Below are 72089 nucleotides of genomic sequence, written 5' to 3' on the forward strand. Positions count from 1 at the left end.
GTCCCTCAAAGTCAGGCACCGTTTCCTTGTTGTATTTCTTGTTGTATTTGTGGGGGAGAGTCGGAAAGATGGTTTGTTTATACTACCATCTTCCCCAAATTTCCCCATTGGGATTTCATCAGCTGGTTTTTGGAATAGATCACCATTGCCTGTTCAGCATGATAAGAACACACAAGCCTCCACTGATGGGTGGTGGCTGTGTATGAGATGCGTTGATGAAAAATAAACCCAGTTCTGCACAAAGGGTCAGGGAAGGAGATATATATACTTCAATGTCTTCTGTGTTTAATAGTTTAATCTATGAAAATCAGCAAGTGTACAGAGTATGTATAAAGAGACAAAACAAACAGCGAATCCTTTTTGAAGGGTGGCAAAAGATGAGAGGATTCATCCCAATGGATCTCAAGACTTATTATAAAGCTATGTTTATAAAATCAATGTTCATAAGCTGTGAAGGCAATGCCTTAAAATGATAATGATAATCTGTTAGGAAGAGAATGGTAGGGGTACAAAGGATTTCTAAAATATCTCTGTCCCTGGGTCACTTAGGCACAATATAGATCATGAACAACAAAAAACTAACAGCAGATTTTTGAACGCAGTACCATTAGGAGCACTTCAGATTTCAGTATGAACAAATTTACAAATATATTTTCAGCAGCAGAGTTTACATTTGTCTCACTGTACTTCTGCCTGGATTCCTTTTTATTGAACTAAATCACCCTCTACTGACTCAGTATGTAAATCCATTAAAGACTTCTGACAATTTTGCTCTGTCTAGGAGTCTTTCAGCCAAGGATTGCATATTTTATTTCTTTCCTCTCACTATATAAATTAATCCCTTTAGACTCTTAATTGTGTTTGCTCTTCTTTTTTTGAACTCCTTCCAGTTCTTCTGAGTTCTCAAAAAAAGGGGGGAAAAACACTATCCTAATAGAATTCTAGTTCAGGTGTACTTTCTTGTTAGGGTCACTATGAGTCAGAACCTACTCGATTGCACCTAGCAACAACACATTATGTTACCAATGCACAACAGAACAAAACACTGCCCAGTCCTGCATTATCCTCACAATCGTCATGCTTGAGCCCATTGTTTCAGCCACTGTGTGACTCTATCTTGTTGAGGGTTTTCCTCTTTTTTGCTGACCCTCTACTTTACCAAGCCTGATGTCCTTCTGCAGGGTCTGGTCCCTCCTGATAATGTGTCCAAAGTATGTGAGAGGAAGTCTCGCCGTCCTTGCTTCTAATGAACATTCTGGCTGTACTTCTTCCAGGACAGATTTGTTCATTCTTCTGGCAGTCCATGGTATATTCAATAATCTTTGCCAACGCTGTAATTCAAAGGCATCAATTCTCCTTTAGTCTTTGGATGTAGCCACCAAGATGATTTCAATTTTTTCCCCTGAATTGTCATAGTAGTTCAGTCTCACCTAATTTATTCTCTGGTGTTTTCTTTTGTCTTGTCTGGTATGACTGCTTTCCAATTATTTTCCTTCCATTGACTATCAGTTTCTGATTATTTTTCTGCAGATATGCTCCTTTGCATTATTTCAAGTTGAATCTCATTTTTAAATTTATTCTCCATGTTTTCAACTTCTCCAGGCATTTAAAAAAAAAAAAAATTGCCATCTATCTGAGTGCTTAGCATACCTGTACACTGAGGAGCCTCTACACATCTTATTAAAGCTTTATTAATTCCAGATATCCTATGAGGATATTTAAGTAACACTAACCTGAAACAGCTTCCCACTTGCACAGTTCACTCTGTCATCATTTTATCTTCTTGGTCTGTTGTTTTCTAGTGTTCAATCAGTCCATAATTTTGAGCCACTCTGAAACAACCTATTGAGACACAAAAAAATCAAATTCTCACCCTTTCCTTTTTAACATTTTCATTACCCACAAGATTTATTTCTATATGTGACTCTTGTAGTTTATCCAAATAGTTTGATACATGATGGTTTATTAATAAATGTCACTAGACTTCTTACAAATTGAACAGCAATGTCAAAGCTCCTATACCACTGATTTCCCCACAATCCAGACTCTCGTTTTGTAAATTAATCTGATGACACTGATTTTTTCCATACGCATCTGGGAACTTTCCACTTTTAGAGAAAATACTGACTTTGCTACACAAAGAATAAATTAAGATACAGACTTATATCACAATTCTGGACAGAATTTAAAAAATTGTATATTGTACAACTCACCGTCTTGAGATAGAACTTTATCTTTTTTATAGAATCATGTGAACATTTTTGCAGTATTTACCAATGTGAGGAGCCCTGGTGGCATAGTTGTTAAGAGCTAGGCTGCTAACCAGAAGGTTGGCAGTTCGAATCCACCAGCTGCTCCTTGGAAACCATAAGGGGCAGTTCTACTCTGTTCTATAGGGTTGCTGTGAGTCAGAACCGACTTGACAGCAACCGGTTTTTGGATTTACCATTGTGAGGTGCTGTGCTTGATGGAAAATAATAATTTTTAAAAACCTTGCCTTATAGGAACTCATTATCCACTCTGAGTAACTATAAAATCTCACAGTCCACAAGAAACATAATAAGAGAAAGAGTGAAAGACAAATGTTGCCTAACTTAGAGGTATGGAGATTAAAGGAAAAACAATATGAGTTGAGTGCTCTTGTATCCAGTTGTTTGTCACAAAATGTTGAATGTGTAAGATGAAAAACGTTCTGCTTTCTCAGTAAGTGAAGATATTTATAATGCTATAATATGAGAAAGTAGAGTAGAGCTCAGTGATTCTTGATTTGTGTGTGTTTGTGTGTGCCATTGATTCTCAAAAGACTCAGATGGAATACTTGGCCTCTTTCATCACTATGGAACAGTTCTACTCTGTCCTATAGGGTCGCCGTGAGTCGGAATCAACTCAATGGTGATAGGTTTGGTTTTTGATTTTGTTTCATCAGAAAAATGGCCATAAACAAATATACAAGATATTGTATGCCATCTTAGGGAAACTTTGTGTACTAGTTTTCTATTTCTACCATAACAAATTACCACAAACTTGGTGGCCTGAAACAAAACAAATTTATTATCTTATAATTATGGAGGTCAGAAGTTTCACTACACTAAGATCTAAGCGTCAGTCAGCAGGGCTGTGTTTCCTCATTCAGGTGTGGGCAGAATTCAGTTCTATGTGGTTTCAGGGCTGAGGTCTCCCTTCCTGTGCTGGCTGTCAAGTAAGGCCCCCCCCTCAACCCTCGGGCCCTCTTTCCTGTCCTTGCACGTAGTACCCTACATCTCAGAACTAGTAATGGGGCATCAAATCCTTCTTTTTTTTACCTACCTGCCTTCATTTTCTATTTTTAAGACTTTGTGTGATTAGATTGAACCCATCTAAATAATCCAGGATAATCTCACCATTGGAAGGCCCAAACCCATAATCACATCTGCAAGGTCCCTTCTGCCATATAAAATAACACTCACAGATTCAGTGACTTGGGGCACAGACATCATTGGGGTAGTGGTATTATTCTGCTTATAGCTCCTTGTGATCTAGAACCCAGCTATAAAAAAAACCCCAAAACCAAACCCACTGCCCTTGAGTCCATTCTGACACATAGAGACGCCATAGGGTTTCCAAGACTGTAAATCTCTACTGAAGCAGACTGCCACATATTTCTCTCTCAGAGCCACTGTGGTTTCTAACTCCTAACCTTTGGGTTAGCAGTTGCTTATAGAAATGTATAGAATCTAGGGTAAAATCCTTTAATTTCTTAATTTTGTTCATCCTGAAGAATTCCCAGATGACCAAGACATGTGACATTTCTTTTTTGGGTTTTATAAAAGAAAATTTTTACATTTCATTCAGCAGTTACATAATCACTTGAATTACGTCTTAAAATCTCACAAACCACACAATACCCTGTCATGGATTGAATTATGTCCCCCCAAAAATATGTGTATCAACTTGGTTAGGCCATGATTCCCAGTATTCTGTGGTTGTCCTCCATTTTGTGATTATAATTTTATGCTAATAGGATTAGGGTGAGATTGTAACACCACCCTTACTCAGGTCACATCTCTGATCCTGATATAAAGGAAGTTTCCCTGGGGTGTGCTTTACTGTGAGGAAAAAAATTTCTCTTGTTAAAGCCATCCACTTGTGGTATTTCTGTTATAGCAGTACTAGATGACCAAGACATACCCAATCCTACTAAAATAAAGTAATTTTAATACATGTCAATCCTATCACACTAGTGCTGAAGACAATTTCTCATAGTCAACAAATAAACTATATTTGCAGCTTTTGAAAAATTTATGGACAATTATGTACTACTGATGCCTCTGTATAATCTCTGACCTGAACCCCAGTCCAGGCTTCCTTTTGTCACTGATTCTTATTGTGAAGCAATATAGACAAGAGATGATACTGCTGTTAATAGATACTTCAGATCCCCTACTAACAAACATCTCCCCATCACTGCCCATGGCTCCATACAAATCGTCATCGCATCTCTGACTCTTTGTAAGATGGCCCAGGCCTTGTAAAAACGTGAAAGCACTTAAAATACCAAGCAATAGTCACCTTCCTCATGTTTTTGCAAAAATAATAGTCCTAGAAAATTGTAAATAGTTTGAATTGATTTGAGAAATTTGTGTGGAGAGACAAACACAAACCACTATAAACATTTTTTGTTTGGATAGTTTATAAAAGAACAGAGATTGTCTATGACTGATGGACCCACTTAGTTCAAACAGCATTTCAATGTTTGCACATGAAATTTAAAGTGGGCTATGTAAACATGGAGCCCTGGTGGTGCAGTGGGTTAAGAGTTCGGCTGCTAATCAAAAGGGCAGCAGTTTGAATCTACCAGCTGCTCCTTGGAAACCCCATGGGGCAGTTCTACTCTGTCCTACAGGGTCTCTATGAGTTGGAATTGACTAGATGGAAACAGGTTTTTTTGGTATTTTGTGGAAACATTTAGAAAGCCAGTTTTGGTATCCACCAGGTAAAATCTGATAGAGATTAACATTTTAAATGTAAATAAGAGAGGAAAATGTAAATATTATGGAGCTTATTTTTTTTTTTTAAATAGAATAGGTGATAAAAAATAGGTGACAACTTAATGAAAATTCTAATATCACAAAAATGATAATATGAAAGTAAAATCATCCTTGAATAAGCAAGAGTTCAAAATTTTCTGAATAATTAATTTTGAAATAAGCAATGGTTCAACTTCTCTGATATAATTGATAAGTGATGTTTATTTTTTAATAAAATCTTTCTCGAGGGGCAAACATTTTCAGGCAATTTAGTAACGGCATTTTATCCTAGTCAATTGTTATTGCCATAAATATTTCAGTTAAACCACAGCAAAGAAAAGGGTGAGGGAAAATACAAAGTTTGGGTGCAGTAAGAGGTATGGAGGACTCGGATGTTTGATAAAGGTAAAGAACGTCTCCTCTGAACATTACTTGATAATAATAATTTCAAAAAAAGGGTTTTTGTAGTTTTTGACTCTTTTGATGTGACTGGTTGGTGACAGTTACATCAAAAAATTGTTGGCATGAAAACGTATTCCTTTATTTAAAATTCTTTTTCATGTATATTTAATATTGGGAATGGGGAAGTTTACTTTGCAACTTTGCAAAGTAAAATTCTTATTTGGACCCTCTTCTTCAAGGAACGGGGCACCAAAATGGTCTCCTGTCTTTCTACTTTGACTGCAATGCTGATGCAGTTGCTTGCCCTTAAAAATACCTGAAGTTATTTCTTTAAAATTTGGACTTAATGCAGGCAGTGGAAGTTTCCCCTGAGAGTGAAAGTGCTCACATAATGAAACAAATACTATACAGTTTACGACTATACACATGGCATACGTAGTTATGTATGTACTTATATGTATACATTGTATGTATGTGTGTGTATATGTGTGGATTCTACTCTATTCTATGTGGTCTAAAATTAATTACCACTTCCTGTACTAGAAGGAGCTGCTGTGGCACAGTGGTTAAACTGCTCGGCTGCTAACCGAAAGGTTGGCAATAGAACCCACCAGCTGCTCTGGTGGAGAGTATTTTAGCGATTGATAGATTTATTGATTTCAACAAACTATGCATGCTCATCCAAAGATTACCCCCAAATAGTTACTTCCTACATGCACTTTCTCTCTCTCGTGGATTTTAACTACTAGCAGGCAGCGACTACATGTATGTTGGTTGGCCCAATGTATGAAGTGGTGATGATGTGTCTGGAATTTTTGAAAATTTCATATTTTCATGGAGTTCTTTTTTCTCTTCCTGGAGGGTTTTCTAATTCCCCTAGTGTGGTAGGCTGAATAATGGCTCTCCTAAAGATGTCCACATCCTAATCCCCGGAAGTCGTGAATATATTACCTTACCTGGCAAACAGACATTGGAGATGCACTTAAATTAAGGATTTTCAGAGGAGGAAATTAAACTGGATCACCTGGGTGGGTGGGGCCAATGTAATTACAAGAGACTTTGTTTGTTTTTTATAAGGAGGCAAGAGGATCAGAGTCAGAAAAAGGTGATGAAATGATGGCAATAGATGGAGAGAAAAGGATATGATGATAAGATGATGGTTGAAATATAAAAAGTAATCAAGAAAAAGCCATAATCAAAATTGATAGTCGGGTAAATTAAAGAGTAAAATTGACACTAGAAAAAGCTTAAAGAAATAAATTATGGTAGGATAAACTACAGACATACAAGCCAGAATAAAAAATAAAAGGCAAAAGAGAATAAAGCACTAGGAAAAAAGATTAAATTTCTGGAGCTGAGAGAATGAATATCAAATCTAAAAAGCACAGGTGCTCCCAAGGATGGAGCCAGAACAATGGAAACAGAAGAAATACAGTAATAAGACACATTTCTAGGCCTGCGACTGTCTGCCCCCTGCCCTGGTTCCCGTCCCACAGGCAGCTCTGTCATGCTCGTCTTCTGCTACAAAGAGGGCTTTCTGGTTTGCCCTCCGATTTTGCACTGGCACAGCCATTTCCCTGACCGGGAGAAAATGAAACTCAGTCCTTTCTGTTCTGGGTCACCATATTTTCTTCTCCCTTATTCTGGCAGCTGGTCTTCTCCTTAGGTTTAACACCTACCCGCATGCCTGAATTTCTACCAAAATAAGCGTTGTTGCTATTTTCTGTGCCGTTGTGTGTTGTGTTTTCCTGTCATACTTCATCCACCCTCAGTAAAGCACTACTGCTAAAGCTGTCAACCCATCTCACAGCTACTTAAACATGTGTTACATGCAGCACTGACTTTTTAACCAATGTATTGTAGGGTAACATTTTTACTAATAATCTTGCTTGTAGATCATCATTTTTACATGGAAATTCTAAAAGATCAGGATCAGTTATGTGATGACTAAGAAACTTTTATTTGTGTCTTAATTACATTCCAGCATTGGCCTTACACTTGGCAATATCTGAGCCTGATATTCTACTTTTATGGTTTTCAGCAATGGCAGTGTACTCCTTGGCATACTAAAAAACAGAAAAAAACAGGAACAAAAGAGCAAGCAAAGGGTCTGTTTAAGGTCAGTAGTTTACCACTTTTATTGTTCGAACAGCAATAAGTTTCTGGTGCTAATTACAGTTAACATTGTCATTACATATTAATCTGAACTATGTGTTTCTCCAGTCCTCTGTGACAAAAAGCACACTTCACTGAACTGATTCATTTACGTTTTTGAAAATAATTTAATATGCTTCACATTTCACTGTTCTAAATATGAGGCCACTCTCTCTTGTCTTATGCTATTGCTTTTCACTTAAATCCCTAAGAAAATAAATGAAAGAGCTTCATGAACCATAAACAATGCATACCCTTTGTACAATACGACTTTTGTTTCACACGCTTCAAATAAGATTTTTTGAATATTGTTTGAAGTATGATAACTGAGCATAAATGTCTATAGTTTTTCATTAGATTCAGAAGTAGATTGATTTCCCCAATACCCAATGTCTAAGCATAATGCTTCCTTTTTTAAGGGAGAAACAGTTGTTTCCATTAAATGTCTCCAAATGTTAGATTAAAAAATTAACTTCAGCAATGAATAACTAGTTTAGAGATTATGTATGTACAGCTAGAATATATAGCAACACCTATGACCCAAATCCTAAACAATATTTTCTTCTTTGCTTTTCTGTTTAACCAATGAGTTTCACATACATTCCAAGACTCACCTGAATAAAACAGTAATGCCGTACCCATAACATTTCATCAATATTTCTCTAAATATATTTAGAGAATTTTCTTACAATTTTCTACCTTTTGGTGATCTCTAACCTACCTGCATCAGTGTCAGCATAATTGCAATAACATAATGAAATTGCAGAAGTAAAGACAAAGGATGATAATACAGAAACCATTGTGAGTGACTGTGGGAAGAACAGTTGGCAGTCATGTGGGAAATGACATTATAGCTACTTTTTAAGGTTTTGACAAATATGCAGTTAACCCTTGTCACTGAAGTCTTTCCCATCCCTGATGGTTAACTGAAAACTTCCCATGGCAGGCTGCCCTCTGGAGAGTGTTACACACACCTCTGATATAAACAGCCCCAAATACCTATGTATACCACCGATGGCACTAAAGTTAATGGCAACAACCAGACTTCACTTTACAACTCTGCTAACATGTAAAAGAAACAACTCTAGTGTTTTATGCCATTGAGGTTTACAATACACTTACTTGCAAGCTTTGAAATGTGTTTCCGAACTTAAACCTATCTTGAGCACAACGATAGAATCTTTGCTGGAAGCTTGTAGCACCAACTCTGCTTTTTGTATGAAAAAGAACTAGCAATGCTTTCATGTGGAAATGAAGGCATTGATAGCCAGTGTTCAAAATGACTCTAGCTAGATTCATTTCACAGTGAGTGAGAGCAGGTCTCCAAACAGCTGCGGTTTCAGAAAGAGAGTGACTTCCCTTTTTACTTGCAGTAAACTAAACTTCATTCAAAGAGCAGCTTGATTGTCTCTATATTTACAGTCCCATGTGTGGAGACTTGCTTTCAACCTTTAACTCCTATAGACATCAGCTCTAATTCAAAGAAGAAATAAGCAAGGGCAGCTTTCTGCTCACGTTGGCCAAAAAAACAACTTTGTATAAAGGTGCTTGAGTACACATTACAGTGACCCAAAGCACCATTGTTTTCCATTTCTTTTATCATGTAAATAGAATAGAGAAACATCAAGACTATAAATCTTGATTGAATCTTTGATGGATAACTTCAATTCTTTTTAGACCTCTGATTTTCTTTTTCAGACGTTTTCATCTCAGCTTACCTTTTAATTCTTCATTAATCAGGTATTGTTGGGGTACCCATTTTGTGAGTTGTTATTTACATAAACTATTTCATTCCTGAGTATTCTTCGGGATGTTTATACTTTTGAGAATATGTTTTTGTGATACGATTTCATAATATCATTTCCCTGGACTCTAAACAAATTATTGGCTTCTGTTTTTTTCTTGCCACTACTCTTCAACTATAGAGTCAAGTAGATACAATTTTATTCCAACTATCATTCAGATCACTTTTCAGAATGTAATACTTACATTAACATGATATAAATTAATACTGCCTCTCAGAGATAATTGCATTGAATTCTGGCAACGAATTTCTTTATTTTCAAGTATTGACCTTGCTATTGCTGTCTCTCTCTTCCTGTGCATCATATGCTTTGGCTTATTGTTTTAGTAGTTGTAAAACAGAAAAAATACTAAATATTATTTAAATGATACACAAAATAAGTAGACATTTTAAAGAAACTGTCAGGAAGAATGGGTTTATTTATTTATTTTTTTTACATGCTCAAAAATCTAGATGCTAAAACAGTCGCTTTGTTTTGATTTTTTGTAAGACATTTCTGGAAGTTTTATTATTTTTTATTCCACACTGTGTTCAATTGGTAGATTCTAAAAAAGTCTGTATCAAAAGGAATTTCAGACAAATTCATGGGTTATCACCAGCTATATTGCTTTTTGGTATAGTGGTATTAACATAACAGACAATGTATTGAATAGATGTCTGATCCATAAAAAAAAAAATGATAATAATAATAATAAAGTTTTATATTGTTATCAATGGCTATACTTATCCTATCTACAATCCTAGGAATAAATTAGATACATAAGAGCAGTATTAAAAAGTAGAAGAACTTAAAATAAAAAAAAAAAAAGTCCTGGTACTAGCTTAGACCTAGAGGAAATGACAACTTGGTAGGAATGGGAGAGAGTAAGATTAAAAAAATGAACCTTGGAGCTAGACACTTCATTGCCTTAGGACAGATAGTCTTTCTGCTCATACCTGTAGAAATTTAGATCTGTGGTTTAGGAGTCTTTGGGAATAAAGTCAGTGCAAGGTAGAAGCTCTGTGCTTGACTGAACTGAGATCTCAAGCCAGGACTAATATACTGCAGGTTGTCACATTCCTACTCCTGCCCCTCATCACAACAGCCAGTGAATTATTGTCTAAGATGTGTCTCTTCCTAACTCTGTTTCTCCTTCAAAGGCGAAGCTCAAAACCTAAGGAGTTTTTTGTAGTAGTGAGAGTTTTCAACCATAGTCTCTAGTGCCTAGGGCTCAAAACCTGAGAGTCATCTACCCCCCTTTTACTGAGCACATTAATACTGACTGGGACTGGCATTTGGCCTTTCTCTGTACACATTGCTTCATAAAGTAGCAAATATCTCCTGTTATGGATTGAATTGTGTCCCCCTAAATTGTGTGTCAACTTGATTAGGCCATAATTCCCAGCACTGTGTGATTGTGTACCATTTTGTCACCTGATGTGATTTTCCTAGTGTTGTAAATCCTACTCCTATGATGTTAATTAGGCTGGACCCAGTCTACAAGATTAGATTGTGACTTAAGTCAATCTCTTTTGAGATATAAAAGAGAGAGGCATGCAGAGAGACATGGGGACCTCATACCACTAAGAAAGTAGTGCCAGGAGCAGAACTGCAGTCTTTTGGACTTGGGCTTTCTGCACTGAGAAGCTTCTAGACTGGGGAAGATTGATGACAAGGACCTTCCTCTCAAGCCGACAGAGAGAGAAAGCCTTCCCCTGGAGCTGGTGCCCTGAATTTGGATTTCTAGCTTACTGTGAAAGAATAAATTCCTGTTTGTTAAACACTGCTTGTTGTATTTCTGTTATAGCAGCACTAGATAACTAAGACATCTCCCAAAGGAAAAATGAGTTCACAGGAAAACATAACAAGTCATTGTGGAGCAAATCTATTTTAAAAGAGAAACAACCCAGTGTATTATAGATCCCATCTGAATCAGAGATATTACCAGAGAAGGACCAAGAATTTTAAATTATTTGCTCAGCATACAGATTGAATAAGTATGATGAAAGGATAAAACCCTGACACACACCTTTCTTGACTTTAAACCATGCAGTTTCCCCTGGTTCTCTTCAAACAACTGCCTCTTCATGTACAGGTTCCTCATGAGCACAATAAAGTGTCCTGGAATTCTCATTCTTTGCAATGTTATCCATAATTTGTTATGATCTGTGCAGTCGAATGCCTTTGCATAGTTGATAGAAGACAAGTAAACATCTTTCTGGTATTCTCTGCTTTCAGCCAGGATCCATCTGACATCAGCAATGATATCCCTGGGTCTATGTCCTTTTCTGAATCTGGCTTGAATTTCTTACAGTTCCCTGTTGATATACTGCTGCAGCTGCTTTTGAATGATTTTCAGCGAAATTTTGCTTGCGTGTGATATTAATGATATTGTTCAATAATTTCCACATTAGCTTGGATCACCTTTCTTGGGAATAGGCATAAATATGGATCTCTTCCAACCAGTTGGCCAGGCAGCTGCCTTCCAAGTTTTTTGACATAGAGGAGATAGCATCTGTTTATTGAAACATCTGAAGTGGTATTCCATCAATTCCTGGAGCTTCGTTTTTCACCCCCAATGCCTTCAGTGCAGCTAGGACATCTTCTTTCAGTATCATTGGTTTCTGATCATATGCTACCTCCTGAAATGGTTGAATGTAGACCAATTCTTTTTGGTACAGTGACTCTTTGTATTCCTTCCATCTTCTTTTGATGCGTCCTACATCGTTTAATATTTTTCCCAGTAGAATCCTTCAATATAGCAACTTGAGGTTTTAAATTTTTCTTCAGTTCTTTCAGCTTGAGAAAAGCTGATCGTGTTCTTCCCTTTCAGTTTTCTGTCTCCAGGTCTTTGCACATGTCATTATAATGCTTTACTTTTTCTTCTTGAGCCACCCTTTGAAATCTGTTCAGCTCTTTTACTTCTTTTTGCTTTAGCTAATCAATGTTCAAGAGCAAGTTTCAGAAGACAGACCATAAATTTCTCATATGCAAGTTCAAGTTGAAACTGAAGAAAATTAGAACAAGTCCATGAGAGCCAAAGTATGACCATGAGTATATCCCACCTGAATTTAGAGACCAGCTCAAGAATACATTTGCTGCATTGAACACTAATGACTGAAAACCAGACGAGTTGTGGAATGACATCAAGGACGTTATACGTGAATAAAGCAAGACGTCATTAAAAAGACAGGAAAGAAGAAAATACCAAAATGGGTATCACGAGACTCTGAAACTTGCTCTTGAATTTTAAATTAGTGTAATAAAAATATTAAAAGAATAAAGGAAGAAAATACCAATGTAAAACAAGAATGGAATAACATAAAATGAGATAAAAAAAAATGGAGATATAAGAGCACAATAGGGGGTTAAATAAAAGGCTAGATAGAACAGAAGAATGAATTAACAAATCAGAAAATCATTCTTAGAAAAATCTCTCAGTAGGAGGAAGAAGAAAAAGAAGAAGAAAATATAATAGAAAAGTTGATATGTAGGATTGATATAGGCATATTAATATCTGTATATGAGGCCCCAAAGAGAGAAATAGGGTATTTCAGAAGTTGACGTGCACAAAGATATAATGAAGCTCTCTTGCCCAAAATTAAAAGAAAAAAATGAAAACATTCAGATAGGAAGGCCTATAGACTGCCAAACAGGAGAAATAAGGAAAAACAAAAAGAAAAACCTGATAAAATTATAGTAAAAGTAAGACTATCAGATTAAAGGAAAAACAAAAAGTTTGTATAGACAAACACCTATCATTTACAAGGAACAAACGGGAGGTTAATAAGTATTTTCAAGAGCAACTCTAGATGTAAGCCAACTATTGATTCGTATCTTCAAAGTATTAAAGGAAAATAATTAAGAACCTAGAGTCTCATATACTGCCAAATTACCCTTCATTTATTCTTCTTTATGAATAACTTAATAAAATTACTTCTAGGCATTTAAGGCCTCAGAAGCTTTGCCATACCAAGACTCCCATTAAAAGCATTTTTTTCATAATGTAACTTAATAAGGGGAAAGGAAAATCTAGGAGAGGTTTAAAAATTTATGATGGCAGACATAGTTTCAAATGTATCAATAATTATAATTAAACAAAATGGATCATTAAAGTTCCAGATATCTGTTGTGTACAAGAAGACACTTAAAACATAAGGGCACTCAGAGGTTAAACGTAAAGAATGTCAAAGGACGTATCAGCAAATACTGATCAAAAGAATGTTAAAGCGTGTTAAAGCCAGATAAAATAAATAACAAAAACCATTATTAGGGGTGAGGAAGATGATTACATAACAGTAAGAGCTAATAATGATATTAACTAAGAGGATGTAGTGATTTCAAAGATTATGTATGTAAAATGGCCTAAAAAATGTGAGAACTACAGGAAAAAATTCCTAAATTATAATTACAACCTATATTTCTCAATAACTATTAACAGGTAAAACAGACAAAAAAACATAGATCTGACAAGCACAGTTATCACGATGCACCCCTTGGACATATAAAGTTCTGCATATAATACTTTTTTAACATGCATTTTTTCCACCAGCTCACAAAATATTTATAAAAGTGATCAGTGAATCTCAAATTTCAATGAATAGTATCAGAATGTGGTTTTGGAAGTTAGAATTTAATAATTAACAGTTAATTAACAAAAAAATAGCTTTGCTTTTTCAGTTCTTGGAACTCAAGGAGTATGCAGTACAGTAATAGACATCAAAATCATTTGCTTTTTTTTTTAGTTCACTTTCTTTTTTATTTTTTTAAACAATTTTACTGTGTTTTAGGTGAAAGTTTATATGGGAAGTTCCCAGTTAACAATTTTTATATAAATTCTTTTGTGACATTGGTTACAATTTTTACAATGCGTCAACATTCTCATTATAAATTGCTTTATTTTTATTTTCTTTATCTTTTATCGCCACCACCTGTCAGTTTGTAATACTGTGGCGGCTCACATGTTGCTGTGATGCTGGAAGCTATGCCAACAGTATTTCAAGTATCAGCATGGTCACCCATGTGGGAGGACATCACACATGAAGAAAGCAAAAGACCATCAAAAAGACAAGAAAGTAAAGACCAAAATGGATGCCAGAAGAGACTCTAAAACTTGCCCTTGAGGGCAGAGTACCAAAAGTGAACAGATGAAGTGATGAAGTAAGGAGCTGAAAACGAAATTTCAAAAGGTGGCTTGAGAACACAACGTAAAGTATTATAACAAAATGCAAAGAACTAGAGTTAGAAAACTGAAAGGGAAGAACAACTTGGCATTTCTCAAACTGAAAGAATTGAAGAAAAATTTAAGTCTCCAGTTGCAAGATTGAAGGATTCTATGGCCAAAAAATTGAATGACGCAGGAAGCATCAAAACAAATGGATGGAATACAGAGTTACTGTAGCAAAAAGAATTGGTTGACATTCAACCATTTCAGGATACGATCAAGAAACAATGGCCCTGAAGGAAGAAGTTCAAGCTGCACTGAAAGCATTTGCGAAAAACGAAGCTCCAGAAATTGATGGATTACAAATTGAGATGCTTCAACAAATAGATGCAATGCTGGAAGTGCTCACCTGTCTACGCCAAGAAATTTGGAAGACAGCTACCTGGCCAAGCAACAGGAAGAGATCCATATTGGTGGCCATTCCAAAGAAAGGTGATCTAACACAATACAGGAATTATCTAACACTATCATTAATTTATCATTAATACGGAAACCCTGGTGGCATAGTGGTTAAGTGCTACGGCTGCTAACCAAAGGATCAGCAGTTCAAATCCGCCAGGCACTCCTTGGAAACTCTATGGGGCAGTTCTACTCTGTCCTATAGGGTCGCTATGAGTCAGAATCGACTCAATGGCATTGGGTTTGGTTTTGGTTTTGGTATCATAAATACCACATGCAAGCAAAATTGTGCTGAAGATAATTGAAAAACGGTTGCAGCAGTACATTGACAGGGAACTTTTAGAAAATCAACTGAATTCAGAAAACAATGTGGAAGGAGGGGTTGTTAATGACAATGGATTTTGGCTGAAAACAGAGTATAGCAGAAAGATGTTTACCTGTATTTTATTAATTACACAAAGACGTTTGACTGTGTGGATTGTAACAAATTATGGATAACATTAGGAAGAATGGGGATTCTGGAACTTAATTATGCTCATGCCTAACCTGTACATAGACCAAGAAGCAGTTGTTTGAACAGAATAAGGGGATACTGCATGGTTTAAAGTCAGGAAATGTGTGCACCAGAGTTGTACACTTTCACCATACTTATTCAGTCCGTATGTTGAGCAAATAATCCAAGAAGCTGGACTACACGAAGAAGAACACAGCATCAAGATTGGAGGAAGACTCATCAACAACCTACAATACGCACATGACATAACCTTGCTTGCTGAAAATGAAGAGGGCTTGAAGTACTGATGAAGATCAAAGACTACAGCCTTCAGTATGGATTATACCTGAACATAAAGAAAATAAAAATTCTCATAAGTGAACCAGTAAACAACATCATGATAAATGAAGAAAAGATTGACGTTGTCAAGGATTTCATTTCACTTGGATCCAAAATCAACGCCCGTGGAAGCGGCAGTCAAGAAATCAAATGACACATTGCATTGGGCAAATCTGCTGCAAAAGACCTCTTCAGAGTGTTAAAAAGCAAAGATGTCACTTTCGAAGACTAAGGAGCACCTGACCTAAGTCATGGTGTTTTCAGTCGTCTCATACACGTGAAATTATGTTGTTGGCAAAGAATACTGAAGATACCATGGGCTGCCAGAAGAACGAACAACTCTGTCTTGGAAGACGTATAGTGAGAAAGCGGTGGTACCACTGGGAGGGGGGAGTGCAGGGGTACAGACGGTACCGGGTGATACTGTCAGAGAGGGTGACACCAAAATGACGCTCTGTACAATTTTTTGCAGTGTTTTCAGCCAAAATTTATTATTTTTTATAAAAATATCCCTGTAGTTAATCAACAAAACCATTTTTCATAAGCCCAGCTTACATGTATTAATATACCTACAAGGCTAAAGCTGTATGCTAATTTCCTTTTTGAACCTTCTAATTCCCTCCAGTCACAGTTGTCATTATTATCCAATTACAATGATGCTTTCAATCATGTCGTTTCGTCTGCGTATGCTACAAGCACAGGCTGTTTTTTCGTTGCGGCCAGTGTTTTTATAGGTGCTGATTTTGTCAAATTTTCTGGTGTTTTAGCTACAATATTGTGGTAATTTAGTAACTGTGAACCTATATCAATATTTTTTTTTGAGACTGAAATAATAATTAAAGGAAAAAGAGGAGTGATACATGGCCATTACAATTGCGAGTAACATTAGTACAAAAAACATCACTAAGGATGCAGTAGGGTCTGATATGGGAGAAGATTCATCGGGTGGAAGGTGACACCATGAGTTACCCCACTGGGTCACACCAACCCTAGAGACATGACTGCTAGAATGCTCCTTAGAAGTGAGGACGGTGAGACGTTGTCTCATTTACTTTGGACATGTTATCAGGAAGGGCCAGTTCCTGGAGAAGCACATCATGCTTGGCAGAGGGTCGGCTAAAAATAGGAAGACCCTCAAAAAGATGGATTCACACAGTGGCTGCAACATTTGAGGATGGCACAGGACCACGCGGCATTTCATTTTGTTATAGTTAGGATCGCTATGAGTTGGAGCCAACTCAACAGCACCTAGCAACAAATTTTTTTGTCATTGTTTCACTATTTATCAAATTTTTCATCAATGACGCATGGTTTTGTTTAGCCTCTGTCATTTGCATATTGCTGGTTTTGTTACTTTTCAACTAATCGACCCTCTGAAGTCTTCCTTTTAAGGCTCATACTGCTTTTTATTTTAAATGACAGAGTAAGCACTTAAAACTAAAAACAAAACCATTGCCATTGTGACCCCATGTGTGTCCGAAGACTGTGTGTCATAGGACTTTCAGTGGCTGGTTTTTAGGAAGCAGATCACCTGACCTTTCTCCTGAGGCACCTCCGGGTGGACTCAAATAGCCACTGTTTCGGTTAGTAATCGAGTGAACTGTTTGCACCACCCAGGGACACTTCAGGGATTACATTATTATTAAGGTGGCCCCATTTAGGCGTTCTTTTCAAAACCTCTGAGCTAGGCCTTCCTATGTTTCTAACATCAAAACAAAGCCAAAGAAAAGAAATCAAACAAAACAAGGCAAAAACTTGTTGAATCGCCTGGGAGAGTTAAGCAGGAACATAGAGGACACATCAGAGGATATTTGGAAATGAAAACAATGGGGAAATTGGAAAGTTTACGTGGTACAAAACTATAAAAAATTCTGTAAATGCACAATTTTGATATCAAGATTCTAAACAGAGTAACACATTAATTTGTGTGAACATGATATATGAGTTTCTTGATAATGCTAGCATGAATTCTATGGCTTAGTCAACAAAATAGTTTTCTTTCCTTTTAACGAGACAGTTTTTAAGTGGAACTGAAGAAAAGAGATTAGCACTATTACATCCCGCTGGAATTACTCAAAATGAACATTCCTTGTCTTCCAATCCTTTGTTCCTAACAGTTTTTCCTTTACTTGTTTCATTGCCAGCTGGAAGGGAAATGAGTCTACAGAAACTACTTCTCTTAGAAGTAAATGAGAATTCATCGAGGGATAATGCGCCTTGTTGGCTGGCAATTTGCCTGATTAGTTGCATATAGCATATGGACTCATGTTATTCTTAGATTTCTCTGGTGCGTACTTTCAGATCATGTATCTTTTTTTCCATATGTTTCTTATCCTCATCCTTTCTTCTCCTTGGAAGGAAAAGTTGCCTATGACAACTAAAGTTACATTTTTAGTTCATTTATATTATTTGCTCAAATCTTCCAGAATGAGGTGGAATGCAACCAAAATATATTCCTGCATCAGCCAAATGTCATCCTCACTTCTCTCCATTAAAAGCAGCAGTTCTCTTTTTAAGAATCTGTGCCAGAGACCAGAGAAAATTTAAGCCGTAGTATCAATTAAGCTGATCTACTTTTTCTCAGTCCAAAATTTCAAACAAGGTTATGTTTCTTTCCTAAATATTTATTAAAAACACTTTACACACACGCACGCACGCACGCACACACACAAACCACACGTCCTATCCTGTGAACATCCATGCATTTACTAGGAAACATTTTCAAACCAAAGCTTAACTTTTGAAACGGAGACTGTCTTAGAAAATCCAAGATACATGTTTTCAGAAACAACTATTTTTATAGTTAAAGCCTATTTTTTAATTTTTCTTTACTAAATTCTTCACAATGAGAATAGACATTCACACAAAGGAGGAAAAATTTCAAATTTCTTGTTATTTTCACCACATGTAGCTACATTCTCCAAAATAAAATCTCAAACAGTGGATACTGAGCTGTACATTTTAAAATGGATATGAAGTGGCCTGTTTGACAGCACACGGAAGACCTTTCACTGTGCTTGTCATTCAGGCATTTTCTCTTGATTTAAAACCGTATGTCTCTATTCACTTTGTGTGCTAGAGTTAGCACTCTGTAAACCACGTTTCTCTTTTGCCAGATGGGTCCAGCTGTCAGTAGGGGGTGCTACAGAGAGACTGTTAGGATGGAGAAAGAAAAAAGGAACCAGGCATTTTTGTTTTCCTTCAGTTGTGTCAGAATTGCCCCAGCAATGCTTTTCTCTGACTGTGGCAGTGTGGCAGTTTTTCCAATACTTTGAGAATAACCCTCAACAAGCTCCCTAAAGGACATCGGTGCCAGGTGATGGCATGTCTCTCCTCTTAGATATAAATTTCAACTCTGCAAAGTCTTTTCTCTAAGCTCTTGAGACACCACTGTCAGTCCAGCAAACCCCCCTCATGGATTTGAGTCTCAGCTCAGCTGTCTCTCCAAATTTCTAAGTTTTGGTAACTTCACACTCTTCCCTTTGTTTCCTCAGCCCTTGTAATAGCTGCTTCCTGAAGTTATTACTTCTGTAATACCTTAGTATCCTTCCTTCTTTTTTTTGCCATTTCCTGCTTTTAATACCTGGGTAATAATTCTTTGTATTAAATTTGCTCTAGTAAATAAATGATGCACTCTCTACCTCCTGACTTGACACCGATTAATACCCAGATGTAATGCATTTTGTTCTTAAGTAAAATCAGAACCTTCACCATTTATTTGAGAATATACTATTATGTTACTACATCTACATACTACTGTTTATATTATTAAATATAAACATCCATCAGAAATAAACATCACGCTAAAATGTAGCTGTAAAACTTACAAATTGCTCTGTATATATTGATCATAAACATTGAAAATATAAATACTTAACATATTAGTTCAGGTTTTTATCAGCAATCAAAGAATATAAGTGAATGTTCAATTACAAAAATAAAAAACACGCCTACTCCTCACTTATCAACTATCTCATTATCCGACATTATGCATTTACGACAATAGTAAAAAATCTACTGACTATTTTTTGCATTAACAATGTACGTCTGGCAGTAACAATGCTGAGGTGTTAGGTGAGAGTCACGCTGGTTATAGTGGTTATGTGTCAGCTTGGCTGGACCATGATTCTCAGTGGTTTGATGGTTATGTAATGATGTAATTTGGCAATTATGTAATGATGTAGTCATCCTCCGTGTTGTGATCTGCTGTGGTCATTCTCCATTTTTCACATAACCCCAATTTTCACCTAATGACCTGGTCTTTGGAACCTACTTATAATCGTAAGTGAGGATTGGGTGTAACTATTTGAAATTGTGAAAAGTCTAGTTTCAACTGAATTTATGGTGTCCCTCACTAGTGTTTTTTACTCTTTGGAGTGGTCTACTCAATAAGAAACAACTAATCTGAAAAATTAAAATGACACCATTTTCAATGATACATTAACCATTGGAACATTCAGCCACATAGCACCTATAAAACCCAACAAACACAATGACTTAGCCCAATATATTTATAATTTGCAAGGTATACATTTATCCTTCACCATGAACATGTTGTTCCTTGTCCTTAACTACCCCGATTACTGGTGTTGATAATTTATCAACTGTCCAGTCTATGTTCATGTCACTAGCTTCAAGCCCCTGCCCCGTGAGCAGAATCTCAACAAATCTTACATAGTCAATTCAGTAAATACTGGAGATATAGATAGAGGCTCAAGATGGCAGCAAAAGGGGAAGAGGGTTAAAGGAACCGCCATAATTTTGGTGGAACTTGGTGGTCCTAATCAAGTGGTCAACTTTTCCCTGAGGAAATTTGCCAAATGCTGGGGCTCCATGGGGCAGGGAATTTGAAAGCTACAGGGAAAGCCTCTGACAATCAGAGTAGGTTTATCAACAGTCTCATGTTGCAAAAATTAAAGTTTAGGACCTACTGGTGGGAGGACTCATAGAAAATATTCTAAGCTCTCAGTTGAACCCAGGTCAAATGAAAAGTAGATGAACCATGAATGGGGCTACAATGCAGTCATGACTGAAAACAGTTCGAGATAATCCTCTAGTCTGTTGGCCTAACAAGAGAAGGGTAAATGCTGTGTAGACGAATATAGCATTACTTTAATCATCTACTTTTTTTTTTTAAACTGTAGAGTGACTAGCATTTGATAAAAATCACTAGAGACACCAAGGACAGGACCATATAACCAAAACCAAAAATAAAGTATAAAATAAAATAGAAACAGACTCACAAGACCTTCATAATAATTATGGCTAGTGTTCTACAATATTAGAAAAAATAAATGATAAAGTGGAAATTTTTAGTCAAGAATTAGAATATATTAAAAGGAAACAAAAAGACTTCTAAAATTAATAACAAAATTTCAAATTGGTTATATCAACAGACTGAATATAGCAAAAGGCAATATTACTGAAGGTGATGGTTAATAGAAAATTTAAAGTTGAAGAACAGAGGAGAAAAAGAACAGTCTTAAGAGATATGTGAGACAAACAAAAAAAGTACAATACAGGCCTGGTGGCACAGTGGTTAAGAGTTTTGCTGCTAACCAAAAAGTCAGGAGTTCGAATCCAACAGTCACCCCTTGGAAACCCTATGGAGCAGTTCTATTTTGTCCTCTAGGGTTGCTATGGGTCAGAATTGACTTGGTGGCAATGCATTTGGTTAGCTTTTTTTTTTTTTTTTTAGAGTCCTAGGAGAAAAGTGGAAACCCTGGTGGAGTAGTGGTTAAGATATATGGGTGCTAACCAAAAGATTGGCAGTTCAAATCCACCAGGTGCTCCTTGGAAACCCTATGGGGCAGTTCTACTCTGTCCTACAGGGTCACTATGAGTCGGAATCAACTCAACAGCAATGGGGTTTTAGGAAAAAAGTTAAAAAGAAAGAAAAAAGAAAGGCAGAAACAGTATTGTAAGACACGATGTTGAGAATTTTGCAAAACTGACGCAAACATCAAATTAGAGGAGTTCTGCAACCCCCATACGATAAATACACAGAAAACCACATATTGGAGTAAAACTATAGAATAATAATGGCATTGAAAATGTGAAACCAGTCAAAGGAAAAAATTAACATTATCTTCAAAAGAATAACAATGAGACTGACAGCTGACCTCTCGAGAGAAACTATGGAAATCACAAGGTAGTGCAGTGATGCCTTTAATGAAGTGAGTGGTAAGTGCCAAAGTAGACTCCGTGATGTGCAAAATGAACAAAAGTTCTTCAAAAATGAATCGAAATAGATATATTCAGTGAAAAATGCCAAGGTCAGTAACACTAACAGAATTCTAGAAGGAAAAGAGAAATGTAGTTTAAAAAAAAAAAAAGAAATGCATTGAAAAATTTTATGGTAAAAAATAAAACTATGCAAATACAAAATATAAATATATATTTTTATTTTACAAAAGTATAAACAGAAATAGACATTTACCTGTACATGTTGCCTTTGAGTGAATTTGGATCCATAGCAACCCTGTAGGACAGAGTAGAACTGTCCCATGGGATTTCTAAAGAGTGGCTGGTGGATTCGAGCTTCCAATCTTTTGGTTAGTAGCAGAGCTGTTAACCATTGTGTCACCAGGGCTCCATATATAGAAATATAGAAATATACATTCAAAGAAGTAAATAAAAATGAATTTTGACTGTGAACAATGATAATTTCTTACTGATTTGAACAACAGTGTAGACTTAAAATTCATGACAATGATATTTGAGAAAGATGGTTGGAGGTTAAGTAAAGTTAAAGTGTTAAGTTTATAACATCATAAAGGGGAGTGGTAACAGTAGTAACTTTTTAAAAATTATATCAGGATACATGTTGTTATTATAAGCTTATCCCTAAGACAGTAGTAAAGTTTAACAAGTCAATAGAGTGGAAATGGAAAAATTGGTTCAATACTTTAATACAAAAGAAAGCAAGAAAGGAAAGAAAATGGAACATAAAACAGATGGGCTAAATTAAAAACAAGTACTGGTAGAGTAAATATGAACCCAGATACCTCAGTAATTATATTTGAGGTGAATTAACCAAATTCTCCAATTAAAAGACTAAAAGGTGCCAAGACATACAAAGGCAATATGCATCAGCCCAAGTATGCTGGAAAACTACAGGGAGGCACAAATTATGTTTATAGCTCTGCTGGACAGAGGAGGTCAACTCACCATCCTTTCTGGCCCCACAGGAAGAAGGGGCATCCAAATTCAACTGATGAGATTTGGGCAGGGTTCACAGTGTGGAAAGGAAGGCACTTTGACTCTGGGAGAGGACCTTTGGGTTATTCAATGCACTGTCGCTGCTTCTATATCTGAAAGTGATATGTTATATACCTGTACTTTCCTGTTCCATACATGACAGAGGGGAATCACCTAGTTGCAAAATGTTACATATAAAAAAACTATTAGTGGAACCTACTCCCCTGCCATTTGCCACCAGCAGGAGAGTCAATGTGTGATGTGAGCACCTTTATACTCTGATTTTTAAAGTCTTCACTGTTTAATCACGTCCTGCTGATTAGCAAGTCAGAAGCCCAGCCACAAAGGCCTTGATCTCAGAGTTATCATACCTTCAACAAAAGAAAATTCAGGGGTCTGCACCACAAGTAAAGTTTATTGGCACTGTGTGAGTAGATTTGCAACACTAAATAAATCCTACTGGAAGTCAGAAAACCTATTGTTTTTTCAACTTTACATCACCAAAGGGAGGCCCAATAATTTACTGGAGTTTTGAGTACTGCGGACAGTATGTGCCTCAACTGGACATTCTTTTTGGCCATTTATATTAACTAAGCTACAAATTGCGGAAACTGTACATGATCAAGAGGCATCCACTTAAAACAGAAGAAGAGAATACTACCTGGTTCAGATGTGGAAAAGTGTGGCAGGGTTGTGTCTTTTCATCTTACCAATTCAATCTGTATTCTGAACAAATAATCTGAGAAGGTAGACTATATGAAGAAGAATGTGACATCAGAATTGGAGGAAGACTCATTAACAACCTGTGATATGCAGATGACATGACCTTGCTTGTCAAAAATGAAGGCAACTTGAAGTACTTATTAATGAAGGCCAGAGACTATATAGCCTTTCCTGTGGATTACGCCTGTTCATGAAGAAAACAAAAAACCCCACAACTGGACCAATAAACAACGTCATGATAAATGGTTAAAAAAATGGAAGTTGTCAACAATTTTATTCTATTTGGATCAATAACCAATACCCACAGAAGCAGCAGTCAAGCAATCAAAGGACATATTGCATTGGGTGGAATCCGCTGCAAAAGACCTCTTTAAAGTTTTAAAAAGCAAAGATGGCACTTGAATGACTAATGTGTGTCTGACCCAAGCCATGGTATTTTCAATCATATCATAGGCCTGAGAAACCTGGGCAGTAAGAAAGGGAGACAGAAGAAGAATTGATGAATTTGAGTGTTGGTGGCTGAGGCTGTTGATTGGGCAATATGGGATAGTTATGTAACCGGCTGGGAGGCCACGTTGGAGGCACTCGAGACCTGTGCCCCTCTCACAAACTGATGTATATCCCAACAATTATAAACATTTTCCTTCCAGGGGCACTCTGTGTGGCACTGGGGCTGTGCTTCTTGTGCAGAAGTCAGGCATTAACTTGTCTGCCTCTTGAAACCCAATGACTTGCATCTCTAGGGGTGGCCGTAAGAGATCTTTAAGTATCTAAACACACGTTGTCACTAGATCTTGTAGCCCTCAATGACTGTGGAAATATCTAAAATCTGAGGCAAACCTCCATTACCTGGGGCAAAATAACTCATTTCTGTGCAACCTGCAAGCAGTTATACTTATGATTAGAGTCATCCAGTTGGAAACGTGGTATGAAATTTGTCCCCAACACTAGCTCAAGTGATCAGCGATACCTCCGTTTCCCTGGGAGGCATTTAGGCTACCTTTACTTACTGGCCGGGGCTGTTTTAGGTGACACAATTGCCCTAGACTTTCTTCTTGACAGCCAAGGCAAAGTCTGTGCAATTACTCATGCATCCAGCCCAATAAAAAAGCTCAATACAGAGACTTAAATAGAAAGCCAATGATGGTTTATAGGATTTGTTCAGGGTGCTGGGCAGCAGAGCAGGGGGTGGTTGACCTCAGTGTTGCAGATTGACCCTCATTGTGCTGCTTGAAGTCCTAATGATAGTTGCCTTAAGTAAATGTTGTATGAGAGAAGTTGATGGATTTTTTCCCAGCCTCTGCCAATCAGATTAATCAGAAGGGCCGACACAGTAGCATATACAAGGAAATGTTTGCCAGGAGCCAATATGGTATAAAATGAGGGATAGATGTCACTGGCATACAATTCTTCATGGGTCTCTTTTGTTTCTGAAGATCTTGCCAGCAGAATTTATAGCTTTATAAGTTTATAGCTTCTGCTCTGGACTATTTATGTAAGGAAGTTTGTATAGCGAACAGCCTTGGAGAATAGAGATAATTTCTTCTTTCAGAGAAGAGGACAGATTTGCTTAATGTATATTATGAAAATTTTTGTGCCCTATTCTTGTAGTTTCTTAGCTATGATCCAAGATGAGGAACTCTAAGCTTAAAGAATAAAACTTTTAAGGTCCCTGGGTGACACAAAGGATTTGTTCTATACTATGAACCAAAAGGTTAGTAGCACCCAGCAGCACTGTGGAAGAAAGGCATGGCAATCCGCTCCTGTAAAGATTACAGCCAGGAAAATGCCATGGAGCACAGTTGTACTATGTAACACATGGGGTCAGCATAAGTTTAAACCAACTTGACAGCAATGGGCTTGGTGTTTAAGGTTGGGGCTCCTTAGCTGTGACCCAAACTCACTGAATGTGTACAATTCACTTGCTAGCTTATTTTACACCCCCATAAAACTTGGAGGACAAGGGCAAGTAATGTGAATATGATGCTCACGCTCCTTTGTCTCTGACCCGGGAGTTTCACGTCTTCTGCCTATATCCATGAAGCTGTGGCAAGCTAGCTTGTAAATGTGAAAGCATGGTAGAGTTTCCCAGTTCTTGACAAACACGTCATAAGCAAGAGGTGCCTCAACCAGGAAAGTAAGTGTGGTTTATCACTTGAAAATGAACCAGTGTGTGGAATTCCTGGTAAAGGCAACGTGAAGACGTTGTACAAATTTTCCTGAAATTGACAATTATAAAGAATGGACACAATTATTAAAGCCATTTGAAGGCAATGGAAAATGACCAAATGCAGGCGCAAGCCAAAGAAGGGTTTACTACTGAAGGACTGCTACTGCACTGGATAAAAATAGCAAATTTGTTGTTTTTCTGACTAGGGTTATTCCAGTCAGACTCCATGGCTTGCCAGCTAAAGATGGGAGATGTCAAAATTGAGAGCAGCAGAGCAGGTAGAATTTAAAGGAAAATTCCAGAAATAAAAGAGCCATATAGATGCTGAGATTTAAAATCAGAGCAAATCTTTCAAATTCCTGGCTGACTACTAAATTTGCTGGCAAAAAAAAAAAAAAAAAAAAGCATGCAGAAGCTATAGAAAAGTCTACTCTTGAAAAGCAGAACAATTCCTGACGAAATGTGTGAGTTTACCACACCTTTGAAGGTGTAGACTCCTCAGCTCACACAGTTCAAACAGCACAAAGTAAAATCCTTCCTGGCTTGAAAAAGCAGTGGTCAGAAATTGGAACTGGCCTAGCAACTGGAAAATTAGGGAGGGAAATCTGCAAACAAGGTAACCACGTAGAGGGCAATTCCTAAAATAGAAGTTTAAAGACCGGGATGAGGCTTACTTACACAGTAGGGCCGGTGACATTAGCTAGTGCTCCCTCTACTCTCTACAACTGGAAACGAACTACAAGAGACAGCACTGTATCTGACTCTATTTCCAACAGACTCATGTTCAACTTTCACTCACACACACAAGCCAGGAAAAATTTACTAATCCTTTAAAAAAAAAAAAGCTAATATAAAATTATAAAAAAACCCAAACCAAACCCTGTGCGGTTAAGTCGATTCCGACTCATAGTGACCCTACAGGGCAGAGGAGAACTGCCCCATAGAGTTTCCAAGGAGTGCCTGGTGGATTCGTACTGCCGACCCTTTGGTTAGCAGCCATAGCACTTAACCAGTACGCCACCAGGTTTTCCGTAAAATGATAGTGAAAAAAAAAAAGGAAGCTGAACTTCAGTAACAAAGCTGGAATAATCCACAGCGGCTGCTGCAGTGGTGGGAGAAGAGATTTAATTTAGCTGATTTTCTGTGGTTTTTGGTTGTTCACTAGTCTCACGGTGATGGAAACTGCACATTTTTCAAAGGGACTGAGAAGTTACTGACGGTTCGGCTCTGCCGGCAGCAGCCCATCGCTGGATCTGGGGATCTTCTCTCCATCCCAAGATCCGAACAGGATATACTTTTGAAGGGTGTGCAATGTTTAATCACAAGTGTGACAAAAACTGACAAGCAGGAAGCTTATGTACTCAGTGAGAGTGGCATGTTTGTCTCCAAGAGACATTTTCATTTTGAAAACAAGCCATACCACCCTCTTGCTGAAAGCACTTGTTCCTCAGTTGAAGCTTGCTAGGGATTACAGTGGGTTTGACCCAATTCAAAGCTTCTTTTATTCTCCTAAGAATTTCATGAAGCCTTCTAACCAAGGGTACCCACACCAGAATTTCCAGGAAGAAAGAGTTTTTTAATGCAATTTTCTCAAATGGAGCGGCATATTGTATGGGACACAAGGCTTCTGACTGTTGGTACTTGTATACTCTGGATTTCCCAGAGTCAGGTAATCAATCAGCCAGATCAAACCCTGCAAATTCTAATGAGCAAGCTTGACCCAGCAGTTGTGAACCAGTTCTACATGAAAAATGGGGTTACTGCAAAGGATGTCACTCGTGAGAGTGAAATTTGTGGCCTGATTCCAGGTTCTGTCACTGATGCCACACTGCTCAATCCTTGTGGATATTCAGTGAATGGAATGAAATCTAATGGAATTTACTGGGCTATTCACATCACACTCCAGAACGAGAATTTGCTTATGTTAACTTTGAAACAAACTTAAGTCAGACCTCCTATGATGACCTGATCAGGCAAGTTGTGCAAGTCTTCAAGCCAGGAAAATTTGGGACCCTTCTGTTTGTAACTCAGTGTTCTAAATTTTGCATAGAGCTTTCTTCACCCCAGCAGATTTAAGGTTTAAACATCTTGATTGCCAGAATGCTATGTTCAGTGACTACAACTTTGTTTTTACCAGTTTTGCTAAGAAGCATCTACAACAGCAGAGTTGATTAAGAAAAATGAAAATACAGAAAGAGAACACATGTAGAAGAAGGTGGCGGCTGCTTTCTAGATATTGATATTGGGGGCCATGCTTTCCGTAACCACCACCTTGCAGTTGCAGAAAGCCCTAGATGTAATCATAGTGTAATCACTTTGAATTGTATGCATTATTATACATCAAGGAGTTAGATATCTTGCACGAACGCTCTTCTGTGTTTAGGTATTTGATGCCACTCTTGCTGTGAAATTGAAGTGCATATAGAAAAAAACCTTTTACTGTATGAAAATTTGCAACATTTCTGAAAACCATTCAATCTGGTTTATGCACAGTGTAATATTTCTCCAGGAATCACCCAAAATTCCCCACAGACAAGGCTTTTGTCCTCATTAAGTGTTGACCTCAGCTGAACCATCTGGGACTGTTCTATTAAATTGCTGCCAGAATTTTAGATCCAGTTACCTCCAGTTTCTAGAACATATTTTCTATGAGTGTTACTGAAACCAAGTTCTACTTCATACAGATGTATGTAATTTGCAACAGGAATTACAGTTTTTCTTCCACAAGTTGAATCCTCTTAAGGAAATGATTGCAGTTATTCATTTGTGTATTACTATTTCAACACTATTGCTTCCTCTATTTGCAGTCCTTTAATTGATTTCTCTCCTCACCATGGCATGCTCCCCATCGGCTGGTCCCTCCAAATAGAGCAGCAATACACTGCCACACTGTGGGTTTATACTAATACTCCCACCCACAACCACCACCAGAGTAGCCCCTGGGCTCAATCTTCTTCTAAGTTCAAGTGAATTTGACCTCCTGTTTATTAACATGGGCTCTTTTGGAAGATAATGACAAAAATAAACTTTTCCAGTGTTGATTAGAAAGGAAGACCCACAAAGCGTGGTAGATTGAGATTAGGGTATACTGGCAGAGCTGTATGGAAACAGGATACCATTCTTTGCTCTCCAGTAAATGAGATTTTCTTTTCATGATCACCATGCCTTTACTAACTTGCTAAGTAATAGCATAAATGCACTAAATTTATTGGCAGGGAGATTTAGCGCGAAGATTGTACTGGATTCAATAAGTCAACTCAGTTTGGCTAATTCACCTGAACGTTTACTTTAGCAACCATTTCCACTAATTTCCATTAATAATACACTGTAAACTTCGGTTCAAAGCAAAGCCAACATCTTTTTCACCTTGTGAACTTAAAGTTCTGTGACTTTGTCATGTGCAATAACGTTCTAACTTCACCCGTCCCTCTCACGGTGGTGTTCCTTTCACCATCACTAGATGGGAAAAAGTGAATGACTGCGCAGGATGAGAATCGTCTAGGTTATTGAAATATACACAGTGAAGCAGAATGCCAGTTATAAACACAGCACAAGAAATTCCAAGATAGTCACTTACTGAGAAAAACTAGAAATTTAGGCGTCTAAGAGTTGACATCTTTTTTAAGCTATATTTGCAAGTACTATGGAATATAAGGAGCTAAGAGAATGGCAAAGTTGACTAATTTTTGTATTTCTTGTCCTCACAATTTTTTTTCATTTTTGATTCTTCCTGGATTAACACAGTGATGTTTTGTTCCTTCCATATTTATAAATGAATGAAATTTATGAATACTTTTTTTAGTGTTTCTAAATATAAAATCTGCTTAGTTTGAACTCAAGCAGTTGGAACACTTTTGGCTTTTATTTTAAGCACGTTGTTGGTTGAAAGCTCCCTTGAAGGAGCATTAAGTAAATGTGATTAGTTTGATTCTGTAAGTAGCAGAGCACCTAATGCTTCTGCAATGTGCCCCGTTTTCAGGCCAAATACTTGAAGTGGATTTTGTTCCTGAACAGCTTCCCTGTATATTTGATGATATTTGTTGGCTTGAGGTCTGATTTTTTTTTTAAAAAAATAGTTTTAAGAATTCTAATATTGAAAAAGTGGAAATTTGTATGTGGGGAAAAAAAAAAAAAAGCCTAGCAAAATGAAAACTATAGATTGGACAGTAATCTAAACTAATCCTAGTCTGACAGAGGAAGGGAGCTTTTGGTGCTGTATTTCTTCCTTCATGGTGCTGGACTTCAATCAGTTGAAATGCACCACAATTTATATTTCAATAAAAGTTTGCTTAATTAAAAAAAAAAAAAAGGATACAGGAATGACTGTTAAACTACTTAGGCACAGGGATACCCCCCTACATACTAGAAAAAAAAGCAGCAAAAAAAAAAAACCCATTGCTCAGAGATCCCAGCTGCAGCTTCCTGCGGAGAAGGATGACATGGCAGTTTGAGAGCCTGCTTGCATCAGCTGCCTCATAGGACAACGGCAACAATAACAAAATCCAAGTATTTTCCTAAATACAAACCTTTCTGGAGAAGTGCAACAATTTCATTCTTACATGAGAACTAAGTTTAAAGATTCAGAAGAGACAAATTTTACTCACATAGGCATGTATGATTCCATAATAGAAAATAAAATACAATGCATATTTCCGAATGTGGAAATTGCTTTACACATATTTCGAACTTTAATGATCACAAACCACACAATAGAGCATTCATTTTTGTCTCTAAAAGACTCAAAAACCCTCAGTGTACAGCAATGATTCAAGAAAGACTCGATTCATTATCTTTATTATATGTGGAAGTAGATCTTGTTCAGCAGCTTAATTGTGATGGAATCATTGAAGAATTTGTAAGAGCAAAGAATAGAAAAAAAGTTTTCAATTATAACATGTTAGAGGTGAAAGGTCTATGTAAAAATATAGTAATTTGTTGTAATATCTGTTTTCTTATCACTAAATTTTCTTTTATGTTATATTTTCATTTGTTCATTTATCATTACAGCATTTATTACAAAATAAGGATCAAAATTGAAGCAGGAACCATTTAAAGCAAAACTGGCGAAAGTCAAATTGTCATCGTGGGAAATCAACAGAATTTTATATTGATCATTGAAACAATTAAGTTCACTGACTCATTTTCTTTGTTGTAGAATATGTGGAATATTCTTTGTGTAGAAAATGTGATATATAGTAAAAATCTTAGGACCTCGCATCCCTCAAAAATTTTATTTTAGTTCATCTCATTCCACTAAATGGCATACGCCACTTTTGCATTCAATCGCTAATATTATAGTCACATTTAAAAAGAAGTTACATCACACATAGCTAAGACACACACACATATATATACCAAAACTCCTGCTGTGAAGTCTATTCTGACTCACAGCGACCCAATAGGACAGAGTAGAACTGTCCCACAGGGTTTCCAAGGAGAGGCTGGTGGATTCGAACTGCTGAACTTTTGGTTAGCAGCCTGAGCTCTTAATCACTATACCACCAGGGCTCCATGTACATACATACACATATATCTATAACTCACACACCCCATTCAAATGCAAGAGTAAGCAGAAGAGGGGGACCACAGATTACCAGTGCTTAGGGCCCTCATATGCCTTAATCCAGCCCTGCCACTAGCGCTGAGGTTGAGAAACACTGATGTAAATTATTAATTATTCATTTTTTCCTTAGGTTGAATGATAAGAAAATAATTAGAAATAAACCTATATAGAAAAATCCATTTTAAATGCAGAAAAATGGAAATAAGTAATAAATTATTTTTGTTTTTTAGGTACAAAATAAAAAGTTTATAATTTAAGCTACTTTGGGAAATCCATACTTTTAATATAATGCAATGTTATAAAACTTTTTTTTTAAACATAAAAAGGGCCTTTCATTCCAAATAACGATTTAGAGTGACTCCTAAAGAGACTTAGAATAACTCCTGAAAATGTTTCCAATTAGCAGTTAATGCTTTATAAATAGATGAGACTTGATTATATTTAGCAGTAATTTAAACGCTGATAAAGTCCTAAAACAATGGAAAATCTTACTACTAAATACAATCTCTCGCTTCTTCAACCCCTCTCTCAACACGCGTCACTGAAACTGATTGTTTTCAGTATTAGTTTCTCGGCAAATCTTTTCACGGATAGAACAAAGCAAGCCTAAGGAAAATTATAGTATAACAAATAGAATTTACACTACATTATTAAGTTTTGTGACTTTTTTCCTAATATTTTTAAAACTAAAATGTTAGCATGAGAAAAAGCAGCATTTTACAGGATACAACTTAGTAAATATTTTTATGAAGATAATGAATTCAGATATCCTGGTGAAATGGGGACACACAAATTTCTCACAGTAAATTAAATTTTTGTTTTATTCTTAAGGCAATCTGAACCTTCAGAAATTACAATATTCTCTATTACTTTTGTTTTCAAAGTATCAATTATTTAATTAATATTTTTATTACTTTTATTTCATTTCATTATTTTTGTCAATCTGAGATTGTCATTTAGGGGAATGCCATGACTTTCACTCTGTTGATGTATTCTAAACCCACTGTAAAGTTTAGACATAAACAGAGTAGCACAAGGCTAACTGAAGATTAGATATGGGGTATCTTTCTAAATGTTGTTTTCGTTTTCCCAGTGGGAAAAGAGAATGTCAGATGCGTAATCCTGTTAATTAGCTTTTGGCAAATGCTACTACAAACAGTTTAAAAACCCTATCTCACTCTAGTGTATGGAGGTTTAATAAAATGTGCTAATAGCTGTAGCTGGCCTCTACTGCCCCAATTTTAATCAACTGCCAACTCATTACTGCTGTGGCTTCCACTTTGCAAAGCGGAGCATAGAGGGAAAGCGGGGCCCATGACTACTTTGTAAGTTTAACTTAAAGTGTTTCTTAAAAGGACCAATAATACCCTATTAGCTCTGCATTACCTTAAAAAAATCAGTGTCCACATATTGTGGAACCTGAAGCAAACGTTATAAATAAAATTTCCAGTGTCAACTCCCAGTCATGGAACCCTGATGAGTCAAGTCACTGTTAAAACTATAATCAGGAAAGAAAACTAATATGCCAGACAACTAGGTAAGCATTGCTTACATTCAACAGAGACCCGTATAATCAACCACAAAGACCACTGCAGCTCAACATGAATAACCCGGAGGAAAAACTGATAGAAATCAGTACAATAAAAGAAATACAGAAAAAGACAAGCCTAGGAATATGTGACAGTTGTGAAAAGAACATTTGAATGCAATCCCCATGAGCACTGTCTGTGTTCCTTAATTATTTTTAGGCAACAAAGAAAGAAGATTTTACAATGGGAGTTTGGCTGAATATCCTTGAAGAGAGGGTGCATACACCTGTTCTAGATAAAATCACTCTGCCTTACGGAGCGCTTCGATCTTCCTCTGTCTCCTCCTTTTTGCCCCCTTCATTAAGTGCTAGTCTATAAATTGTGTTGGTCTCTTCTGGATTCAACTAACATTTATTGAGGGCTTACTATACTCTAGGCATTGTGCTAAGCACTTAAAGAATATTATCTCCTTTCAGTTCGAACAATCCTATGTGAAGATACTGTTAATATATCCACCACACTGTTGTAAAAAAATCAGGCTTAAGAGGTTAAATAATTACTCGAAGTCATTTGACTAGTGACAGATTTAGAATTTAATCTCCGATCTGACCCCAGAACCCAAAGTCTGCCTCCTCCATCACATTCCGTACCACCCACCCTTACGTGCTGCTTCCTCTCACACGCCTCCCTTTTGCCTGAGTGAAATCAGTGGCCCCCAAACCAGAGGGTTCAAGTGTACGCTTGTGAACTTCCATACTGAACTTCTTCTCTGAGCTACCTAGGCTTCTTTTATATCAAAAGCACACGAAGAAGAAAGTAGATAATTTAGCTTAATTACGCATAGGGTTAACACTATTTTTATTATAAACGTAATAATTTTTTTTGCGTTGCTTCAACTCCCTAATTATTTTAAATTAAAAAATGGTGTTTTACATTGTCCCATCAAAGGCAAGCTGAAGATACTCCAGACATATTCTAAGCTCTGTCTCTTGTACAGAGGTCTCTGCATCCAAAAGAACTGCCACTATCGAAACAAATGCAGATACTAGCTGAAAGGGAGAGGAGGGTTGCTCTGGGCTCAGCACATGGAACATCTGCTGAATTCAAGGGAAATACAGTCACTGAGATTTGATATTGCTACTATGATTATCCGTGAGGATGCCAAAAGACTAATGACTTAGTTGCAGATGTGTGGACGTCTGGGGGAAATATGTTTGGTTCAACACAGAGTTCCTGAAAGGCAGATAGTATACCAGTTGTCCCTTTCCTTAGGGAGTTCACTATCTACTGTGATATAAATCAGCATAGTGCTAGTCTATAAATATGATGTCTATGTATGTTTTTATTTATATAATCAGATATTTGCAAACATCTTTATTATACATTAGAGTAATATAATATACTCAGCTGTTTATTACTTCTTCTTGCCTTTCTCTAACTCAAAGTCATATGATAACTCCTACCCTATCTCTATATTAAAGTTGACTAAGCTACTTGTAGAAAGGAATCCTAACTATGCAAGCCGCTAGTAATTCTGTTCTAGTGATTTATCTCTGAACTTTATTAATGGTTAATAGTTAAAATATCTTAAGTGTTAGATAACCTGTGATGTAACCAGGACACACTGTCTTAGAACATGGTCTGCAAGTGTTAGCTGTTAAGTCTGTATTTAAAAGAATGCTATAATTTGGTAAATAAAAGTCAGAAGATAAATTCTGTTATTTACTTCTATCACAAATGATTTCCGTAACGTATGAAGTGATCGCATGTTATAGCCATACATAATATTAAAAAGTTTATGTGACAGCCAAGTCATCTGAAAAAGTTTAGGTAAAAAGGAGTTGTTTGAAGGAAAAGATTATTCACGTAATTAAAGGAAAGGCAAAATTACAGCTGGACCTCAAGAACCAAGAGAACAAAGGACCTCTTAACCACAAAACATCCTCTCTTTATCTCTAATATTGGCTTTATTCTTTCAAAAACAGAAGAGCTTCTGCCAGTGGCAGGGAACATGGCTTCCACCAGCTCCTTAGCCTCTATCACAAAGGGATCAGTTCATGTGTAACAGTCCTAAAGAAAGATTTGTTTGCTTATGTCACCTGCCCAGCCCTAGGTGACCTGACTGTGGCCGTGAGAATACGTAGCCTGTGCTCTTAGCCAGTGAATTACAGTGAGCACAGCAATAATAGCTATATATCACTTACTTACTTGTATACCATGTCCTGGAGTAGTGGTTAAGTGTTTGGCTGCTAACCAAAAGGCTAGTAGTTCAAATTCATCAGCCGTTCCTTGGAAACCTTATGGGGCAGGTCTACTTTGTCCTACAGGATTGCTATGAGTCAGAATCAACTCAGTGGCAATGAGTTTGGTTTTTTTGGGGGTTTAGGCACAAATTTAAATAATGTACAAATATTGTAATGAATTTAAATCTGACAACAACACAGTAAGGTAGGCATTATTATTTTTTTTTTTAATCTCACTTTTTTGTGTGTTTTAGGTGAATGTTTAAGTAAATGTTTACAGCTCAAGTTAATTTCTCATACAAAATTTTATACATACATTGTTTTGTGACATTAGATGCAATCCCCACAATGTGACAGCACACTCCCCCTTTCCACCCCAGGTTCCCTATGTCCATTTAACCAGCTCCTGTCCCTTCCTGCCTTCACATCGTGACTCCAGACAGGAGCCGCCCATTTGGTCTCATGTATCTGACTGAACTAAGAAACACACTCCTTAACTGTATTATTTTTTGTTTTATAGTCCTATCTAAACTTTGTCTGGAGAGTGGGCTTCTAGAATGGTTTCAGTTCTGAGTTAACAGAGTGTCCAGGGGCCATAGTTTTGGGGGTTCCTCCAGTCTCTGTCAGACCATTAAGTCTGGTCTTTTTATGTGAATATGAGTTCTGCTCCACACTTTTCTCCCACTCTCTCCAGGACTCTGTCTGTGTTCACTGTTAGGGCAGTCATTGGTGGTAGCTAAGCACCATCTAGTTCTTCTAGTCTCATGCTGGTGGAGTCTCTGGTTTATGTGGTCCTTTCGTCTATTGGGCTAATATTTCCCTTGTGTCTTTGGTTTTCTTCATTCTCCTTCGTTCCAAGTTGAATGGGACCAATTGATGCATCTTAGATGGCCTCTCACAAGCTTTTAAGACCTCAGATGAGGTAGGCATTATTATTACTCTCACTTTACATATTTGAAAACTGAGTCATGGGGAGTTTAAATAACTTGCTTAAAGTAGCACAAATACTAAGTAGTACAGTAGAAATTCAAACCCAGGCAACCTTTGAGTTTTGCTCCCATTTGAAAGCAAATAGAGGTAGGGCTTTTGAGATACTTACTATACTGTAGTCAGCCACTATTTTGTAAGGATCCTTGGTAGGGCAAAGAATTTTTCTTGTTCACCCTTTTATTGAGTGCTGTCTTTCACATCCTGGCTCTACTGGGGAGCTTAACCAGATTTTTAAACTCTGTGCTACCCAGAATTTAGCCCAGAATAATAACAAGATAGAAAGTATGACGACAGGGTAAATACATCAAAAAAAAAAAAAAAAAAGTTTAAAGACTCAGAAGTCCAAAAAGGAAAGATATGAAGGCTTAAAACTTCCCGCTTTGCAGGGTTTTGTGTATAGGAATCATCACACTCTCCCTATCCTAAAACTGTTTGTCCCTGTTTGTTTGTCCCATTAAATATAAAACCTCCAGGCCACGGGGGATGGGGCTTTTATTGACTTTAAAGCACTGTTCCCTCCTATGGATCACAGTTTCTAATCATTTGTGATATCCGTGTTTTCCTCTCCCTCTATTCCAGCTCAGAGGTGCATTTAAATAGATATAATGATATTTTATTCAGAATAAAATTTGGTCTTTACTAGCAGGAATTTCCAGAATGCATGGTCTGTCAGAAAATGAAGTGCTGATATATAGTATATATGGAAATAACAAATTTGTTCATTATTTAGAACAAACTGTGAAGGTTGATAAAACCTTTAATGTGTTATGCAAAGATATATATAGGAAATATCTAATTCTTAACAGAAATGTTGAGAAGAAATTAATAGCGCTAACTCCATATTGATATAATCCATCAATTTATGGACTTGTAATTTTTTTAGTGCGTAAGTATGTTCAGAGTCTACTAGAGAATGTAAAACGGAAATGACACTTCTTTTATGATTTTATTTCCAAATTAGCATAACATTCATACATTTTTTTTTAAATTTGTGAGGGCATACAGAGATATGTTTTTGGATTTAGATTGTGCCCACTTGTCTTGAGGATAAGCAGTTTGTCTATGTTTTGAAGATGGATGAATTGGGACATGAAGAGGATGGAAAAACAAAGAGCTCTTCTAAAACTTTGGAAATAAGGTAAAATAGGAATTATTTGAGAAACTCTAAAAGTCAATTCATAAAGGATTTGCTATAAAATAAATAGAAATAATTTTCTGTAAGGCATATATTGGGTCAGAATCCCTTTGTCTGTAATGAAACCAATAGCAGCATCTAAGAGAAGTACGATTCTCTTCCTTTGCTGATAACACAGCAGAATATATTGGTTTACTAATGCTCCTGGTAAGAACAATTAAATGTGTATATATGAAGAATATATTAGTAATGTATCCATCTGTTGCTACGAAAATAAGTAAGGAATAGTAAGCCCAGGGCTTGAGTGAAGATAAGAACTCTGAGAGGTTTTGACGTTATTGTTTTTCTCAACTAGGTGTACTCGTACACCAGTTCTCAAATACTTTGCAGCATTTTTGTATAGAAACCGTTACACTCTCTCTATCTTAATAATGTTGGGGCTACAAAAGGCCCACAACCTGAGAATCAGGGATAATTAGAAATAATCCCATTCTACAACAAAGAACTTTAAAGAAAATGCCTGTTTTATTATATTTTCCATGAACAGAAGGGGAGGCATTACTCCTCCTGAGAGTGTGTAAGGACAAGTCTGTTGTCTCAGAGGACCAGAGTATGAATTCACATTACCTGAGTGACACGCACACAAACTAAAGTTGTAAACTTGACTTAGTGTTCCGGACGGACAGAAGCAAATGCAAGTCAGCTCTGGAGAAAAACATCCCAGGCTTCAAAGTATTTCCACATATAAAATTTCAAGGCAAATTGAGCACCTCATAATAAAATGAAATCACAGAACATATAAGGAAGCAAGGCACCATAAGCAGAAGAAATCACGAACAGCAAAATCTGTCCTGCAAAACCATAAGTCACGGGAATTGTAACCAAGAAAAAAAAAAAAAAACTAGAGTATAAAAGTTATGTTTAATTTATTTTAAGAGAGTAAAAGCAGTTTTGAAATACAAGTAAAGAGCTAGAAATTTTGGAAAAGAATCAAAAAAAATGCTAGATATGAAAAGCAACAAAACACCTAAAGTTTGGAATTTAATAGACTGGTTTACAACACATCTAATTTGCAAATTTATCAGAAAATCTAAGGAAACATTCACAGGAAGAAGCTCTACAGAGTGATTAAGAGCATGGACTCTGGAGCCAACAACCTGTTTTCAAAACCTGACTCTCATTTAATAGGTGTGACTATGAGCAAATTAACCTCAGTGTGCCCCAATTTTCTCTTTTGTAAAATAGTGATAACAACACTGCTTATCTCATAGGGTTATTATAAAGATGATATGAAACAACATAGAATGGCACTTTGAAAAATACTTGGAACACAATGAAAATGTCATGTGAGTTTAAAAAAAAATACTGTCTTAAATCACATGGAAATAATAGTATTAAAGCCAGGAAGAAAAGGAAGGGTGACTATAAAATTATAAAATAACTGTCTCGTTTGGGAAAAGAGTAAATACATTAATTAATTTTAGAGTTTGATAAGTTAAATATCACATTAAAATTTATAGATAAACCACTAAAAAAAACAAAATAGAAATACAGTTAATAACTTCTAAAACAATAGAGAATAAATGGAATAATAATCAATTCAAAAGCTGACTTCTGGATGGGTTTAGTCAATGGGAAGCATTGCCAGGGGATCAGAGGGTAAGAAGAAGAGAGAAGTCAGGGTATTTCTCTCCTTCTCTTTCTGCTTGGGTTTGTTTTCTTGAGCAGTGGTTGTATCTCCAAGGCTACAGCCCCCACTGCATAAGCTCACTGTGGTTCCAGTTATGACCAGCTGGACACATAAACTCTATAAGCCTGTTTTCTGTGTTTCTCTAGCCTAGGGAAGATAATTATTTCCTACTGTTGCTAAAACTGTCTTCTGGTTAGTTATTCAAACTTTTTGCACTATTTGTGTATCAGTGCATTAAATTATGTTGGTCCTTCTCTATTACTATGAAGATAGATCTATCAAGAAATCATAGCAAAAGATAAAAAAATTTAAATAATTCTTTAATTTCACTTGCTCTGATTCTCTGTACAATGAGTAACTTCTTTTTAATATAATGAGATATTTCCAAATGACTTCTTTCAGGGAGAAAGTATACTTACTAGTTATGCCTGAAAAAAGTATTTTATTCTTTTGGAAAATTGTAATCTAGTAATTAATTATGCATATATAATGTAATTTAAATTAATGAAGTGACATCTTTGATGTTTATAATAATTTATGTAAGCTTTATGGACAGACCTCTATTCTGCAAAAGTAAGCCTATTACAAGTACTGATATTTTAGGTGTCTGATCTTACAATGTTAAGGATCAGATCCTGGAGAGGAGTGAATTCCACAAGTTGTTAGGCCTTTTAACTGATAGCTGCTTGGTCTCTCTCAGTGAATCAGCTACCAATACTATTTACTTAGATTTCTATATGTATTGTCATTTTAAAGAGTGCCTCTTTCTATAGCTATTTTGAGAAAGATAAGTACATTGATTTTCCTGGTAGAAAATTCAAGAACACTCATTTTTCTGGTACCAGTGAAAGCATGGTTCTTAGAGATAATGTGTTCTTTCTTTTTTATCTCTAAATAACATTTTATGGGGGAAAAAAAAAAAGAACTGCAAAAGTCTTAAATGACAGGTCTTCTAATATTTTAGGAAGATCCAGTCTTTAAAAAAAGCCCTTATCATCTTATTAGGCAATCTAAAAATTTCCAAGTCCAATTTTCTTTATTTATATACACAAATAAAAAAAATACACGTTCACAATTATAACCGAACTTTGGTAAGATACTCGAAAGTCCTAATTAGTGTGCAAAACTTGAAAAAAATGTGCTATTTTGCTCAAGATAGCCTCAATACATTATAGTCCACAGATGTTTGGTGGCAGCAGTCAGAAGGGCCTGAGAGGCAGCACTAAAGGAGAAGACATTGAAGAAAAAAATCTTTATTAGATTCTTGCATGAGGTGTTCCTATCTCCATAGCCAAGAGGTCTCACAAGATTACATGAGATGAACAGCTATTTCCAAGGGAATACTAAATTAAAAATTTGTTTTGGAGTTCAAAACTGCAGTCTTTTTTTTTTTTTAGGCACCTTGTAAAATGCGAGTTCTTGTTTAAAAAAAAAAAAATTGATCTATGTGCCAGATAGAAATATTCAAAGTTTTATATTCCTATTGTGGAAAATTGGAGGGAGTAGAAAAAAGGAGAATATAAAAAGCAGAAAATATGAAAGACATTCCATGTAAAATTGAGGAATTATTTGAAGAGGAAGAACTTCATGAAACCATCTAATACTGATTTAAATGGTGGGATTAATGTATTAGTAGAGGAGCCACTGAAATAGAAAGGAAGATGGCAAACCCCCTGTGATCATTAAGGTTGCATGTCAACTTGGCTGGGCCAGGATTCTCAGTGGTTTGGCAGTTATGATGTAGTTTGGCAGTCATATAATGATGTGATCACCTCCATGATGGAACCTCCTGTGAGTACCCAATCAGTAGAAAGGGAGTTTCCTTGGGGGTGTGGCCTGCATCCAATACAGGTGGACTTTCTATCAAGGTTCATGGGCTTTTGATTGCTCTGGATCCTCCAGCTGGCTCTTGTTCACCTGACCTCCAGTTCTTGGGACTTGAGCTAGCAGCTTACCTGCCAGTTTTGGGATTTGTCAGCCCAGCAGCCTGTGAGCCAGAGGCCTGTTGTTTGACCTGCTAATCTTGCCTTTGGCAACCCCTGCAGCTACAGGAGCCAGGAGAAGCCTCCAGCCTGACTCACAGATTTGGGATTTCCCAACTTCTACGAACTGGCGAGCCTTTTTCTTGATATAAATCTTTCTCTCTCCCTCTCTCGAGAAGAGTCAGTGGTTTTGCTTCTTTAGAGAACCCAGCTTAAGACACCCTCTCATCTGCCTCTTGATATTAAGGCATTCAGTTAAGATTGACTTAAACTGTGAACGATAAAATTAATGTTGGAAGAGAAAAAAAAATACAGCAATATAAACTCATACAGGGCCAAAGTGTAAGAGTTACAAGAAGCATTAGAGGTTTTGGTCTATTTCATTTGTTTAAAAAAAAAAAAAAAAAAAAAAACTTGTCATTGAGTCGATTCTGACCCCATAGGACAGAGTAGAACTGCCTCATAGGGTTTTCAAGGAGTGACTGGTGGATTTGAACTGCTGACCTTTTTGTTAGCAGCCAAGCTCTTTAACCACTTCACCATAAACTCTCCCATATATCATAGATGATATCCAGGGAGGTGAAGTGACTAGTTCCCCTGGCTAATGGCAAAGCCTAGGTCTGAACTGCAGTATGCTTGCTACTCAAAATACGGTGCAGGTGCCAGCAGCATCCAGTATTATCTGGGAACTTGTTAGATAGGTAGAAGCTCAGATCTACAGAACCAGAATCTGCATTTTAACAAGAACTCAAGGTGATTCTACGCAGGTTAAAATCTGAAAAGCACTTCTCTACAGTGTTTCATGTTGCTCTTTAGTTGTTTCCCACAGCCGTCTTGATGCCTGAGAATACAATGTCCCCAAGGGCATGGATTTGTTCCTGCTTGTTGTATATCTCCTGGCAGGAAATTACAGTAGGAGCAGGACAACATCTTTTATTTCTTTGTCATTCATTTTCAGTATATAATACAATACTTAGTAAAAAATAAGGCCTTCAACAAGTGTTGACTGATTTGTTTGCAAGATTATTTACTTCTTAGTAACGAGAATAAGCAACACATACTACATCCTTGAGGACCAAAGCCCTTTGAAAGAAACGGAGATTCCAACAGAGACTTAACTGATTTCATGGATTCTGTAAAATAATGATTAATTGTAATGAGTGGAAAACCATCTTGAGGAAGTCAACTCAAATCTTTTTTGGAAACAGGAAAGATATAAATAAAACAAACACATTCATGAGCCTGGCACAGAATATGCACTCATTAAATGCTTGTGGAATGGATAAAATTATCAAAGATATTTTTACTGGACATGTGCCTCTAAAATATCAAAAGACTAGCTAAAATTTGGGGAAAGTGGATGAATTGATTGGATGTTCCTGTGCTTCTTGATTTTCTGCTTATGATGTTTGTCTTTTCTGATAAAATAAAGGATTGTAGTTTTGTTAAGAAAACAACATTGACATGATTATTTTCCTCTCATTTGAATGTCATAATCACATGGTGGGTTCTTAGATGGTTCCAATTGTCCAGTGCACCAAACTCCATGAAGAAAACATGGCTTCAGGATTAGTCCTTACATAATTATGGATTTGCGGAGAAATATGCTATTTGAAGAACCAGGAAGAAGCAACTGATCATCCTTTTTCAGCACACCAATAGGAACCCCTGCATGCTGTCTCTTATGCAGGCTGAGCTTCCTCAAGTAGATGACTCTTCCCTATATTTCACATTATTTATTCATGCAAAACATGAATAATTTCAACATGGTGCTATCGACAGAAGCACCATACCATCCCTTCATAGCAAAGACCCAAAAAACTAAATAAAACAAAGATAGACATCAATTCCGAAACCCTAAGGGTCAAATGAAGAGATAAAGTATACAACCAAGCACCTAATAGAATAAGAAACTGACAGAGAACAGAGAGTGAGTAGAGATGTGGAGTGGAGATCCCCTCTTAGCTAACAGCAAGAATTTGCTATTTTGGACTCCTCAGCCACTGAGAATGGTGGATAGGGAGTACAGGAAAACATCTTCAAGGAACCCCCAGCAGGACACAGAGCACCTGGTAACCAGCGTTACATGTTTTCCCACACCCACCATTCTTCCCTCTGGTCTGCCCACTTAGCTTCATACATCACAACCTTCCCCCTCCCGCCTGCCTATCTGCACTGTGCACTGAGCATTGCACCCCCAAGCAGCACAGGCATGGTCTACCAGAACCTGCCCTTTACTGACCTCTGACCCTGCACTGTTGGCCCCAGTATGTGCCACAATGACCCATCGCAGCCCATCCTCTTGCACTGGACCTGCCCTGCTGCATTATAGCTGAGCAACTGGCCCTGCACATAGGACAAGGTGGTGGGAATACCATGTCCACAGACAACAAACAACAAAGAATGTCCAACCCGCCTGTTCAGACATAACCAAATAAAACAAAAAATCAGGACAAAACAAACAAAATACAATCAAATAAATGAAGAAAATACCGAATGTCTCAAAGACAGCAGATAATATCAAAGCATATGAAAAAACAGGTCACGATGGTTCTAGTTGGTGCCCAAAATAAAACAGTAGATGACTAGTAGAAGAAAAGGCACTAGAACTGCCTGATAGGGAATTCAAATCTCTAATATTCAGAGCTATCTAAGAGTTGAAGGAAAAAGAACACAAAATGAGGAAAAAATAGACAAAACCATGAAAAAATAGACAAAATCACAGAAAAGACAGACAAAACAATGTAAGAATTCAGGAAAATAATACAGGAACAAAATGTCAAAATAAATTCTCAATTAGAAATCACACAAAGGCAGCAATTAGAAATCCAAAAGATAAACAACAAGATTTCAGAAATGGACAGTGGCATAGAAGATTTGAGGGGCAGGTTTCAAACAATGGAAGACAGGGTCAGCAAAATTAAAGACAAATACTTGGATATCACTTTGAGGAAAAATCAGAGAAAAGAATGAAGAAAAATGAAGAATGATGTGCAATCCAATCAAAAGCAGAAATTTGCAAGTGATTGGAGTTCCAGGAAAGAGAGGGAGAAAAATGGAAAACACAGAGAGGATCACTGAAGAATTGATGACAGAAAATTTTCCTAATATCATGAAAGATGAAAATCTCACCCTTCGAGAAGTTCAACGAATGCCATATTGGACAGATCCCAACAGAAAATCATAAATGCAAGTCATAATCATACTTGCTAAAACCAAAGACAAAGAAAGAATCCTGAGAACAGCTCGAGAAAAAAGAAAAGTCACATATAGAGGAGAAACAATAAAACTAAGGTCTGATTATTCGGCAGAAACCATGCAGGCAAGAAGACAATGGCATGCCATATATAAAACCTTGAAAGAAAAAAATTGCCAACCAAGAATAATATATCCTGCAAAACTCTCACTCAAATATGATGGTGAAATTAGGACATTTCCAGATAAAGAGAAATTAAGGGAATATGTAAAAATCAAACCAAACTTACAAGAATTATTAAAGGGAGTCATTCAGTTTGAGAACAAACAACATCAGACAATAGCCTGAATCTAGGACACAAGACCACATCAGCCAGTTACCAATGTAGGTAATGAACTCCCAAGGATTAATCAAAACTAAAAGATTTACAACAGGGAAACAGAGAGGTTAATCTGTAAATGACAACAAAGTCAGGACAATAAAAGAGGGAATAAATGGTGTAGGTATAGAACATTCAAATGGAGAGGAAGGCAAGGTGATACCAAGTAATAAAAGACTGGTATGAACATAGGAAGATAAGGGCAAATTTCACCATAATCACATGGAAATTTAACAAACCTACTGATCAAAATAAATAAGAAAAACAAAGTCTCAGTAAAACAAAATCTACAAAAACAAAAGAAATGAAAAAATCCACAAACAAAAGGAATTCAGCACCAGAAAATAAGAGTAACAAAGACAACAAAACAAAAAAATGCAATGCAAAATGACAGCAATAAGCTCACACCTATCAGTAACTATACTGAATGTAAACACCCTAAATGCACCCATAAAGAGACAGAGGGCAACAGAATGGATAAAAAGAAAAATACAGAACCCATCAATATGCTGTAAACGAGACACATAACTCAGAAAGAAAGACACAAATGTATTAAAAATCAAGGATCAAGCGTTGGAAAAAATATATATATATCAAGCAAATATTTACCAAAAAAGAGCAGGAGTGGCAATACTAATCTCAAATGAAATAGACTTTAAAACAAAATCCACCATAAAAGACAAAGAAGGGCATTATATAATGAGCAAAGGGACAATCAATCATGATGAGATAACTATAATAAATATCTACACAACCAATGATAGGGCTCCAAAATGCATAAAACAAACTCTAACAGCACTGAACAGAAATTCACAGCTCTACAATAATAGTAGGAGACTTCAGCACACTACTTTTGGTAAAAGGCAGAGCACCTAGAAAGAAACTCAAAAAGATTTGGGTCTAAAGGCCACAATCAGCCAATTTGACCTGATAGATGTATATAGAACACTCCACCCAACAGCTGGAAACTACACATTCTTTTCCAATGCACATGGAATGTTCTCCAGAATAGACCACATCTTAGCCCACAAAGTAACCCTCAAAAAAATGCAAAACATTGAGATAATACAAAGTATCTTCTCTGACCACAACACCATAAAGTAGAAATCAACAACAGGAAGAGCAAGGAAAAAAAAAAATCAATTACATGGAAACTGAATAACACCCTGTGTCATGGATTGAATTGCGTCCCCCCAACATATCTGTCAACTTGGCTAGGTCATGATTCCCTTGTATGATTGTATGATTGTCTACCATTTCATCATCTGATGTGATTTCCCTATGTGTTGTAAATCCCATCACTATGACGTAATAAGATGGATTAAACCCACTGCTGTTGAGTCAATTGCCAATAAGATGGATTAGTGGCAGTTATATTGATGAGGTCTACAAGATTATGTAGTGTCTTAAGCCAATCTCTTTTGAGATATAAAAAAGAGAAATGAGCAGAGAGACATGGGGACCTCATACCACCAAGAAAGCAGTGCAAAGAGCAGAGTGGGTCCTTTGGACCTGAGGCTCCTGTGCTGAGAAGCTCCCAGACCAAGGAAAGACTGATGCATCACAAGGACCTTCCTCCAGAGCAGTCAGAGAAAGCCTTCCCCTGGAGCCAGCATCCTGAATTCGGACTTCTAGCCTACTGAATTGTGAGAGGATAAACCTCTCTTTGTTAAAGCCAACCACTTGTGGTATTTCTGTTATAGCAGCACTAGATGACTAAGATACCCTGCATAAAAACGCTTGGGTAATAGAAGAAATCAAAGATGAAATCAGAAAATTCTAGAATCAAACGAGAATGAAAAAACATCATACCAAAACGTTTGAGACACAGCAAAGGCAGTGCTCAGAAGTCAATTTATAGCAATAGGTGTACATATCAAGAAAGAAGAAAGGGACGAAATAAAAACATTAGCTACAAAACCCGAGCAAATAGAAAGAGAACAACAAAAGGAGTCCACAGCCACTGGAAGAAAGGAAATAATAAAGATCAGTGTAGGAATAAATGAAATAAGAAATAGAAAATAATAGAATCAACAAAACCAAAAGCTAGTTCTTTGAAAGGATCAACAAAATTGACAAACCACTGGCCAAACTGACAAAAGAAAAACAGGAGAGGATGCAAATAACCCAAATAAGATATGAAATGAGGGACATTACATCAGACTCAAGTAAAATAAAAAGGATCGTAACACAGTACTAGGAAAAACTTCACCCCAACAAATTTGAAAACCTAGAGGAAATGGACAAATTTCTAGAAACACATTACTTACCCAAACTAACACAAACTGATATTGAAAATCTGAACAGACCCATAACAAGAGAAAAGACTGAAAAGGTGATAAAAATTTTTCCAACAAGAAAAAGCCCCCACCCAAATGGCATCACTGGAGAATTCTACCAAACATTCAGAGAAGAACTTACATCAATACTACTCAAATTATTTCAGAACACAGAAACTGAAGGGATACTTCCAAATTCATTCTGAGGAGCCAGCATAACTCTGATACCAAAACCAGGCAAAGACATCAAAAAAGAAAATTACAGACCAATATCTCTCATGAATATAGATGCCAACAGAATTCAGCCCAACCCATTGCCATTGAGTTGATTCATAGCATCATATAAAAAAAATAACACATTACAACCAAGTGGGATTCATACCAGATGTGCAAGGATGGTTTAACATTAGAAAATCAATCAATGTAATCCACCATATAAATACAATGAAAAAGAAGGGAAATTCCTCCACGTAATAAAGGGCATCTATACAAATTTTTTTTTTTTTTTATACAAACAGGGTCGCTATGAGTTGGAATTGACTCAACGGCACTGGGTTTGGTTTTTGTTTTTATACAAATTCAACTGCCAACATTATTCTTAATGCAGAGAGGCTGAAAACATTCCCCTTGAGATCAGGAAAAAGACAGGGATGCTCTTTATCACCACTCCTTTTTAACATTGTGCTGGCAGTCCTAGCTACGGCAATAAGGCAAGAAAAAGAAATAAAGGGCATCCAAATTGGTAAGGAAGAAGTAAAACTATACCTATTTGTGGATGATAGAAAACCCAAAAGACTCTGTGAGAAAACTACTGGAACTAATAGAAAGATCCAGCAGATTACCAGGTACAAGATAAACATACAAAAGTCAGATAGATTTCTATACACCAAAAAAGAGAACGATGAAAAGGAAATCAGGCAAACAATACCATTTATAATAGCCCCTTTAAAAAAAATTTAAGAATACATTTAACCAGGGATGTAAAAGACCTATACAAAGAAAACTATAAAATACTGCTGCAAGAAACCAAGAGTCCTATATAAATTGAAAAACATATGATGCTCATGGATAGGTAGACTCAACACTGTGAAAATGTCAATTTTACCCAAAGCTATCTACAAATACAATTCTGATCCAAATATCAACAGCATTTTTTAAGAGATGGAAAAACTGACCATTAACTTCATACAGAAAGGGAAGAGGCCCTGGATAAGTAAACCACTATTGGAGAATTAGAATAAAGCAGGACTCACACTGCCTGACCTCAGAATCCACTATACGGCTATGGTAGTCAAAATAGCCCGGTACTGGACGATGACAGACACATTGACCAATGGAACAGAATTGAGAACCCAGATGTAAATCCACCCACCTACGGTCACCTGATCTTCAACAAGGTCCCAAAGTCCATCAGATGGGGAAAAGGCAGTCTTTTTAACAAATGCTGATGGCAAAGCTGGATATTCATCTGCAAAAAAAATGAAACAGGAGCCATACCTCATACCACACATAAAAAATTAATTCAAAATGTATCAAATACCTAAATATAAAACTAAAAACTATAAAGAGCATAGAAGATTGATTAGCAGCAGTTATACTGATGAGATCTACAAGATTAGATAGTGTCTTCAGTCAATCTGTTTTGAGATATAAAAGAGAGAAGTGAGCAGAGAGACACGGGAACCTCATGCCACTAAAGACAGCAGCGCTGGGAGCAGAGCGTGTCCTTTGGATCCAGAGTTCCTGTTCAGAAAAATTCCTAATCCAGGGTAAGACTGATGACAAGGACCTTCCTCCAGAGCCAACAGAGAGAGAAAGACTTTCGCTGGAGCTTATGCCCTGAATATGGACTTCTAGTTTATTAAGCTGTGAGAGAATAAACTTCTGTTTGTTAAAACCATCTACCTGTGGTATTTCTGTTATAGCAGCACTAGATGGCTAAGGCAGTTACCAATGTCACAGAACAATATGTGTACTAATTGTTTAATGAGAAGCTAGTTTGTTCTGTAAATCTTCATCTAAAGTACAATAATAAAGAAATAAAAACACAAACAAAAAAATGAATAATTTCAATTCTTTGTTTTCCTTTTCTCTTATTTAAAATGGTTTGGGAGGGCAAGCATAGGGAGGACTAAAGTTTTACAAACAAAAATGGTTATTGGGTTTTTTTTCCCTCATTAATAGTGCTATTCTCTTCCAAAGAAATATTTTTCTCCACCCATTTAAGGAATAATAATAAAAAAAAAAAAACAGTGCTGAATAGAAATCACTATGTATTTATAAACCAATTCATATGATGAGTGCAAGTTTGTGACTGCTACCATAACTAGTTGTAGTACTAGTACTGTGTAGCAATCAGAAGCATAATACACAGACCTTAACCTCAAAGGAATTAAAATAATCTTAACTAAATAAGATATATGCATGATAGGCTATGGCCCAGGTCTAACAATCGTACAGCAGTAGCAAGTAACTGAATTGGGCAAGAAAGAAGAAAAGAATAATACAGAATGGAATAGTCAGTGAGGCTGCAAACGGGAAACTTTAGCTCAGCCTTGGACGTGAACAGGTGAAGTGAGATATAAGATACCTCCAAAAAACCCATTGCCATCAAGTCAATTCTGACTCACAGCGACCCTATAGAACAGAGTAGAACTTCCCCAAAGGATTTCCAAGGAGCGGCTGGTGGCAGCTGAGCTCTTAACCACTGAACCACCAGGGGTCCTATAAGATACCGTAGGTGGAGGTTAATATATGAAGAAAGGCAAGAAGGAATACACTTTCATGCCTACTTGTAGAACAATTTATAGACATAGGGTTTTCAGTCTACAATGATTTTGGCTTCAATAAAAAGCACAAATTATATACATTTTACATTCAGATACACATAGGCCATATATATGCTTTGATAATTTTAAGCATCTAAAATAAGTCTTATTTTAGCTCACACACTGTTTCATAAATTGGATTTGAAAAGAATCTCTCACATATACAAATTCTATTCACTATTAAAATTTCCTGATATGTTAAGACTGAAATATTTAACGCTGCACGGCTTCCGACATTCTGCTGTTGAGAACATTTTGATAATCTCCCATGCTTGCCAAATTTAGAAAGGCTTTCAATCTTACTAAACCCTGGCGGCAGAGTGGTTAAGTGTTACAGCTGCTAACCAAAAGGTTGGCAGTTCGAATCTACCAGGAGCTCCGTGGAAACCCTACGGGGCAGTTCTACTCTGTCCTATAGGGTCGTTAAGTTGGAAAGGACTTGATGGCATCAGGTTTTTTTTGTTTGTTTCAATCTTACTTACTGCCTCATACTTTTCATTCCTAAGTATACTTCTGAGTGTATTATTTTAATTGATCTTAAGGAAACATTGGATGAAGGGCGAAATAAAAACATCAACAAAGGAATCTTTAACAATAACCATTTGTCATAGCATATGAATAAGTTGCTATCAATAAGGTTTTTAAAAACAAAGATGTCACTTTGATGACTAAGGTGCTCTTGACCCAAAACACTGTCTTTGCAATCACATAATATGCATGCAGAAGCTGGCTGAACAAAGAAAAATAAAAGAGAAGACTGATGCTTTCTAATTGTGGTGTTGGCGAAGAATATCGAATATATCATGGACTGCCAGATGAATGAACAAATCAGTCTTAGAGGAAATACAACCAAACTGCTTCTTAGAAGCAAGGCCAGTGAGACTTTGACTCACTTACTTTGGACTCCTCACCAGGAAAGATTAATGTCTAGAAAAGGATATCATGGCGCACAAAATGAAGGGTTGGCAAAGGCAGGGAAGGCCCTCAATGAGCTGGATTGGCACAGTGGCCAAAAACAATGGGCTCAAAAATACCACAATCATGAAGATGGCACAAGACTGGGCAATCTTTTCATTCTGTTTTATGTAAATTTGCTATGAGTTTTGCCAGCTAGACAGCAAAAACAATACCAACGCATTATTAAATATCATTAGGTGTCAGCCATACTACACCACCTATCAGAGTCCAGACATTGTTCTGAAGAAATGACAGAAAACAAATGTTATTTGAGTAATCCTGGGTAGACTCCAGCTTTTAAGGGACTAGAATTAGCAATATATCATAAGCACACTTGAGAAAAGTTGTTAAAAATGCCTTTCTAAGATTCAAAAAGATTGTGTTGAAAATAAGTTCTGTCCTAAGTACCTTGTTTGCCTATTAAAACTGAATCTGAAATGGTGTTAGTTTTAGATAAAATCTAAAGGCTTTGGTGACAAGGGGACAATGAATTCTGAAAGTCACCAGTTTGGTATTGTTGCTAATAATAAAAAGGAAAAAAAAAATGTGAAGGAATGTCTTTTAATTGGGAAAATTAAAAGTAAATTTTACAAAATTAATTTAGCAAAGGATTCCAAACTTGTGTTAAGTTTTAAGCTCATATCTAATGCAATGATACATTTTCTCATCATATATTCAGAAACTCTTTAAAATCAAAACAATTTGTGGAAAATTTTTTTGCAAAAATGGATTTTTTTAAAAAAGCAGTGTCTTTAAAGTGTGCCTGTGAATAATCACTTAAAAAAAAAAAAACTTTCCAAGATTTCAGAGGGAAGGAAATTTTTACTATTGGGAAATTATGCTTCTTGCAGTTTGTTTTGCTAAAAGCAGTAATAAGTATTATTCAATTCATTTTCTAAGGAATTTTGGCAAAATTCTACAGATATGTTCATGTGATTTAATGGTAGTACTCAAACTGAAATGTTTTTCTTTTGCCTCAATTTTTATTGCTATTAAAATTCACTATAAATCCAAAGGAATTTCCTTTCACGCCAGAAACAAAATTATGGGTGTTTCCGTTTCACAGATACATGAGTTGTATCTACCAAATGACAAGAATCAATTAAAAGATAGAATTTTTACTAAAATGTGGTTTTAGTATTTCTTTATCTCTACCAGGCTAAGTGGGTAGTGAAAATTATTTTTATTTATTTTTCTTATTTATTTTTTGCTTCATGAAGTGCATTGCTGGAGTTGATATGAGGACATTCAGCAACAAAGCTCCATGGAGGTGTGCAGACTGCGTTTTTACCAGTCTGAGTGTCTGTCCTGCAGAGGGACCCACGTTCTGATGTAACTTGATGTCAGGGAATGAGCAGGCTGTGGAACAAGGAAGGACAGAAAAACACTTGGAAATACTGACATAGAAGCTGCAGTGCCATCAGGTCAGCTTTTCCATCTGGCTCAATTTGCCACTCATGTGAGGGTCTCTGTTCTGCCAAAATATGACTAAAAATTAAACAGGAACTTTTCTGGAGCTAAATCTTGGGCAGACCAAAGTGATCTTAGTAGGGGGTGGACACGATGTATTTCTAATTACTGTCAACTCACTATTGTCTAAGGTTTTGTCCAGAGTTTTATAAAAATAATCCAAGCTTGTAAGTCTGTTGCTAACAGATTTATAAATTTAACAGTAATCTTCAATCATAAGCAAATAATCTTGTTTATGATAAAACAATGTGAGACAACAGAATCTCCCTATGTGGTCATACCGTTGGCTCATTATCATTGTGGATATGCCTTTATTAGTAATTCAAACAACTGATGCACATGAAAAACAAAGTCTGTTACCCTAAAACCATTTCATAACTCACAACTCTGGAAGAACTTTCAACTCTGTTATTTCTGAACAATATATTAGAATCAATTGGATTCCAATACCTATCAAAGTTACCATTTAATGACCATTTGCCTTGATTGATTTATACCAAATAATGTAAAAAGTGATGAGATTGTGGGGCACTGAGGGTCTTGAAAACTGTTTCAGTCATAAGGTTTGCACAAACCTAGTATAAATGTCAGAAACTGTAATATCTGTAAAAGTTAAATTTTTTTTGTCTGCATGTGATGGCCATATAGATCAAATATAACCCAGTGCGGTCAATTTAAGCCAACAAATATAAAACCAGACCCATTACTGTCCAGTTGATTCCAACTCATAGCAACCCGATTACAGACCTAGATAAATAGCAGAGAATTTCTTCCATCCTAAATACCCTTTCACTAGTATAAGCGTCCTTTCATATCAGTTAACTGACCCTCAATGAAACAAGTATCTGTGGTTTCTAAAAAAAAAAAAAACAACACTAAACCCATTAGAAATAAACAGATTTAACAGGAGAAGAAAATATTTCTGCCCAATTTTGTACCTCTGTACGTTGAAAAAAAGACTTCCCTTATCTCTTTCCGAGCTTCTAGTACTTCCTTTCTCTCCCTCTCTCCCAAAGCAGAAGGGTGATGATTGGTTTTATGAGAGCTTGAGCTATTAAGTCAAAAGAGCTTGGCTGCTAACCAACAGGCTGGCAGTTTGAATCCACCAGCCCCTCCTTGAAAATCTTATGGGGCAGTTCTAGTCTGTCCTATAGGGTTGTTATGAGTTAGAATCAACTCGACAACAACAGGTTTGGTTTTGGGTCTGGATAATTTTACTTTAAAGGGCAGATACTAAATTCTATTGCGTCTCTATCACTTCTCATGCCTCAGTTACAAGGTATCCTGTCATCTCTAGAGAAAAGTCTGGACATAGTCTGTCTCCTTCTGACTGCTCCTTTAGCGGTAACTTTTGTGGTAAGGCAGGTGGACTATCATCCGCCAGATAGTTACTTGGGTGGGTGTGGAGTACTAAGAATCTACTCCATGGGCCCAATCACTACGGGAGTAGAAGAATATTTGGGGGAGTAGACGGCAGTGAATTTTTCAGTGAATACTTGTAACCTGGGGTTTTTGCTAACATGCAGATCCTGACTCTGTAGGTACTGGCTAGGAACTGAGATTCTGCACTGCTATCATGGCGATACTGATGCCCGGGCCATGGTGACAATTTGATTGGTTAGAATGTATAATACCTAGTCTGAGCCACATTCTCCAAGCCAGCTTTTGTTAGAGAAGCCCTGCATTTAGGCAGTCTCAGGGACTTATTCTGCTGCTGTTAATAACAGCCTCTTTTGTCTCTTTATCTGGTTATTATTACTTGTATATATTTTTCCATCACTGGAATTCCAACAGGCGAGGAGGAGATCTGAGGAAGATTTGGGCACCGCAGCCACCCCCCCAATCCCTGACCCTTTGTTAGAAAAATGTATATAATTTGTACAATTTTATAATGATTTAGACTTTACCTTAGATTTGACAATCAAAATGCAAGTTTTTCTCAATTTCTTAATTTTTCACAAATCTTCTTTTCCTTCCCAGACAAGTAAAGACATCATTCCAAACTTTTCATCGACCTCGGTAGATGTCACTGTACTGTATTTAAAAATTCTGCAGTGGAATGTGAATACCAGGGGCTTAGCTAGTCTCAATCAATACTCATAATATTAAGTACAAGCTTCAAAGTATATACAGATTTGCACAGATTCTTGACTCATCAAGGTTTAGGACAAAATTGAAAATATATGTATTAAACCTGCAAATTCCAGAGTTTTATTATATTTTAAAATGCATACAAAGTTCCCTTTTTACTGCCTGAGAATTCAATGTCTTTTGTGTTCTTCAGTTCATAGATCATCCACGGCACGCACAAACGATTTCTTCAGCAGTGTTGGAGTCAGAAATTAAAACAAAATGTACAACCCATCTTTGAAAATTTAGAGCAGCAGATACTTTGTTGAAAGAACTTAATATTACAAGGACTGTTCTCAGTGAAAGGAAACTGAGCATTTTGTTGGAAGTATCAATTTCCTATAACAAAAAAAATTGAAGTTAGGTCTTTCTTCTTTGTGATGACTCAGATTTAAATTCACTATAGACTGAATTTTTCAGAGAAAACCACTTTTCCAGATGCATGAGGGGCCTTGTGTACAAATTCTCTGCCTAAAAGATAAGTCTTCTGTCAATATGAAGTGGTAAATGCAAATTGAACATTCAGATGAAAAACATGATTTTTTTTTTGAATTTCAAAAGTGCATTCAATTTGAGGTTATTTAAATGCCCAAACTTCTTAGGTGAAGCTTATCATAGTCTTTATATTCACAGGGTGCATGGTGCCATGAGAAAGACGAAATTCAAGAAAATGACTACAATTCCAGATACTTACGATTTCATCGTTCACCCTGTATTGTTCGCTTAAAATTTATTGAGCAACTACTACGTGCCACATATTGACAAAGTTCCCTGCTCTTGTGCATTTTCACAGTAGTGGGAGTTTAAAAATAAACAATAAATAACTAAACTATAGGGTACTAAATAACTAAACTATAGGCAGCATAAGGGAGACTGAGAAGGTGGCTTCCTTACTAAAGGATATTGTTCAGCCCAACTACCAAATTACGTAAAATGTGCTCAGTAGACAACACCTGTGTGAATGCAGAGCTTTCCTGATCTACTTTCTATACATCCTGCTTAGATAAGTAGACCTGTATGTGTAGTAGTAGAGCAAGCTCATAATTTCCTATTCAAGTTGCAGCAGGCAGTTAGTACAGTCCTAAGTTACATAGACCATGATAAGTTTTAAGTTTAAAGTTTTATATCATATTGTATCATGTTAGGTTATATTACAATTTTAGTATAATAAAATTATATATTTATTATAAAGCATAAATTATTGCATTTAGGGATATAGAGATCAATGAATGGTTTTCTTTGAAAGTAGAAACCTGACGAGCATATAAGTATTTGAAATAAATAAGTTTAGAAGATTTAACTAAAATAACTATTATATATGAGCATTTTAAACTTTCGTAGCAGTCTCTTTTATGCTTGCAAAATCCAGTCTCAAATTAGTGGAAGCTTCTAGACTTAAAAAAACTTACAGCTGTTGTTTAGGAACTTCTAAATCTCTGGATCCCCAGGCTCTGAGGAGGTTTACTTAGCAGAACTGGCCACAGAGAAAGTGTGAAGCAAATGCGTTGAATGAATGAACAAATCTATATATCAGGGAATGAGATTTTTATATAAAGACACCACTGAATGAACTTTTTTGTCCTATGAAAACTGGGATTTCTTGCTTATTTTTACTGTTTCCTAACTGGATCTTCCACCATTAGCTTGGGTGGGGGTATTATTTCTGTATATGATTTTATGCTTAGGGATATGGGAATCCAGGGCAAGTCTGGCTGAATATAATCCAAGCTCTGGTACTTCTAAACTGTGTGACTTTGGACAAGTTACTTCACTTCTCTATGCCTCAAGTTGTTTACCTGTAAAATGGAGAGAATAATTGCCTGCTTACGGCACTGGGTTGTTTTTTTGGGGTATATAGTTTTGAATATTTAAGATGTTAATTTGCGTGGAGCCCTTAGAATGGTGCCTGGCATAAAGTGAGCACTTGATAACCATTTTTTTTTTTTTATTCTTTACACTCTCATGGTCTCATAATTGCAAATAATCCTAGAGCAACTCTTACCTAGGCATTCATTGTAATGTAACTAATACTATATCTTTATACCTGAGTTTATAATAGGAATAACTTTGCATTTTCAGGACAAACAACTTAAAATTTTAAGTTCTTATTAGAATTTTACTAACCATAACATAACCAGTATATGAATAGCATTTAAGTTATTTTCACAATATCTAAATTTGAATGTAGTAGAAATTTATATGTCTGTTGGTATCATATGGACAAGACAACTGATTACATTTTCACACAGTTGTGTAGTGCTGTCTACTAAAAAGTCTAGATGGCATTAATTTGATTTTCCAACACTCAATTATTTTGTGTTTAAATTCTTTGGATATGGGGCATGTTTCATCATAAATATTTACCTCAGGATAATAATTCAGCAGACTTTTTTTTTTATTATTTCATGTAGAAAATACATATTTAAAAAGTTAGATAATGGTAAAATAAAAAAGTCACTCATATTACAGAATATTATTGGTAGAGTTACAATAGTATATACATGCAAATAGGATAATTTTTGAGAGTGAAAAAGGTCGCTGTTAACAATTACAGCAGGGCATCAGATGTAACCGAATCATGTCCAGGACAAACACAATGTATTTTGGTTCCCATTTACTTTCTAGTATCCTTAGATGGCAAAGGAAATTCCTAGGAATATATACAGAATAAAAAGACAGTGTTAATTATTAAACTCATGATTCAAGATTAAACCAAAACCAAACCCATTGCTGTCTTGTCGATTCCAACTCATAGCTACCCCGTAGGACAGAGTAGAACTACCCCAAAAAGTTTGATTCAGGGTCATTTACTAAATTTCCTTTACCAGAAGGATAATTTATTTTGACAAGTTTTGAATTTTTTCCTACATATTCTTACCTCCTTGATAATTTTAAAGCAAAGAATTCATTATTAACTTTTTTGAGATAAGAATTCACATGAAAGTAGTTTATTTAGAAAACAATCCCAGAAAGCAATGGGAAGGGATGAAGAAGTGAAACCAATATAGGATGTGTTACCAGCAAGTTACTGCTGTCAGTAACTGGAGCTTCATCTCATTGGGAGTTGGTCTAAAAAACTTGCCTTAATTATCATACCCAGGGCTAGGGGAACTGGAACATTCATATATCAACTTCTGTCAGTAATTGGCTGAGGGATGCTTTCTGGGGTCGGACTGAGGGGTGAGGTATTAATTTTCTGGTACTCTGGCTTGCCACGGGACAGCTAAATAAGTTTTGATGGTCAGAAAAAGATCTCAGAAAAAAAAAATGCAGTTGTTAGTGGTAGGATGTTGGGCGATAGGCTCTGAAGTGAGAAGAGGGAGAGGCTGTAAGGCAGGCACTGATAGCATTTGCCATAGTCCACCTCCTTTCTCACTCAGAATCATTATGCTCGCTTGTTCTTTCCTAGATTCTTCAAGGTGGTGAGGTGGGGGCCAGTCACAATTTCTTGAAATTAAAACAAAAACAAGGAGAGTTTGTGAAAGGACAGGCTGAATTCTCCTTGCTGCAGTTGGTCTAATGATCACCATCTCCCTCCTCTACCACAGAGCCTAGATTCCTCTCACCCTGCACTAGCACTTATGCTGGTCTCGGTGGCTTGCCTGAAAGGGTAAGCCAGACTTTTTTCCATGAAGTGTCTGAGCCCTGGGTTGCTATGCCTTCATCAAACTCTGCTTGCTGCTATTGCCATTTACCAGGATACCGTGGAACTGGACCTATTTCTTCCCGCCTGTATTACATATCAGTAGTGTTTTCTCATAAGAATCAGGTCAATTACCCCTGCCAGTAGAATAGCTACTGTTTTTGGAAAACTGACCAGCAGACTTACTTTCTTAGAAGGGTAAAACACTCCCTTGACTAAAGTCAAGCGTGCTAGTGAGGAGGGTGGAGGCTCAATGGTGCCTATGTCCTGGAGTGAGGCCAGAGTTGATGGGAGAAGATAGTGCCATGGAACTGGGATTCCTAGTATCAATGGAGCTGATAGTATTCAAGAACAGCAGTGGTCTGATGGCAACATTTCGCCGTCAAAAGTAAAGCGGTTCAAAGGTCAGCGGAGCAAGGGCGGGGGTTTGGGGACCATGGTTTAAGGGGACTTCTAAGTCAATTGGCAAAATAATTCTATTATGAAAACATTCTGCATCCCACTTGGAAATGTGGCATCTGGGGTCTTAAATGCTAACAAGCGGCCATCTAAGATGCATCAATTGGTCTCAACCCACCTGGAGCAAAGGAGAATGAAGAACACCAAGGTCACACAACAACTAAGAGCCCAAGAGACAGAAAGGGCCACATGAACCAGAGACCTACATCATCCTGAGACCAGAAGAACTAGTTGGTGCCCGGCCACAATTGATGACTGCCCTGACAGGGAGCACAGCAGAGGACCCCTGAGGGAGCAGGAGATCAGTGGGATGCAGACCCCAAATTCTCATAAAAAGACCAGACTTAATGGTCTGACTGAGACTAGAGGAATCCCGGCGGTCATGGTCCCCAAAGCTTCTGTTGGCACAGGACAGGAACCATCCCCGAAGACAACTCATCAGACATGAAAGGGATTGGACAGTGGGTAGGAGAGAGATGCTGATGAAGAGTGAGCTATTTGTATCAGGTGGACACTTGAGACTGTGTTGGCATCTCCTGTCTGGAGGGGGGATGGGAGGATAGAGAGAGTTGGAAGCTGGCAAAATTGTCACAAAAGGAGAGACTGGAAGGGCTGACTTATTAGGGGGAGAGCAAGTGGGAGTACGGAGTAAGATGTATATAAACTTATACGTGACAGTCTGACTTGATTTGTAAACGTTCACTTGAAACTCAATAAAAGTTAATAAAAAAAAAAGTAAAGCGGTGCTTTTAGTATGTTCAGACTAATAAGCCTCTAAAATCCTTACTGATGTGTCAGTTCTCTGAATTTTTTAGCATTTTTCTTACACTTTCTGGCATGTATGCATATTGTTCTGGTGACCCAGTGGTTAGGTGCTATGGCTGCTAGCCAAAAAGTTGGCAGTTCGAATCCACCAGCCACTCCTTGGAAACCCTGTGGGGTAGTTCTACTTTGTCCTACAGGGTGGCTATGACTCAGAATTGACTCAATGGCAAGAGGTTGTTTGTTTATTTATTTATTTCGGTTAACCTAGTGCCGTTGATAGAAAGAACAGACATGATATTCTTTGGAATGTCCAGATAATCAATGTCCCTTTGGTCTATATTGTGACAAAGACCAAGAGAGGTAACAGAGGCCTGGAGAAGACCTGCTATCCATTCTAATGAATGCAAACTGCTTCTGATCTGCTTTCATGGCAATTTAAAAAAATTATTAAGTTCATGGGGGGTTATTGCTTATTGGACACCAAGTTTCAGTTTTTAGCGATGGGAAAATCACATTGATTAAGGGTAGGGTTGCACAGCCAATTAATGTAAGTGCTGTCAATAAGTTGTACACCTGTAAATGTTGAATTGGCAAAAGTGTAATTGATACATTTACAACAATGAAAAGAAAAAAAAAAACGTAGTTGTTGACGCTGCTAATGTATGACTTCAAGGGATTTGGTTCCTTGGTTTGTAGGTTTAGAGTCATGGTTTTATGAGACATCCCAGCTAACTGGCCTAATGAAATGTTCAGTGTTTCTGTTCTACCTCCTAGTTTGTTCCATAGTGCCTGGGGTCTTGAAAGCATGCGCATGGCATTCAAGGCACAACAACTGGTCTCTATTTGCCTGGAGTAACAGAGGAAAAAGGTGAGTCAGAATTAGGGGGAAGAAATGGAATGTGTGGCTAATTGCCTCCTTGAACAACTGCTTCCTTTTGCTATGACACCAGAAGAACTGAATGGTATCTGGCTACCATTACTGAATATTTTGGTCAAACATTCTATAGATCAAAGGGGGAAAAATGCAGAACAGAGTTTCACATTCTCATGGAATCTAAATATTCTAAAGCCATGGAGACTGAATGAACCCTTAAAACAATTGCCTTGAGTTAATCTTTAAACCTTAAGCCAAAAATATTCCTGGAAGTCTTCAATTCAAACAATAGTTTAACTTGTAAAAAAATACTTGCCTTGAACATTGTGCTCTTTTAAGATCTATTTATACGGGATTGAATTAACAACAGTAACTCAAAAGGATAGAAAATTTAGGGGGCCGTGAGTTCATGTTAATGGGGAGGAACAGTTCGGAAAAGGAGGGTGAGAATGGTTGCATAACTTGAAGAATGTAATGAATGTCACTAAATTGTACATATAGAATTTTTTGAATTGGTGTATATTCTCAACAACAGCAAAAACAAAATAAATCATTAAAAAACAGTAAAAACAAAATCCATTTAGAAGATAAATAACCCCATACAAAGAAACTACTCTGATCTTTTTTAGGAAAGACTCCATATCTCAGACAGAAACTGTAACTAAAGTTATTATTTGTTTAAGTTCACAGTAGTGTATTGTTATCCCACATGATTCATCTGTTTTTTTTTGTTTGTTTGTTTGTTTTGTTTTTGAAGGCCAGACTTGTGAATTAAGTGGCTGTATGCTGGAGACCATCGCCCTTGCTTCTTGTCTTCTCTTTCAGACAATATGACGTCTTGCTTCTGATTACTATCTTAGCTGAGGTTCAGGGGGAGACGTCCAGTGACGACTAATTGGCTTCTACTTGGTCTTTCTCATCATATTTTGGCTTTTATTCCACAGATTAGGAAACCAGTGGGAGTTTTACTACTAACAAATATTTCAATCCCAATTACACATCCTGGAACTGGAGACATGACTACACATGCATTTTCTTCATCATATTACTGTATATCCCTTTGACAAAGCATAGAGTTATAGCTACGATGTATTGTTACTGTGACATGTCACGGTCCCTTGTTGAGAGGACCTGGCCACTCCTTCAATCAATGAGGTCTTAGTTTGAGAACTGGCTCAGTTCTGGCACTAGGACAAGGGGTCATAACTGTTTTACTGCAGTGGCAAAAGCCTTGTTGCTCTTTCCCATGGGAACACCTTAGAATATTAGCCACAATCACAGATCCTTGCAGGCAGGTCAGAGTCCTCTGATTGCTGCCTATTTTGGTAATTATGTCCTCCTTACTTTTGATGACCAAATGTTGCCATCTGACCACTGCTATTCTTGAATACTATCGACCTCATTGATATATAAATTCCAGTTCCATGACAATATCCCCTACCGTCAACTCTGGACTCGCTACATAACACAGGCACCACTGAGCCACTACCCTCTTCAGCAGCATGTTTTACTTTAGTAAAGGGAATGATTTTGCACCTCCTTGGAATATAAGTCAGCTGGTGGGCTCTCCAATATGAAGTAATAGTCTATCCTATCATGTCCAACTCTCTCAGCTTCTTGATCCTTTCCTCAATACTCTGAAGTCAATTTTGAAATCACCTCATTTTCTATAAGCCATCTTTGCTATCCCAGCAGTGTATCAGATTAAGCTCTAGAATGCCAAATCCTTAGTCATAGGAGAGTGTCTCATATTAGTAAACTCTCCATTATCCATACTTATATTTTGGTCTTCTGGTTTAGCATCTTTAAAATCCAATCCCGGGCATGTTCTCCTGATCTCTGCTCGTATACATTAGCCGGGTACTACAGCTTTTTTTGTGAATGATCTGTTTTTTTCCTAATCTAAGGACAATCTTTTCCAAGTCAGACCATACTAAGTCTTGATTCAAGTTATTAGCCTAAATGTAATGAGGGGAGATGGGGGCAGATATAGAGAAAGACGTGGTTTCAAGATTATCAAGCATTCAGATGTCCCCATCCTCAGTCTCATGATTCAAACCTTCATTTTTAAATTAGAGTTCTAACTAACATAGGAAATTTGCCAGGATTGTGAATTCAGCCTTTGTTACTGTGGTGTAATGGATTGTTTTTATATGACCTTTCTAGCCATGGTCTTGTTACTCTCACCAAAAGATTCAGTGTAACTATGCAAATAAGGTGCTTGTGGCCTACCATGGGGATTGGACAGTTTGCCAATGATACAAATAAGGTACATGGCATCCTTGTGGGGTGGGACCACACAAATAAAGTATATGAAGCCCTAATGAGGGGAGTGGTCAGTTTTGCCATCCTGCTAGGCTTAAAATGAGCCATCCCAGAGGCAGAAAGGAGGACCTCACTACCAACAATAAAAAGAAACAGGAGTAGAACATGTACTTTGGACCCAGGGTCCCTATGCTGAGAACCTCCTAGAACCAGGAAATGGAGAGAGCTGTAACACTGGAGATGGTGCAAGACAGCGAAAAAAGTAGCAGAGAAATGGCAGCAAAGGAACCAGGAGACCAGTGTGAGATGACTCAGTGGCCTTCCTGGTGCATGGAGCAAGTCCACCACAGTGGGTTTGTGGACCCATGGAATGAGAGAACCGAACACCTGCAGGCAGGAGGCTTTCAGGTGGAGTGGGGTGCCTCCCTGTACTTATCGGCAGAGTTAGGCTTGTTGATCCGTGAATACAGAAAGCTAAGCACCTTTGGGTTGAGGCTTACTGGATGAGTGGGGTGTCCCTAGGCACTCATTGGCAGAGCTAAAGAGTTTTGTAACACTTGCCTGAGCAGGGCAGAGGCCAGGTCAGCCGATGAGTTCCCAAGAGGTCCAAGGGGCTGAGGGCTGAAGGACCGAATGCCGGGGAGAGACCTGCCCGTGGGCACAGCTGACAAGCTTTCTTTTTCTTTTTTAATTTTTACTGTGCTTTAAGTGAAAGTTTACAAATCAAGTCAGTCTCTCACACAAAAACTTATATATACCTTGCCACATACTCCCAATTGCTCTCCCCCTAATGAGACAGCCCACTCCCTCCCTCCACTCTGTCTTTTCATGCCCATATCGTCAGCTTCTAACCTCCTCTACCTTCTCATCTCCCCTCCAGGGAGGAGATGACAACATAGTCTCAAGTGTCCACCTGATCCAAGAAGCTCACTCCTCGCCAGCATCCCTCTCTCACCCATTATCCAATCCAATCCATGTCTGAAGAGTTGGCTTTGGGAATAGTTCCTGTTGTGGGCCAACAGAAGGTCTGGGGGCCATGACCACCGGGGTCCTTCTAGTCTCAGTCAGACCATTAAGTCTGGTCATTTTATGAGAATTTGGGGTCTCCATGCCAGTGCTCTCCTGCTCCCTCAGGGGTTCTCTGTTGTGTTCCCTGTCAGGGCAGTCATCGGTTGTAGCCAGGCACCATCTAGTTCTTCTGGTCTCAGGATGATGGAGTCTCTGATTCGCGTGGCCCTTTCTGTATCTTGGGCTCGTAATTACCTTGTGTCCTTGGTGTTCTTCACTCTCCTTTGATCCAGGTGGGTTGAGACCAATTGATGGATCTTAGATGGCCCCTTGCTAGCGATTAAGACTCCAGAGGTTGCTTTCCAAAGTGGTATGCAGAATGTTTTCTTAATAGATTTTATTATGCCAATTGACTTAGGTGTTCCCTGAAACCATGGTCCACAAACCCCCGCCCTTGCTATGCTGGCCTTCAAAGCATTCAGTTTATTCAGGAAACTTCTTTGCTTTTGGTTTAGTCCATTTGTGCTGGCCTCTCGTGTATTGTGTGTTGTCTTTCCCATCACCTAAAGTAATTCTTATCTACTATCTAATTAGTGAATACCCCTTTCCTACCCTCCCTCCCTCCCCCCTCTCTTAACTGACAAAGAATATTTTCTTCCCTTTAAACTATTTCCTAAGTTCTTATAACAGTGGTCTTATACAATATTTGTCCTTTTGCAACTGACTTAATTTCACTCAGCATAATGCCTTCCAGATTTCTCCATGTTATGAAACATTTCATAGATTCATCACTGTTTGTTATCGACACATAGTATTCCATTGTGTGAATATACCATAATTTATTTATCCATTCATCCATTGATGGGCACCTTGGTTGCTTCCATCTTTTTGCTATTGTAAACAGTGCTGCAATGAACATGGGTGTGAATATATCTGTTCATGTAAAGGCTCTTATTTCACTAGGATGTTTTCCAAGGAGTGGGATTGCGGATTCTATGGTAGTTCTATTTCTAGCTTTTTAAGGAAGTGCAAAATTGATTTCCTAAGTGGTTGTACCATTTTACATTCCCACCAGCAGTGTATAAGTGTTCCAATCTCTCCACAGCCTCTCCGACATTTATTGTTTTGTGTTTTTTGGATTAATGCCAGCCTCGTTGGAGTGAGATGAAATCTCATTGTAGATTTGATTTGCATTTCTCTAATGGCTAACGATCTTGAGCATTTCCTCATGTATCTATTAGCTACCTGAATGTCTTCTTTAGTGAAGTGTCTGCTCATATCTTTTGCCCATTTTTTAATTGGCTTATTTGTCTTTTTATAGTTGAGTTTTTGCAATATCATGTGGCTTTTAAAGATCAGGTGCTGATCAGAAATGTCATAGCTAAAAACTTTTTCCCAATCTGTAGGTGGTCTTTTTACTCTTTTGGTGAAGTCTTTGGATGAGCGTAGGTGTTTGATTTTTAGGAGCTCCCAGTTATCTAGTTTTTCTTCTGTATTCTTAGTAATGTTTTGTATACTGTTTATGCCATGTATTAGGGCTCCTAACGTTGTCTCTGTTTTTTCCTTCCATGATCTTTATCGTTTTAGATTTTATTTTTAGGCCTTTGATCCATTTTGAGCTCGTTTTTGTGCATGGAGTGAGGTATGGGGTCTTGTTCCATTTTTTCACAGATGGATATCCAGTTATGCCAGCAAAATTTGTTAAAAAGACTGTCTTTTCCCCCATTTAACTGTTTCGGGGCCTTTGTCAAATATCAACTGCTCATAGGTGGATGGATTTATGTCTGGAACCTCAATTCTGTTCCATCGGTCTATGTATCTGTTGTTGTACCATCATGTTCTGACTACTGTGGCGGTAAAATAGGTGCTAAAATCAGGCAGAGTGAGGCCTCCCACTTTGTCCTCCTTTTTCAGTATTGTTTACTTACCCGGGGCCTCTTGCCCTTACATGTGAAGTTGGTGATTTGTTTCTCCATCTCATTAAAGAATGTCGTTGGAATTTGGATCAGAATTGCATTAAATCTATAGATGGCTTTTGGTAGAATAGACATTTTTATAATGCTAAGTCTTCCTATCCATGAGCAAGGTATGTTTTTCCACTTACATAGGTCTCTTTTGGTTTCTTGCAGAAGTGTACTGTAGTTTTCTTTGTGTAAGTCTTTTCCATCTCTGGTAAGATTTCTTCCTAAGTATTTTGTCTTCTTGGGGGCTACTGTAAATGGCATTGATTTGGTGATTTCCACTTCAATGTTCTTTTTGTTGGTGTACAGGAATCTGAGTTTTGTACATTTATCTTGTATCCTGATACTCTGCTGAACTGTTTGTTTCAGTAGTTTTCTTAAGGATTCCATAGGGTTTTCTGTGTTTAAGATTATTTCATCTGCAAATAAAGATAATTTTACTGCTTCCTTGATAATTTGGATGCCCTTTATTTCTTTAGCCTACCTGCTCTGGCTAGGACCTCCAGCATGATGTCGAATAAGATTCGTGATAAAGGGCATCCTTTTCAGGTTCCCGATCTCAGGGGGAATGCTTTCAGGTTCTCTCTATTTAGGATGATGTTGGCTGTTGGCTTTGTATAAATGCCCTTTATTATGTTGAGGAATTTTCCTTCTATTCCTATTTTGCTGAGAGTTTTTATCACGAATGGGTGTTGAACTTTGTCAAATGCCTTTTCTGCATCAATTGATAAGTTCATGTGGTTCTTGTCTTTTGTTTCATTTATATGATGGATTACATTAATTCTTTCTCTAATGTTGAACCATCCCTGCATACCTGGTATGAACCCCACTTAGTCATCGTGAATTATTTTTTTGGTATGTTGTTGAATTCTATTGGCTAGAATTTTGTTGAGGATTTTTGCATCTGAGTTCATGAGGGATATAGGTCTGTAATTTTCTTTTTTTGTGGTGCCTTTACCTGGTTTGGGTATCAGGGATATGCTGGCTTCATAGAATTAGTTTGGGAGTATATCGTCCTCTTCTATGCTCTGAAATACCTTTAGTAGTAGTGGTGTTAACTCTCCACTGAAAGTTTGGTAGAACTCTGCAGAGAAGAAGTCTAGGCCAGGGCTTTTTTTTTTATTGGGAGTTCATTGGTTACCTTTTCAATCTCTTCTTTTGTTATGGGTCTATTTAGTTGTTCTACTTCTGTTTGTGTTAGTTTAGGTAGGTAGTGTATTTCTAGGAATTCATCCAATTCTTCTAGGTTTTCAAATTTGTTAGAGTACAATTTTTCACAATAATCTGATATGATTCTTTTAATTTCAGTTGGGTCCATTGTAATATTGCCCATCTCATTTCTTGTTTGGGTTTTTTGCTTCCTGTTTTTCTTTTGTCAGTTTGGCCAATGGTTTATCAATTTTGTTGATTTTTTCAAAGAATCAGCTTTTGGTCTTCTTAATTCTTTCAATTATTTTTCTGTTTTCTCTTTCATTTAGTTCTGTTCTAATTTTTATTATTTGTTTTCTTCTGGCACCTGAGGCTTTCTTTTGTTGCTCTCTTTCTATTTGTTCAAGTTGTAGGGATAATTCTTTTATTTTGGCCCTTTCTTCTTTTTGGATGTGTGCATTTATTGATATAAATTGACCTCTGAGCACTGCTTTAGCTGTGTCCCAAAGGTTCTGAGAGGAAGGATTTCCATTCTTATTGAATTCTAAGAATTTCTTTATTTCATCCTTAATGTCCTGTATAATTCAGCCTCTTTTGAGCAGGGTATTGTTCAGTTTCCAAGTGTTTGATTTCTTTTCCCTGCTGTTTCTGTTATTGATTTCTACTCTGATGGCCTTATGGCCAGAGAAGATGCTTTATAATATTTCAATATTTTGGATTCTGCTAAGGCTTGCTTTATGACCTAATATTTGGTCTATTCTAGAGAATGTTCCATGTGCACTAGAGAAGAAAGTATGCTTGGTTGCTGTTGGGTGGAGTGTTCTGTATATGTCTATGAGGTCAAGTTGGTTGGTTGTGGCATTTAGATCTTCCATGTTTTTATTGAGCTTCTTTCTAGATGTCCTGTCTTTCACCAAATGTGGTGTGTTGAAGTCTCCTACTATTATTGTGGAGCTATCTCACTTTTCAATGCTGATAGTTCTTTTTTTTTTTAATGTATCTTGCAGCCCTGTCATTGGGTGCATAAATATTTAATATGGTTATATCTTCTTGGTATATTGTCTCTTTAATCATTAAATAGTGTCCTTCCTTATCCTTTATGATGGATTTCATTTAAAGTCTATTTTGCTAGAAATTAATATTGTCACTCCTGCTCTTTTTTGATTGTTGTTTGGATAATATATTTTTTTCCATCCTTTGCGTTTTAGTTAGTTTCTGTTTCTAAGTCTAAGGTGTGTCTTTTGTAAGCAGTATATAGATGGGTCGTGTTTTTTAATCCCTTCTGCCACTCTCTGTCTCTTTATTGGTGCATTTAGTCCATTTCCATTCAGCGTAACTATGGAGAGGTATGAATTCAGTGCTGTCATTTTCATGTCTTTTTTTATGTGTTGTTGACAGTTTCTTTTTCCCACTTAATTTTATGTGCTGAGTAGATTATTGTTATATATTGTCCTTTCCTCATATTCATTGTTGTTGATTTTGTTTCTGCTGAGTATCTATTTTTTTCTTTTATTTTATTTCGATGTGTATGATAGTTTGTCTCCTTTGTGGTTATCTTATTATTTACTTGTATTTTTCTACACTTAAACCTAACTTTTATTTCTTTGTATCATCTTATGTTCCTTTCCATATGGAAGGTCTATGACTACATTTCTTAGACCCTCTTTATTGTTTTAATTTTGTCTTCTTTTATATAATAACATCACTGTTACCCTGTTTTAAGCTTTTTTTTTTTTTTATCTTGCTTTGTTTTTTTGATTTCCCTGTCTGGGTTGACTTTTGATTACTCAGCCCAGTGTTCTAGTCTTGGGTTGATACCTGATATAATTGGTTTTCTAACCAAAGAGCTCCCTTTAGTATTTCTTGTAGTTTTGTTTTGGTTTTTATGAATTCCCTATACTTCTTTTTATCTGGACATGCCCTGATTTCACCTTTATATTTAAGATACAGTTTTGCTGGACATATAATTCTTGGTTGGCAATTTTTTTCCTTCAATTTTTTAAAATAAGTTATCCCTTTGCCTTCTTGCCTACGTGGTTTCTGCTGAGTAGTCCAAGCTTATTCTTATTGGTTCTCCTTTGTAAGTGACTTCTCGTTTATCCCTAGCTGCTCTTAAAATTCTCTCTTTATCTTTGATTTTGGCAAGTTTAATTACAGTATGTCTTGGAGACTTTCTTTTAACATCTACCTTATGTGGAGTTTGATGAGCATCTTGGATAGACATCTTCTCATCTTTCACGATATCAGGGCAGTTTTCTGCCAACCAATCTTCAACAATTTTCTCTGTATTTTCTGTTATCCCTCCCTGTTCTGGTACTCCAATTACTTGTGGGTTATTTCTCTTGCTAGAGTCCCACATGATTCTTAAGGTTTCTTCATTTTTTTAAAAAATTCTTTTATCTGATTTTTCTTCAAATATATTAGTGCCAAGTGATTTGTCTTCAAGTTCAGAAATTCTGCCTTCCACTTGCTCAATTCCGCTCTTCTGACTTTCTATTGAGTTGTCTTCTTCTGTAATTTTATTGTTAATCTTCTGAATTTCTGATTGCTGTCTATGGATTTTTCCAGCTTATTTGTTAAGTTTTTCATTATGTTCCTGAATAATCTTTTTTATTTCTTCAATTGCTTTATCTGTGTGTTCCTTGGCTTGTTCTGCATATTGCCTCATTTCCTTCCTGATGTCTTGAAGGGTTCTGTCTATTAATCTTTTGTATTCTGCCTCTGGTAATTCCAGGAATGCACTTTTATCTAGAAGATCCCTTGATTCTTTGTTTTGAGAGCTTGTTGAAATGATCATGGTCTGTTTCTTTATGTGACTTGATGTTGACTGTTGTCTCTGAGCCACCTATAAGTTATTGTATTGGTTTACTTTATGCTCGCTTACTGTGTCATAACTTCTTGCTTTGTTTTGTTTTGATATGCCCAAATGGGTTGCTTGAGTGAGCTAGCTTGATTATTTTCACCTTTGGAGCTCTGACATCTGTCCCCAGATGGCTAGAGCTGTTATCAGGTATATCAGTCTAGCAGTCCATTCACTTTTCTTGTATGAATGCACCTCAGGTGTCCAGGTAGCTGATCATCAAGTGTGTGGTACAGGCTCTGTCCTACAGTCTTAGAGGGGCAGGGGTGATTGGTGTAGGTGCCAGTAGCTGGTTGCAGCAGGGGTTCACACTCTGAACAAGACAGGGGGCTGAGAATCATCCCCTACATGTCTCTGAGAACAGCGTGTCCCTGATCCCTAGAGCTTAGAGGTGGCTGGGTTCTGTATATGGACCATGAGCACCCAATGTTTTTGGTTGTAAGGACTGGGATGTACCAGTTATCCTTGGACCCCTGTCATGGGTGGCTGTGTGACCTGAATGGAGCTGCCAGTTCTTAGGTCCCTGATGGGGGTAAGTGAGGACCCTGTTTAACAGGCAAAGCAATGTCAAACATCAAACACCCAACTCTCCACCACACAGCTGAAACGGTTGTAGTCTGCCAACAAGGGCCTTTTCTCCTGAAATAGGCCCACACAGGTCCATGCACAGGGGAAAGATAGTCAAAGTTCATGGACCGTTTATGCTTCAACAGGAGCTGCTTCTGTCTTGAGCTCCCCCAGTTAGTGGAACTAACAAATTATTTTTTCCCCCAATTGCAAAGTTTTTCCTTCTCCAAGGCTGGGAGGATGGCTCTAGGTGCTCAACAGTGGCTATCTCAGGCCCAGGGATTTCAGCCTCTGAAGCCAGCTTGGGGGGGTGGGGGTGCCGTACAATATATGCAAGTACTTAGCTTTGCCAAGAGCACCATTCTTCTCTGATTCCGGAGGCTTGAGTAGCCTCTGTGGCTGGCTGCTTCTCCCTGAGGAAATTGTGGCTGGACGCTAGTACCAGACCACAACCGCTGCTCAGGGTATGGTGCCTGAGGGCTCCTTGCGATTCAGGTCCAGTAACTCCTGTCTGCTTCTGAACTGTCTCTTCCTCCCCCTGCCCCTCAGTTGGTTTTCTAAGTTTGCCTTTGATGCTCAGGGCTCCTAGTTTTTCATAAATATACTCATTTCACTTATTTTTTCAGGTCTTTGTTGTAAAGAGGGCTCACCAGAAGCATCTGTCTATTCCGCCATCTTGACTCCACTTCCCTGAGAAGCTTTCTTGATTCTAAGTTGTAACCTATTACTTTCCTTATAAACCTCATAATTATGGGTATGATCTGTGGATCCTGTGTGGCCATTGCAACAAATTATTGGACCCAGCAGAGAAGTAGAGAGTACCATGGAGGAGAAATAGCTGGTGTTAGAATTGGTAAGAAGATTGGTAAGGGGAGGTATGTCTTCATAGGAATCAGCTTTGGGCTGATGGTGATTTTCTCTCCTTTCCCTTGTGAAAGGAGTTGAGCCAGTGCTCCAACTCCACCATTCTTACAACAAAGTTGTTATTCTGTTACCTGTACAAACAGGCCCTGAACATAATTTTTCACACAGTCTCCACACTAAGTACTAGAGGTGAGTGTATTTTCAAATGCTGCCATGGATGCCTTTTAACATTCACACTGTGTCCTGAATTGACAGTTGGCTAATCTGAGCCTGCTGTTTTCTTTTTCATAAACACACCATGACATTTAATAAGCAACCAGCTTTACGGTCCTTATAGTCACCATTTCTCTGAAATGCTTTTGATATTTCATAAGCCAGTTCATTCACTTTGACCTGTTGTTGTTAGCTGCTCTTGAGTTGGTCCTGGACGCATGGCAACCGCAGGCACTATTGCATGAAATGCTGTCAGGTCCTGTATTATCCCCAGGACGAGTTGTAGTTTGAGCCACTGTGATCGATATACAGAGTTTTCATTGGCTGATTTTTAGAATTAGGTCACCAGACCTTTCTGCCTAGTCCATCTCAGCCCAGAAGCTACATAGACACATGTTCAGCATCTAGCAACACACAAGCCTCTACTGACAGCTGAGTGGTGGACTGCACATGTGGTGCACTGACTGGGAAGTAAACCGAGTCTCCCACATGGAAGATGAGAATTCTACCATGAAACCACCAATGTCCTCTTGGGTGTCTTACAAGACCAGAAATTTATTGTTCACAATTCTGGAGTCTAAAAGTCCAAATCAGGATGTTGGCTGTGTCGATTCCTTCTGAGGGCTGTGAGACAGAATTTGTTTCCTGTTTCTCTCCCAGCTTCTGGTAGCTCTATGTTTTCCTTGGCTTGCAGCTTCAATGTCATGTGGTATCTTTCCTCTGTCTCCCTGTCTATCTAACTTCTCCTCTTTTATAAGGACACCAGTCACATAGTGTTAGGAACCACCTTACTCCAGTATGAGCACATGTTAACCTAACTGGTAACATCTTCAAAGACCCTATTTCAAAACATGGCCATATTTATGGAACAGTATCACATCTCAATTTGCCACAGATGAGAGTGTTAGTAATTGTTGTGTTTGGTTTCCAAGAGTTATCATCTTTCTTCTTGCCACCACAAATGGGGTCCTTGTTGCTATGTGGCCAGAGAGACATCTAACTACAGAATCCCATTCTGAGGATCTGTTTCCTAGGGTCTTCTGATACTATCTTGATTTTGATTCTTCCAGAAGATAAAGCTCTGAAATGAGAGTTTTTGTTCAAGTTGCTTATTATCGAGAGGATCCCAGAAGGCAATTGTAGGAGAGCAGGAAAGCGAAGAGAGGGGAAGCCAGTCAGTACATTTTCATTATGGG

General features: G+C 37.3%; 1 pseudogene; it reads left to right on the plus strand.

The window, feature by feature from the left end:
* The first annotated feature begins 27162 nt into the window (after positions 1–27162).
* On the plus strand, positions 27163–28065 carry LOC126064936 (S-adenosylmethionine decarboxylase proenzyme-like; annotated as a pseudogene).
* Positions 28066–72089: the final 44024 nt, after the last annotated feature.

Source organism: Elephas maximus, chromosome 21 (assembly GCF_024166365.1).
Source record: "Elephas maximus indicus isolate mEleMax1 chromosome 21, mEleMax1 primary haplotype, whole genome shotgun sequence".
NCBI lineage: Eukaryota > Metazoa > Chordata > Mammalia > Proboscidea > Elephantidae > Elephas > Elephas maximus.